The sequence below is a fragment of the Nelumbo nucifera genome, chromosome 2 (genome assembly GCF_055504915.1).
Source record: "Nelumbo nucifera cultivar China Antique chromosome 2, China Antique-T2T, whole genome shotgun sequence".
Taxonomy (NCBI): domain Eukaryota; kingdom Viridiplantae; phylum Streptophyta; class Magnoliopsida; order Proteales; family Nelumbonaceae; genus Nelumbo; species Nelumbo nucifera.
The window spans coordinates 40369315-40441403 of NC_142650.1; the positions used below are offsets into that span (position 1 = coordinate 40369315).

Sequence of the window (72089 nt, forward strand, 5' to 3'; positions counted from 1 at the left end):
TTATTGTAGGATAGATCCATATACTGTAACTTGGATAGATTACGAAGAAAATTCCATGAAACAAGTCCGCTCAGATTTCTTCCCGGAAGCTTTATTTCCCTAACTAGAGGATTCGAGCAGTTCCCTCTCTAGATTCGAAAAGCGACAAGTCAAATCCGGCAACGGAGTGAAAGGCTCGGGAGATTAACTCCCAGTCTGTAGTATTACAACTAGTACTAGGTGCTCCACCCACCTTTAACGCGTTCGGTATACAAAGAAAATGGGGACTCGGGAATCTAAAGCATCAACTATCTAAACGCTAAAGATCAGCAAGATCCTGTGCACGCCAACTGTTCGATCGAGTTCAGTCTAGATTAAGATTAGCGATCGAAGATCAGTTATCGCATGTGTGGCTTTTGATTGTACAAACAAAAACAAACAAAATAATTCTCATCTTCTTCACAAAAAACGTACGTCTTATAGATTGTCGACATGTTTTGCGACATGTTTTGCGACAATCTATAAGAATAAGCAACCGTCGTAGCTACCACCACTACTGGCCAACTCCCGGACTTGGGCCGGATTTCTTTATCCCTTCCATCAAGCAGTTAACGTACTCTGCAAAACGGTTCCCCTTCTCTCCAGAATTCTTGATTGCCTCGAGATTCTTCCATGCATCCATGCTGTTTTGGATTGCTTAATGGTCGGGCTTGTGTGGTGGAGAAGAGCAAGGCAATGGAGCCCAACAAGAGAATAATTAAGAGAAGAAAGCGGCCAAGGGGAATTAGTCGTTGCAACGAGTTGTGGCGGCTATGGTTGAGAGAACGAAAAACAGAGGAAAGCGTGAGAGGAACGAAAAACAGAGGAAAGCGTGGGAAGAAGAAAGAGAGGAATGGAAAGAGGTAGAAGGGATTACCGCCATTGTTGTTCGTGACATTGGGGAAGATGACAATGTTTTTCTTCCAATTGTTCGAATAATGAAAGGGGGTCTTTGTCTCACAGTCATATAAGAAAGTCTTTATCGCAAAACAAAGTAAGGGGGTCTTTGTCACAGACCCCATAATACAGGGGTCTTTGTGATTTACCCTTTTTCTAATTGAAATCAATCAATATCGGACCTAGGTGCATCCGATCCGAATACTATCCGATATGCCTACTACGAGAAGTTTAGGTAGGGTTTTTCAGAGGTTTTAGAGGCTAACGTACCTTCGAGCGATGAACGATGGTTGATGGACCATGCTCGCGCCAAGCCTGCCTTCTCTCTCAAAAAATCTCAAAATATCAGTTCCGCACGAACCAGTTTTCTTGGGGAATTGGAATTTCCCATGTAATCTGCAATTTCCTGGAAGCATCTATCCTTCTCCTTCTAAAACTTATTTAAAATTCGAAAGATTCAATTATTCTCTTCTCTTCAATCGACTCTCAGACACCCGTCAACGAGCTTCTATCGTCGAACATGGCGGGAACTCCGACGACGAGGAACTGGTTCTCGAGGCACGTGAAGCTGTGGCTGAGGTTCTGCAAGAAGGTGGGGTATCCAAACAAGAGTCGCTTGACATCGTGTCAAATTCACCGAAGTATGTCAAGATGCTGATTGATGGTGTTCATGATTTGGACGAACATTCACTCTGGAAGTCATGGAGTGCTGAGGGAGAAGATGTGGAGAGTCTTTCTCTTAAGAAGAAGGTGTTTTACATGGCCAAGGAGAAGGGAGATAACGGTATGCTTCCGTTCTTGGAGAGCATTGGACTGAACCCTATGGTATCGACGCATGTCGCACGGTATCTCTCCTCAGAGAAGCTTCCAAATCTCATTAATAAGGTATCGCCACAATCTTCATGGAGATTGGACAATATTGATTAGTTTCTCTGTAGGTATTGTATATTATAATGTGTGGAACGGGGCTAAAATCAAATTCTGGACTGACCTTTGGTGGGGAGAAAACACATTGGCTAACACTTAGCCCCGCTTGTTTAATCTCTCCCAAAACCAAGAAGCCACCATAGATTCCTGTCTATCACATTCGCCTCCTATAACAAGCCGGAACCTAAATTTAAGGAACTCTTAAGGGACGTAGAGATTGATGAACTTGCAGATCTGTTAAATGTCTTAAGAGAGGTCTATTTTTCCCATCAAACCAAGACTAAGGAATCTAGAAGCTCCACCCTGCCGGAAAGTTCTCAACTAAATCTTTTCTCAGGGCCTTTGGTCGGGTGAGACAAACTCCGGGTTCCCTCGTAGAAGAGTTTGGATTGCCCACATCCTTCATAGAGTTTCATTTTTTTTTTTTTTGTGTGGGAGGCTTGCTTGAAAGGGAAAAACACGCTATTTATTACAGAAAAAACAGAAAGGTAGATTGTGTATCTCCCTCCCATGTCTGCACCCTTTTTCTCAGCAATGGTGAGTCAGCTGAGCATCTCCTTCTACATTGTTCAGAAACAAGGAAGATCTGGCGTCATTTTTTAAATCTTGTTGGTACACGATGGCTCAAGCAATAATGTGGAGTGTTTGGGAAGAACAAAACAGTCGCATTTTTGACAACAAAGCTAGATCCATGGAAGACATGATTTCTCATTTAATATACGTGTGCAATTTGTGGGTGCTGAATTCAGAGAGTTTGAAAGGAATGACTATGAATATGCTTCAGCAGAATGTGGTGGAAATATTGTTCTCTTCTCCCAGTATTTTAAGAGTTAAAAGCCTTCCCCAACAAGAGAAAAGGAGGGGGTGACTCTGTACTTTGATGGAAGTGCAACTGGAAACCTGGGAACAGTAGGAATAGGCGGTGTGTTTAAGAGGGATGAAATCCCTATGTGGGCCTTTAGTGAACTAATTGGGACTGCAGACTCCACAGCAGCTGAAGTTTTAGCTGTTCTAATGGGTCTCCGTATCACAAGAGATCTAGACTTGACTGATCTAGTAGTCAAAGGTGACTCTAGCAACATGGTAAAATGGCTTTGGGAGAAGGAAGGCAGGCCTTGGAGATTGGCTCGCTACTTGGATGAGGCTAGAGATCTTTTGAAATCCTTGAATGCAAATTTAATCTGGATTCCTAGGGAGTTAAACTCTGTAGCAGATAGTTTAGCCAAATCTGGTGTGCACAGGGGAAGCTTGTGTGGTGATAGAATTATGCCTTTGTAACCTGTATATAGCTCTCTTCCATTGTACATCATCTCATGTACTCTTCTTTGCTTTCTTTCTATAACAAGTTACTCTTTTCCTCAAAAGTGATACCTTGAGTAAAAGGAATTTGCAATTTGATAACAAAAATTAACTTTTCGATTTTTGATTATGCGCCGTAATTTATGTGAATCATGGGAAATCAAAGCTGCTTATTTGTGTGGTTATTTAACTTTGGTATCTCAACTCCCTCAATAAAGCCTTACCCCAACTATACGGGGTCAGTTACATGAACCCTGTTAATGCCCTTTTACTGTATTGGGTGGGTGCCCTGCCCATTGTTAAGTTATGGGCCCTCAATTCGTTTCTCACTACTTCAACCTGTGGACTTTTTTTGCCTGCTCCTACCTCTTCTACACCCCTCAACTTGCAAACTTATGTAACTGTAAACTATCCTTGAAAAATGTTTTGAGAGAAATGGATAGACATCACTTTAAAGCAAGTTTCCCACCCTCTTGTATAGCAGCAGGGTTAAGCTCACAAAGTAGGAAATGGTTTTCAAAATGTGAAGTTCTAACGCTTATCATGGAATGCTATTTTAACATAGTGTATATTGTATTTCTCATTCAATGTAGACCTTTAGAATGTGAAGGAAAGTTATCAGTTTTGAAGTTTGGTTTAGAGCCAGTGAATCAACTTCTATTGTTAATTACTATTTTTAATTTGTTTTCTTCTTGTAATCATTTATCATTTTCTATGTGCTGCTTGATTCTTTGTTTGGTTAGTCAGGCCCGTTCTTATTTTACATGTGTCATATATAGGTTAAATATATGAAGGAAATATTATTTTCTAGCAATGATGATGAAGTGGTTGTTGGGAAGAATGCACGTCGCATGATGATAAACCTATCAATTTCCATTGATGAGGATGTTCAGCAAACATTATCATTTTTTGAAAAGGTCTAGTATGACTTGATGCTTCTTTATAACTTTTTTTTTTTTTTAACTTTTGGTTTTCTACATTCATAAGGACAAGTAACAAACTTTATCTTTTTTTCTCCTCCTGATAACATCTTTAGTTGTTCCAGGTGCCTACTGATGTCATTTTCATTGAGATGGCATTTTCATTATCTTTTCTCAAATTTATTCTTGTCTAGCTAAAATCTTGTATGTACATTATTTTTCTACATATTGAAGTGAATGTTATGTTTAATGGTGTAGATGGAAGCAAAGCGTGGAGGGCTGAACATGCTGGATTCCAAAGATGTCTCTTTTCAATACTTTGTTGAATCATTTCCTCGTTTTCTTATGCTACCAGTGGAATACCATTTGAAGCTTTTGGTTGAATTTTTTCAAGATATTGGAGTCCCCAAAGAACTCACTAGAGTTGTAATTTTGTTATTTCCTCCAATTATTTTCTATGACATTGAGAAGGACATTAAACCAAGAATAAAGGCTTTTGAAAAGGTACTTAAACATATGCTATGGTTTTACACATTTTTCAATAGATGATGCAGTTTTAGATGTCTATTATATTAAGGATTGTAGTCAATTACAGTAGGTATGCATGCCGTTCAAGTTTAATGAACCTTCTGCATTCATTTATGGTTAAAATGTGATATTCTTATTTTGCTATATGCTGAAATAGAAGTGAACCTTTTGAGTAAGAGCTTTAGTGGATCTTGTTTCCAATGTTTTTGATAGCGAGACTGGAAATTGGACCAGAAAGCCGAGTGGTTCATGGTTTTCCAGTTTAATGGGGTGCTTTAATTGTAAAATTGCCAAAATTGTTTTGAATATTGAACCTGGAAACAACAACCAATTCCTGGGTTTTCCAGTTTAACTGCTCAGTTTGGTTTTCAAAGGAGTACTTGTTTTTCCATCATCATCTAAACCTTGTCTCCCAACTGTATAGGGTCGCCTACATAAATCCTGTTTTGCCATTCTGTTCTGTTCAGTGCCAAACCCATCATCAAATTTTGGGCACTTAAATCATTTCATGCTACTTCCACCCAAAGTTCTATTTGGTCTGCCCCTAGCTCTTCTAGTCCATTCAACTTGTAATACGTCACCTCTAATGGGTGCTGTAGATGGTCTTCTATGCATGTGATCAGAACACCTCAGTCTACTTTCTCTCATTTTATCATCCATTGGAGCTACTCCTAGGTTCCTTCAGATGACTTCATTTATGACCCTATCGTTTCTTGTTTCTCCATCTTGTTGTATATATATTGATAGGTAAAATGGGGGTGGAAGCTAAGAGACAGAGAAAGCACCCCGATGACTAGAACCTTCCATTCACTATTCTCTGTCATGTTATATCTCATGCACTTAATGCAGGTTTACTTTGATGCCTGAAACCATTTTTGACTGCATAGTTGCTAGTAGGCGAAGTTATAAAATTTTCTTTAGGTTCTGTTTGGGAAGGATAAAAATACAAATATAAACAGTGCAATGTACTAAGCATATTTGTATTTGCACTCTTCCCAAATGGAGTCTTAGGCTTCACAAGTTGGTGAGAAATACAACACCTTACCACTTTTGCGTAGATCAGGCTTCATCTGACTGACTTGCATTTGGAACATGATACTTGTTGCAGCAAAATGTTTTCGTTATTTGAAACAGTTTCTTTTAGTTAATATAGATATAGCTTGGCACGCCGGGGTAGGTGCAGTACTAGGACGAGAGACCTATGAAGTTGTTTTGGATAAAATTAATTGCTGAAGCTAAATGTGGTAAGCAACCTATGAGACCTAGATATGGATATATACACATATTGGGAATGGGCATACAACTATCCATCTTCTAAGATCTTGGACACATGTATGGGTGCAATTGTCTCATTTAATATGCCTATGGATTCTATATCTAGTTTTTGAAGTTAAATGCCATATCTCAATACTTAATATCTAACATATTTTAAAAGTGCCAATGCTATGAAGTATGCTTAAGAAGTATTAATGCAGTATCAATTGCTGGATCCTCCTATAGGAAACAAAAACCCCTTGAGGTGTGGTCTTCCCCAATGGCTGGGTCGTTGAAATTGAACTTTGATGGTTGTAGTCTAGGCAGTTCAGGTCCGTCTGGAATTGGAAGAGTAATTAGAGATGAGGATGGCACTATAAGGGCTTTGTTTTCAGGTCCAATTGTACAAGGTGATGCTGTAACTGCAGAATTTTTTGCTGCAGTATTTGGGTAAAAATAGCTAGATACATGGGAGCAGAAAGATTGGTTCTTGAAGGTGACATGAAACTGGTAGTGAGGTGGTTAAAGAAAGGTGATAGTGATTTGGAAGTTTAGAAATGAATACAGGCGCTTCAAATGGCTTTCAAGAGATATGATAATTCAAATCGAGTGGGTTCGGACATCTGCCAATAGTTTAGCAAGACAAGGAGTAAATAGACAACTGATGTACTGGGCTCAGTTGTAATAAATGCTGTGATACAGCTGGGTGGGTTTATCTTGTATTGGGTTAGACAGTTTCTTCACAATTTCTGGTTGTAATGTCTCTTTTTTATTAATGAATGGATGGATTTTTGTGTTGCTGATAGAAGAAAAAAATTAATGCAATATCTTGTGCTCTATCAAGTGCATATTTGTGTCTGAATGAAAAGACTAGGGGTGTTAACTTAGGTGTATCATTGTCTCTCTCTCATCCTTTGTTGAAGAAAGCCCCTTCGACTGAAACGACTATGGCAGGGCTTGCTTGAAGACCGAGGCTAGTATTCTACTCAAGCAGTTCTGATCGTCCAAACCCAAGGTATGGCAGGAGCAAAGAAGAAGAAGAAGAAGAGTTTGACTTAGACTGGATTAAGGGGAAAAATCCGATGAGAAAGCTTATGGTATCCGAATTCGATTCGATTATGTCGAATATCGAATTTTCGAATACCGTTGACACCCCTACTTGGCAATGTTTGTTTAGACCCTTCTTCTTCTTCTTCTTCTTCTTCTTCTTCTTCTTCTTCTTCTTCTGATAAGAGAGGTGATGTGCTTGGGCCTTTCCCTGTGTGAGAAGTTTGGACCAAGCCTATTCCCCCCAAAATAGCTGTCTTTTGTTGGGAGGTGTATCATGAAAAGATTAATACTTTGGAAAGGAGAGAAATATTCAGAACGTAAAGGATTGCATTTTGACCAGGGCAATCCATTGGCTGAGATCATTGGATTCCTTTAAAACATATTCCTTTGATGACATTTGGAGGAACTGGATTGCTGTGGCTAGTAGCAGTAACAGGAAGACAGGGTACCAGCTGTGTGGGTGTCTCCTTCGGAAGACTGGACAAAGCTGAATTTTGATGGTAGCAGCCAGGAAGTCCGGATCCATCAGGGATAAGTGGGGTGCTGAGAGATAAAGATAGTAATATATTAGCTTTGTTCTCAGGCTCCGTGGGTATAGGAGACTCTATTAGAGCTGAGCTTCTAGCAGCAGTACAAGGTATTCAGATTGCAGACCAGATAGGAGTTCAGAATTTGCTTATTGAAGGAGACTCCAAAGTCGTGGCTGGTTAAAAAATCCAGCTTCAGTTATTTGGTGCTACAGGGATCTTATGAGGAAAGCTAAGTGGTTTTCAAGGAACATGACTGTTAATTATCAGTGGGTGGGTAGAACAGCTAATACCATAGCGGATGGATTAGCTAAACAAGGGGTATCAAGGGAACATTTATTCTGGGCAGCGCTGTAAACTTTCTTTTCCTAGTCTGAGGTGCCTTTCCTTTGGGCAGGCTGTATTGTAATATCATTCTGATTATCATGAATAAATTTTCAATCATTTATAAAAAAAACTTGCAAAAGAAAATGTCTTTTTTGTGTCTATCCCCAAACTGGTGTATTTTATGCAAAACCCATAGTGAGGACTACTACCACTCACTGATTTCCTGCCCCTTCGCTATAGCTTTGTGGGATTGGATTTTTTATTGTTTGATTGTTGGTGGGTTCTACCATTGGAAGTAAAGTTGTTGTTTAGCTCGTCTACCTTTGTCTTCCCAGCAAAAAGGGGGAAATGTATGTGGGAATGCCTTAGAGCAGCCACATTGTGTACTATTTGGGAAAAAAGGAATGCTAGAACCTTTCTTGACAAGGAGAGAACCTTTTCAGCAGTGAAGGAGTGTATATTAACAAGAGCTATACATTGGCTGAGAACCCTAGACTCATTTAATCCTTTTTCCTTTGCTGACTTTTGGAGAAGCTAGCCTATAATAGCTAACTTATCCTCTGTAGAGAAGATGGGCCGAATGGCCCATAGGCTGTTTTATTCTTTTATTCTTTCTTACTGTTTATGTTCTTGTCTGTAATGGGCCTTACTCTGGGTCCATCCCTTCTATGTTATGTTTTGTGTAAATTCTTGCCCAAATAAGGTCCTCCTTGTAATTATTCAAAGTTTATCTTAATAAAATGGTGTTAGGGTGTTAGAGAGAGAGTAAGTTCGAAACTCTCATTCTCTAAACCCTCGTTGCCGAACTCTCAAGGTCTGTTTTCTTCATGGTATCAGAGCAGGCCTGAACTTCAGTATTCTAGGGCTGGAAGCTTCAGCTCGTGTTGCCTGATTCTTGGAGGTCATTGGAAGTTGCCCAAGACTCAAATTTCTTGGAGAAGTGGTTCGGTGGCCAGGAAGAATCAGAGAAAAAAAAGGGGAAACAGTTCGGTTCCTGATTTGAAGCTTAAATATTGTAAGTTGTGCTCAGATTTCTGGGTTATTTTTTCCTGTTCTGGACTGTTAAACTCCGAAGTTCCTTGGAAATAGTACAGCTATTCAGCTATCCTCTGATCAGGTTTAATCCAGAGATTTCTGGGTTGTTTTCATTTCTTTTTTGGACTGTCAAGTAGCCGAAATACCTCTGAAATCAGTACTGCTGTTTATTGTCCTTTTTGGATTGTTTTTGGGCCCCTGTACGGACTCTTCTTTGGGGCTGTTTTCATCTTTGACAGTGTGGTCTTCTCTACTGCCCACTCTGTGTTTGTAAAAAGGTCTCTTCGACAGTAGGGACTTGTAGAGAAGATGGGCTGAATGGCCCATAGGCTGTTTATTCTTTTTTGTTATTTATGTTTTTCTGTAATGGGCCTTATTAATGGGCCCATCCTGTCTATATTAAGTTCTTTGTAATTTCTTGCCCAACTAAGGGCCTCCTTGTAATTATTCAAATCTATCTTAATAAATTAGTGTTAGGGTGCTGAGAGAGAGTAGGTTCGAAACTCTCATTCTCAAACCCTCATTGCCGAACTCTCAAGCTCTCATCTCTTCAGTTTTCTTCATGGTATCAGAGCAGGCCTGAACTTCAATATTCTAGGGCTGGAAGCTTAGGCTCGTGTTGCTTGATTCTTGGAGGTCATTGGAAGTGCCCAAGACTAAAATCTCTTGGAGAAGTGATTTGGTGACTAGGAAGAATCAGAGAAAAAAAAAGAAGGGGAACAACTCGGTTCTGGTTTGAAGCTCGAAACTATAAGTTGTGCTCAGATTTCTGGGTTATTTTCTTAGGTGTTTGGACTGTTGAAGTGTCCGAAAATTTCTGGTTGTTCTATACTACCTTCGGCTGCCATTGAATCTGGTTTAACCCAGAAATTTCTGGGCTGTTTTCACTCCTTGGACTGTCAAAACTGCCGAAACATCCTTGTAACAAGGCTGTAGATTGTTACTTATATTTGGCTGTTTTTGGGGGGTTGTACGAACTGTTCTTGAGGCCTTTTTTCTTTTTTGATAGTGGGGTTGTCTCTATTGCCCACACAGTGTTTGTAAAAAGGCCTTTTCAGCAATACCAATTGGTATTTACTCTTCTTGGCTATTTCTTTGGTGGTTACCTTGAAGTCCAGATTTGAAAAGGTACTTCGACTGAGTGCATAGTGCCTAGAAGTTTCTGATTACTTCTTGAAGGCTGAACTCAGTGTATTTTCTTCTTGTGGTCGGCTGAACTCAGTGTATTGCCTTCTTGTGGTCGACTGAACTGAGTTCTTGCTTGTCCTCATTCAGTATACTTGTAGAAGTCATCTGAAATCATATTTGAAGTGGTTACATGATGTACTCCTCAGAGTTTGAAAACAAAAGTGGTGCTGAATATACAGTCAAACTAGATGGAACTAATTATCTGGCATGGTCACAATCAGTAAAGATTTATGTATGTAGTAGAGGAAAGTGGGGGTTCATTTCTGGGAGTAAGAAGGTTCCCCCAGAAGATGATCTATCCTACAAGGTTTTGGGGTGATGTTCTTCTTACTGCTACCTACCTTATAAACCGTATGCCATCAAGGGTTTTGGGGTTTAAGTCTCCCTTCAATCTCCTTCATCCGGACAAGGACCTTTTTCTTGTTCTTATTCGTGTCTTTGGCTGCACCTGTTATGTACATGTTCCAAGTGTCCAAAGGCATAAATTTGAACCAAAAGCTCAAAAGTGTATCTTCCTTGGTTATTCCCCCACACAGAAGGGTTATTGTTGTTTTGATCCATAGACTGGCACTCGGTATGTCTCAATGGATGTCACCTTTGATGAGCTTTGCCCCTTTTATGGTTCCTCTCCAGGACATTGTCCATAGGGGGAGGATTTGTCACAGGTGTTTGTCCTTTCTCTTCCTGTCCCTGTTGAGTCTCTTGATGTGTCTGCTTCTCCTTCAAATGTATCAAGGGTGGATCAATCATTCCATTCTCCCTATCCTAGTGTTCTTCCCTCTTTACCTCCTCGTCCTATCCTCAATCCCAAGGTGTATCAAAGGCAAAGATCCAGAAATGTGCAGGTTGTTTCTCCTACAATACATGAGCCTCATACATTTCCAGTCACAGAAGAGACAACAGGTACTGTTTTAGCACCTTTGGAGTCATCCTTCCCTGACCTTGATATTCCCATTGCTGTTAGGAAAGGAAAACGGAAGTGCATTGCACACTGCATTTCCAAGCACCTTTCTTACCGTTTGCTTTCACCTTCATACTTTGCCTATCTCTCTTCTGTTGCTTCTAACCCTATTCCCAGGTCTATGTCAGAAGCTCTTAAGATTCCAGAATGGAGGGATGCTATGAGATCTGAAATTGATGCCCTATACAAGAATGACACATGGGAAGTGGTGGATTTGCCTGAAGGGAAGGATCCAGTCGGTTGTAAGTGGGTCTTTACTATCAAATACCGAGCTGATGGCACCATTGAAAGGTACAAGGACAGGCTGGTTGCAAAAGGCTATACACAGACATATGGGATTGATTATTTGGTGACCGTTGCACCTGTTGCCAGGATGACATCTGTGAGGGTTCTTCTATCTTTAGCTACTCACTTTGATTGGCCCCTTTATCAATTGGATGTGAAGTAGGTGATTCAGCAAGGGCTGAGTTGTTGGCTAATGTATAAGGGATTCAGATTGCCAACCAACTTTGGATAGAAAAGCTACTGATTGAAGGAGACTCTAAGGTGATTGTGGGTTGGTTGCTGAACCCTGATTCAGTTACTTGGAGCTATAGGGATCTTATGAAAAAATTTAAATGGTTAACAGGACACATGGCAATTCACTGATAAAAAAAAAGGACACATGACATTAGAGCCCAATGGGTGGGTGGGTAGGTCGACAAATGCTTTTGCTGACTTCCTTGCCAAACAAGGGGTATCTACTGATTGAAGGAGACTCTAAGCTGATTGTGGGTTGGTTGCTGAACCCTGATTCAGTTACTTGGAGCTATAGGGATCTTATGAAAAAATTTAAATGGTTAATAGGACACATGACAATTCACTGAAAAAAAAAACAGCACACATGACAATTAGAGCCCAATGGGTGGGTGGGTAGGTCGACAAATGCTTTTGCTGACTTCCTTGCTAAACAAGGGGGTATCTAGGGAAGAGCTATTTTGGGTAAGCTTGTAATTTTTCTCTTGTTTTTTCTTGTCTTTCTGTAATGTCTAGGAGAGGTTGCACCTCATGCCTCTCCAAGGGATGCTTGTAACAACTTATTCTATTTGATTAATGAAATTATCTTTCAATTATCAAAAAAGAAGAAAAAAATAAATAAAGGATATACCTCATAGATTGCTTTCCAAGGAGAGGAGGAGTTTGCATTGGGGGCTACCTTTGCATAATTGCATCCTAGCCATTGTCCAACCGACCATGTATGCTTTCAATCACCTTGTGCCAAAGCCTATTTCTTTCTAAGGGAAACCTCCAAAGCCACTTTCCTAGAAGAGTTGAGTTCTTTTGGAGTAGATTGCCTAAACCAAGTCCACCCTCTTCTTTGAATCTACCAACTTGTTCCCATTTCACCAAGTGATCTTTCTTTCCATCCTCTGGTTCCCACAATTAGCTTTTCTACTAGCTTCTTTGGATCTACTAGGTTTTCTAATTGCCTAGCAATTTTAACGGGTATACTGAAAGTGGACAAAAAGTAGATAGGGACAAGGTTCAAAATATCGATATGTATCAGCCTGTATCAGCCTATACGTATCGTATTGGGAACTTCCCGATATGCTCCTACAGAGGGTGTATCGTTTTGACCAGTTCAGGTGGTGGACAGAACTTAAACAGGCCCCTCTATTTTTGAGGAGATTCTTTCTTGAGCTTGTTCAAGTCTTCCATAAAGGTCCCTATTCTAGTCCTTTATCTTCTCCTTTAATGCTTTTAATCTCCTCATAAATCTAACACCCTTTTTTCTACTTCTTGGACTTTCCTCATTCCACTAGGATTTTACTCCTTCCTTGAATTGGGGATCTTCCAGCCACATATTCTCAAACCGGTAAGGGTGAAGGGCCACCAAACAACAATTCCTGTCCCAAAGAAATTGGACAATAGTTTGAGGTTACCCTAGGTAAGGCTTTAGCTATCAAGTTTTCCTACAAACATTCCCAATCTATCGAGGAAAGAAATCTATCCAGTTCAGAACAAATTGGGATATCTTGGAAATTTGACCAAGTGAAGTCGGTCTGTAGTAGTGTTAGTGGGGGTTCCTTCAACTCAAGGGACTCAATTAAATTATTGAATTTTCTCATATGAGGGTAAAACCTTGTCTTGGTTTGTTTGTTTATCCTGAGAATCTTAAAACATTGAAATCCCCCCTAGACACCAAGGTCCCTCCCACAAGCCTCTCACTATGCTCAATTCCTCCCAAAAAGATCCCTCTCCTTATAAGAATTAGGGCCATACACATTGGTTAGGACCCAATCCTTACCATAACTTATTGTTTTTAATTTGATTGAGACTGAATGGTTCCCAATGAGTTCCTCCAAGCATTCCATCTCCTCAGTCTTCCAAATAGTGAGAATTCCTCCTGAAGCTCCCCATGAAGGAGCAAAAGCCCAACTCAAGCCTCTGATTCCCCAGAAAATCCTAATCCACCTTCTATCTATTTTTGAAAGTTTGGTTTCTTAAATCATAAAAATATATGGCTTACCTTTCCTTAAAATACTCCTAATCAACCTTCTTTTCTTTGCACTTCCTAGCCCTCTCACATTCCAGTTGATAATCTTCATGATCAAAGCAGAAAAAGGTCCCTATCAAAACCAATCACCTAACTCTTCTTCCTTTTTCTCCTCCCTTCAGACTCCTTGTCATAGGTTATTTTTGTTTCCGGCTTTTCCACTTTACTTTTCTTCTTCTTGTTGTTTGCTTCCTTCCTTCCTCCCTCCTTTCTTTTCCTTGATCTCGAGTACACTTTATCAATTAGAGGTATATTTACAAGCTCTTACTCTTGAAACTTCTCAATTCCATTTTCCGATTCAATAGCTTCCCCTCCTGGGCCAACAATCTCAGCACTCCGGATATCCTATCCTTCTCTTCCAGAAGCAAAGTTAGATTTCAATCCACTAGCTCTAGCATTCTATCCCCCTCTGTATCCTCAAATTCTTCCTGTTTTTGGATATTTGTTTCAGGCAAATTGGCACAAGCGATTTCAGCATTCAAAGTCGACTGGCCTGGAATTGGATCTACAAACATAACAGAACAAGAAGGCACAGAATTAGTAAAGCAAAGAGGAATGCCTAGATGACTAGAAGAAGGGGCGGAAAGAGGAGGGGATAAGGGGATAGAAACTCCCTGTTCCAATGTTTTGCAAGCTTCCCCTGTATCAAGCTCTTTTTGTTGGTTTTCCTCTTGAGAAATCCCCATGACAGCATCCTTATTCTATTCCTCTTGTACTTCCTCTTGGAAAACACTGGATCTACCATTCTTCCCTAGCCACTGATCCTGTTTCTATACTTGCATTGATAGCACCATCATGTGCTCTTCAGGTAGAAGTGCCCCCATACTAAATAAAGGGGTGGTCTCTTGTCCGTCTGCTGCCACCAGCTCCTTTGTCTTTTCCGAGTCTTGGTCGTCAAATAGTAACTTGGTTCCCAGATTGTCTTCTTCCAAAATTTTACAAGCTTTAGTGGAATCTATGCTGTCGATGCTAGAAGGCTGTCTTCTTCCTCTCCAAAATCAAAACCTTCCAAGTCCTCCCAATCATTGGCGTCTTCCCAGTCTTCTTTATTTTCCCTGAAATACCTTGGGTTTAGCCTGTCTGGTGTCGTGGAACTTTTTGGGTGCACTTGCCTCCAAGCGAGCCCTGAAATCCCTGAAAACCTCCTTTGGTTTCCCACATTAGCACCTAAGGAAGTACCCTTTTGGTTCTGATCCTTCTTTGCTTCGACAGGAAAAGAGGTCGGATTTAATGGGGAAGATGATAGATCTCTGTTAGTGTCCCCTAACCCAAGTTGAACAGTCATGTGATCACTTAAATGGTCATGTGCAAGGGTTAGTTTTGGTCCACCCACGAGACTAGGTTTGTTTACTGGCTCAGATTTACTTGGAATTCTTTCCGGTTCAACCTGCTGTGACAACTTACCATCTGCTTCAACCTGCTGTGATAACTTTCTGGTCCTGTTTGCTTGCTATTTTTGGAAGCCTATGACCCCTCTTTTTCTTGGCATGATCGTTGAGCTTTGGCTCCACTTGATTGTTTGCCTGTTTCATCCAATGGCTGAACTCCACACAGGCTTTTCCATGCCATCTCATCATCTTCTACCTTTGCTCCCTTCCACAGTTTCGAATCCATTTCAATGGCTAACCAGGTGATGTAAACCATTCCATCTACTGTAACCTCCAATTGAGTTCTTCAGATTATTCCTTTTCACTCTCAAGCATCTTTAGGGCTTGACTCTTCTTTTCACTCTCAATCCTTCAAGATGAAGGATCTTGGTCCATTGACTTACTTTCTCATCCTTGAAGTCAATAAGAGCCCTCAGGAATACTTTGTAAATCAGTAGAAATATGCCAGTGACCTGATTAAGATGGCCAATCTTATTGATTCTAAGTAGGTTGATACTCCCTTGTAACTCAACTTGAAGTTTAGTAAGAATGATGGATAGCTTCTCCTTGATGCCACCTTATACCGCTAGCTTATTGGCAACCTTATTTATCTCACCGTGACCCAACCAGATATATGTTGTGCCATACAGATAGCCAGTCGGTTTGTGCCTGCTCCTCGGCAACCTCATTTCTTTGCAATTCTTCAAATCAGAGGATCCTTATCTAATGGCCTTTTCTTCTCGTCTTCCTCATCTACTCAGTTGATTGCTTATGCTGATGTTGACTGTTCTAGCATTTAAATCAAAAGGGGGAAACTAGTGTCTATTTTATTTAAGTGTGAATGTTGGGGGGTTGTTGAAAAAGAGGGGAAAAAGAAAAGGATCTCCTCCTTTGTTGTTCTGATGAGGCCAAAAAAAAGAAAGGAAAGAAAAAAAGAAGATAAAAAAGAGAAAAATGCGAATATATTCTGTATTTGTATGTTTTTTGTAGTAGGTTCCCAAATTGTTGTTCTTCAGTAGCTTTGTTGATAGTTTGGGTCCATGGGCATTTTTGTCATTTTATATCTCAGATTCTGGTCAAGGTTAGTTGTGTGCACATCTGTTGGGTTTTAGTCTCTTGGGTCTTTTTGTAACAAAATTTATCTTTTGGGGGTTTGTTTGAAGTTAGTTTTGTTCTTAAGGAGTTGCTGTGAAAGGAAAACATTCTAGGGGTTTATGTGTAAATATTTTAATTGGCTTCTCCAGCAAGCCATTGAGTCTTATAAAAGAGAAGGGGGCTGTTTCTGTAGGGGTCTTTTGGTTCTTTCTCTCTTGTTTGACCTGTAGCTCAGCCCCAACTAAGGTTTTTAAGTATTGGGAGATTGGGTTTGGAGGAGCCAACCCATTTTGGCACCTTCCAATTACATGTAATTTTTTTTCTATCCACATCAAGTGGTATCAAAGCAAGTTCTTTCCTTGGGTTTGCTTCAAATTTCATTGCCTTGTTGTGTTTTGCTATATTATTATGGCCGTAAGGTGTGGACTTGGTAGGGGTGGTAGAAGACCACAACATGTCACTATAGAGGTTTTCCAAGAGGCTATAAGAGCGCTGCAAGAACAGATTGAGCGTCTTGTTCAACTTGTAGCTCAAAATGTTGCTAGGGGTGGTGATGTAGCAATTGATTTGGGGTTAGGAAGAAGAAGACAAGCTCCTAGAGTTGATGAACAGCCCTTGACATTATTAGTGAAGAATCAAGTGAACACATTGTGCAACTTGAAGGTGATCAACATGAAAGGAATAACAAATAGCGATGGGAAGACCGAATAGTGCAAGATTTACAATCCAATCAAGGTCATGGTGCTCAACTTCATATTAACGAGTTTGGTGGTGAGTTGGAACCTGAAGAGTTTCTAAATTGGTTGGACAGCATTGAAAATTATTTTGATTGGAAGGAAATGAATGAAGAAAGACAGGTGAAGCTTGTAACCACAAAGATGGTGATGTAGTGGAACTGTTCCAAAAGGAGTTCAGGTTCAGGTCCGAAATCCCTAAAAGTCCAACCTGTTTTTGTTGTTCTCAGCTTGGTATTTCTTGTGCCTATTGCTGTATACTTGAAGTGTTGCATGTAATTTATTTTTCTATCCACATCGTGTTCTCTTCTTTTTTTCTCTCAAAACCTTTGGTTCTTTTTTTGTGTTTCAATGGTTAAACCCTAAAATGAGACATAAGTAGAACAAACAAATTTTTTTTTCTTGATTGGAAGTAGAACGAACACTTTATAGAAGGATATATCAATGCCCACACTTATAATCTGGTAGCAATAATGTTATGATAAGAGGTGTGCCTTGTAATTTTTGCAATTCAGAATGTAAATTTTTACATTCAATTTACAATGTTAATGAAATTTCTGTTGCCTATCCAAAAAAAAAAAAAACGTTTTCAGTTAACCCACTACTATAGCAGCTTAACAATGGGTAGTTTTCCTTGTTTATACCCGCGCTTTCTTATTCAGATTGAATTCTGGATTAGGGGCTTTGCTAAGGTGGAGCATAGTGATTGAAATTTGAACCAAATCCACTAATATTTTGCTCATGAATTAAGTATAGATCGTGTCAAAATCGTTGGATTTGATGGAACATTTTGCGGTGGAAATGCCATTAGATTGAGCACAAGGATTGTGGAGACTCATACACTATCTTAATAGAGAGTAGAGATTACCATCAGTGATTTAAAAGGCGTGCCTAGGCGCATAGGTGAGGTGCATTTAGGGTATACGCCTTGCTTAGGTCCTAGGCCCAACATTTTCAAAAGGCGCATGCCTGATGCGCCTTGCACCTCAGCCCAGGCATGTGCCTTTTGAAAATTTTATGTTTTTTTTTTTTTTTTTTGAACCTAGCGGCTGGGAGAACCCCCTACTTGCTAATGTTGTTCATTCATTCATCCTAATGAAATATCTTCTTAAAAGGCAATTAAAATTATAGAATCATTATTTTTTGTATGAGAATTAAGAATTTAAGATCCTAACTTAAGATCCTATTATAGACTTGTTTGGGCTTTGCCTCGAGGGGCATGGCACAAAGTTGCTCATAGAATCAGGAATGTATATATTTTACATCACATTAGCTACTTGAAGTAATGCAATTGAAGAAAAAAAGAGATTGTGGGTTTTACATGCGTGAAAATGTTTGATATGCTTGATTTTATTTTTAAATTTTCATTTGAATATACTTTACATGTTATGCTTATGTATTTTAATTTTAGATAATAGGTTTTTTAAATATTTATTTTGAAATTTAAGTTTATATTTTTTATTAATATTATGTTTAATATTTTTTTATTTGTTGCATTTTTTTTTTTAATTTCTGACAATTGTTTTTATTTTTTTGGCATTTTTTGTATTTTTGCTTCTTGATTCAAAAAGGCATGCGCCTTGCCTTGCGCATCGGGTGCAAATTGGCCCTTGTGTTTTTTTTTTTTTGCGCGTTGTGCTTTTAAAACACTGATTACCATTCTTATTTTCCTCTATATATGCTGGATTCTTAGACAAATAGATGCAACAATGGATGGAGTAACTAGTTCCGTGTCAAACAGTTTTTTTTTTTTTTTTGGGCATATTTCATTAGTGAGAGCTCTATGCCTGTCTACTTTTTGTGTTAAGGGTGTGGTTCCATTTTAGTTTTTTGTATAGCAATATACATCTACAGCCTTCTAAAAGAAATCTTTGACTTCAGGATCTATATAAACTCTTAATATTTGAAGTTTAACACAATTTATTTGATGTATATTATATTCACTATTCTCATCATTATTGCACACTCTTGTTTAGGGTGGATGCTATAATTGTTAAAAGAGATTTTCATGCAATTATTTACTACTTATATATGCATCTGAATATTTTTGTCTTGTTTTTAGGTTAGCATTGAAGGCAAAGATATTGGTAGGATGCTACTAAAATACCCATGGGTTATTTCATCAAGCATTATAGAAAACTATGAGGAAGTCCTCACCTTCTTTGATGCCGAAAAGGTACATATTTAGTTGGGCCAATTTATGTGAATATCTTGATATAAATTCAAATTAAGTTTTGTCATCAGAGACCTAATTAAATTTTCTATATGGTTTCAACTCGAGCTATAATAACACATTAGGTTACTTGGTTCAGGATTAAGGTTGTGACCAGAGGTTTGAACGGTACAAAAATTTTATCATTCCTCATGTTCATAGAATTGAGAGTTCCATGGATTTTATTTATTTTTGTAATGGAGGAGAGGCTTAGTGGGTTAGGAATATGAGGTAGGTAGTGAAGCTTTTTGAGCAGCTTTCAAACCTTAGAATAAATATTGATAAAAGATGCTTTGTGGGGATTAAAGTGGATGATAGTGAATTAGCCTCCTATATAGAAATTTTGGGATGTTCTGGTACGAAGTCTAAGGAGAATAGGTTTTGGAACCTTATTTTAGAATGGTTCTCTAAGAAATTGGCTGTGGTAGAGGAACTTTATCTCTTAAGGTGGTAGGTTGATCCTCATAAAGTCAACTTTGGCTAATCTCCATGTGTACCTATCATTGTTTAAAATCCCATAGGTGGTGGCCAAGAAGATGTAGAAAGTAGTAAGAGATTTTTTATGGGAACCAAGTGGAAGGAGAAAAGATCACTTGGTTAAGTGGGAAATATTGTGAAGAAGTAAAGAGGAGGGTTAGCATATGTAATGTCAAAAGGAAAATTATGGCTTTACAGGGGAAGTAGTTGTGGAGACTACCTACTGATTAAGAGAAATTATGACATAATTTGGTGGTAAGTATACATGGTTTATGGACAATGGATGGGATGCTTTCTTATCTCCTAGGGCTACCTGGGCTGCTCCTTGGCAGGTAATTCATGGTGTTCTTGTCTGCCTTAATTGTTTCAGGTATGTTTGTTTTATTAATAGAATTCGGTTTTTGGAGGATCTATGGGCGGGGGAATTTTTTACCTCTCTATTTTCACTCTTTTCTTTGAAAAGGGAGCCTATTTTATTTATCTCTCCCTCTTTTACATCTAGTGGCTTTGATTGGGATTTAGGTTTTAGAATTAGGCCTTTGAGAGTCAGAATTTCCTACTATAATCAACTTGTTGCAATTACTTGAAGGGGTTTTCTTGAATCCTCTTGAGCCTGATGGTTGTATTTGGACTCCTCATTATTTGGGTTTCTTCTCTTGTGCCTTTTTTTTACAATTTGTGTCCACTTCCTTTTTATGTATATATGAAGGAGATTTGGAGCAGTCCTATCCCTCCTAAAATTGTGGCTTTTTGTTGGGAGATTTATCATGAAAAAATTAATATACCTGATTTTATCTAGAAAAAGGATGTCTAACTGGCATTTGTCCCCACATAGGTGTATTCTTTGCAAAGCTGGTGGTGAGATTTGTAACCATTTACTAATCTCCTACAATTTGTTACTTGTATTTGGGAATGGTTTCTTACTTTATTTGGGTGCATGTGGATCCATCCATCAAGCATGGGCAGCTTATTCTCCTTGTCAATGTTTACTTAGCCAAAGAAAAGGGGAAGAATTACGTGGCAGTGAACTAGAGTGACATTTGCTTAGACAATATGATAGGAGAGAAATGTAAGAATCTTCAAGGAGTAGGATAGAAGCAAGAGGGCAATAATCAATTGTATTAAGCTTAAGTGGTCCATTGGATTAAATCATTGGATGTCTTCACCTTTCTCAACTGATAATATTGTAAGGAAATGGGAGAAGTGGCTTGATCCTCTTTTAAAAAGGTTATGATTTAAAGGAGATGGACACCACTGGAGAGGGGCCTCATAAAGTTCAATTTTAAGGGCAGCGGTATTGGGCATCTGGGGTCTTTAGGAGTGGAAGAGGTCTTTAAAGACAAAAAGGGACATGTAATTGCTATGTTCCCGGGCCCAATTGCAGTGGGTGACTGTTTAATGGTGGAACTTATGGATGTTTTTCAAGGATTGCAATGTGCAAGTGAAAAGGATTTGGGTACAAGTTTAAAGGGGTTTTTCCTTGTGCTTCCTTCTTTAAGTCCCTCGGTCAGTCCCCTTATCAACAGGTTTTCCCTTCAAAAGAAATTTGGTGCAGGCTGTTTCCTCCTAAGATAATGGCATATTGTTGGGAAGTGTATGATGGGAAAGTGAACACATTAGATAACCTACGAAGGAGAAGAGCTTATCTTTGTATCTCACCCAACTGGTGTACTCTCTGTAGAGCTCACAGGGAGGATTCTTACCATTTATTAATGTCCTGTCCTGTTTTTGCAGAATTATGGATTTGTTTTTTTCGTTGTTTGGGTGCAGGTGGAACTTGCCAGCAGAAGTAAGCATGATTTTTAACCTCTCTACATTCATTTGGCCAAAAAAAGAGGAAAAATATGTGGAGATGCGCTAGAGCAGCCTTGATCTTGCCTATTTGGGAAGAAAGGAATGCTAGAATATTCCAAGAGGAGAGGAATAGTCAGGATTTAAAGGATTGTCTATTGAATAGGGCAATACATTGGTTAAGGACCATGGAACTATTCCATCAATTCTCCTTTACAGATTTATGGAGAAATTGGTTAGCAGTAACAAGGTGTTCATCGAGTAAAACTAGGGCAGCTACAAGATGGATCCCATCACATGAAGGCTCAATAAAGCTGAATTTTAGTGGGAGCAGTCAAGGTAATCCAGGACGCTCTGGAATGGGGGCGTGCTGAGAAACGAGCTTGGAGAGATTGTACTCCTTTACTCAAGTCCTTTGGGATTTGGGGATTCAGTAAGGGCAGAATTACTAGCAGCCCTACAAGGAGTGCAATTTACAAATCAACTGGGTGTAGGGCAGCTACTGATTGAAGGGGACTCCAAGGTGGTGGTGGGGTGGTTGAAGAATCCCAAGGATATTATATGGCACTACAAAAAGAAATAAAAAAATTTCAGTGGCTGACAAGGAATATGTCTGTTCTTATACAATGGGTGGGGAGATCAGCAAACACTTTGGCTGATGGTTTAGCTAAGCAAGGGGCAATTAGGGAGGTCTTGTTTTGGGATCACCTGTAATGCTTATTCTTTCTTCTTTCTAATTTCCTTGTAATCAGTTGGGAGAGGCTGCAGCTCGTGCCTTACCAAGGGTTGTTGTATGAGCTTAAAGCTTTCTATTAAGTTATGAAGTAATGCTTATTCTTTCTTCTTTCTAATTTCCTTGTAATCAGTTGGGAGAGGCTGCAGCTCGTGCCTTACCAAGGGTTGTTGTATGAGCTTAAAGCTTTCTATTAAGTTATGAAGTAATAAAATTTTTCTTTATTCATCAAAAAAAGTTAAATGGATTCGAGTACTACTCAATAAAGGTGATTCAAAGGTGTTAAAAAGGACAGTAAATGGATTGGCAGATACTCTAGCAAAACAGGGAGTTGATAGGCCTACTTTATTTTGGGAAAAACTGTGACTGGCTGTATCAAAACAGAGGGGTATTTGTCTCTGTAATATGGGAGTTTTTTGTAAAGTGATGTACTCTGGAAGCAGAGTATTAAAGTAATTATAATATGCTTTTTAAATTAGTAAATAAATTCTTCTTTACTGATACAAAAAGGTGATTCAAAGGTGGTGATTGGTTAGTTGCTGAATAGTAAGAGAGCTTTGTGATCCTATAGGAATGAGCTAATGAAACTTAGATGGTTGACCAGGAATATTCAATTGAAAATTCAATGGTGGAAAGATTGTCTAACTGTATGGCTGATGCATTAGCCAAACAAAGGGGCAGTTAGGGATTAGTATTTTTGGGTTCAGTTGTAAAGTGAATCTTAAGGGAAGAGGTAGTAGTGATTATACTCTCCGAAGGGTGTATTTGAGCCATTTACATATTCGCTGTTTAGAATTATTAAAATTTTACTGTTACTTACCAAAATAAATAGTTCCACGGATTCTTTTGGATAAACTTTTCAGCATAATGATTAATTACTTATGTGGAATTCAAGGCAACCAAGCTTTCAAATCTTGATGGGGGAATCAGTCTCAAAGTTGGTAGAGGGGACAAGGTTAGATTCTGGACGGATCATTGATGCTTGGATCACCCTTTGGCTGAAGAATTTCCTCTTCTCTATCAGTGTGCTTCCAATCAGAATGCTTCGGTGGCTGATTTATACGGAGTCTCAGGTAATGAGGTGACATGGGTTCCCCAGTTCAGAAGAGGCCTTTTGGATTGGGAAGTTCAAGAAGCTATGAACTTGCTGGAAACTTTACAGGTTCAGAGCATTGACTATAACCAGGTTGACCAGTGGATTTGGACTTGGTCCAAAGAGAGTAGTTTCTCAGTAAAATCAATGGCCTGTAGACTCGGCAGTAGAGTTGCAGTGGGGGGTTTTCCTTCTAAGCAGGTTTGGAATTCAATTAGTCCCTCAAAAGTAAATTTCCTTGTCTGGACCATGGCTTTAAATAAATGCCTGTCCAGAACTAACCTAGAAAGAAGAGGCTTGCAGATCCCAGATAATTCTTGTGCCCTTTGTGAAGCACATCCAGAGTCTACGGATCATCTCTGCATTCACTGCCCGATTGCTGCCCAGGTGTGGTACTACTTCTTGAAGGCTGTGGGGATATGTTGGGTCATGCAAAAAACTGTTAAGGATATGCTCTGTAGCTGGAAGATCAGTAATCTGAAGAAAAGAGGGAAGCTGGTCTGAACTTCTATCCCGGCAGCAGTGCTCTGGGCTATTTGGTCTGAGAGAAACAACAGAATTTTTAATCATAAAGTGAGAAGGCAAGAGGAAATAGGTCAGATGGCTGTTTGTAAACTGATATCCTGGATTTCAGTTACCCCAGAATTCAAACATGTAAATGTAGCTCAGTTGTTGAGAAATCAGTCAATTTGGTGTTTGTAATGGGGGGTCCCCAGGCCTGTCTTGTTATTCAAACATTGGATTTCTTATTTTAAGAAACTGAATTGAAACAAATAAAACTATGTACTAGGAGAAGCGTCCTTCGAATGGTGGTTTTCCCACCAAGGCATGGTGGTTTTTCTTTGATTAATCATTAGTCTAATAAATTTATCTTAACTTTTCAAAAAAAAAAAAATTAGATGACACTGGATTAGGATTAATCTCCAATTCTCCTCAGCTTGCTGTGTAATACTTAATTCAATCCATTGGATTTCTTATTTTAAGAAACTGAATTGAAACAAATAAAACTATGTGCTGGGAGAAGCGTCCTTCGAATGGTGGTTTTCCCACCAAGGCATGGTGGTTTTTCTTTGATTAATCATTTCTGTTTATTGTTGAATTATATTAACAGATTTACAATTTCACATTTTATTGCTGATAGGTCTTATTACTTAAAATCCTTGAAACCCTACATAACTTATAAAAACTACACCTTTAATGCCCTTCTATTTCTTATTCCATCCAACTCTAAAGTGCTTAAGATCCAACCATGTTACTAGCCTACTCACATGTTCTGATTTTCCTAGATTTTTTAACATCTTGATTGAGTACTCTTTAATCTATTAATTTGAACCCTAATCCTTGTCAATTCAAGCCATATCAATCTCAATGTATTATATTTGATCCATCAATATTGTGTTACATCCCTCACCGTTACATGTCTTTATCTACTTCACAAGTAATGTGGCCAATGAACAAATCAAAAGAAAAAGTAATGTGACCAATGAGGTAGAGTACATAGTCCTTTTAATGCCGATGGTAACCTACATCAATGATCAAACATAGTTTCTAGATCATCTGAATTTCACATATGGAACGGGAATTGGGTCTTAAGTAAATAACTGAGACCTTGCAAACAACAAAGGACAACCATTTGAGTTGTATCTTCTTTGTGTTTATCTAAGCTGTACCATTACTGCTGGGCTGGGTCTTAGCCTCCAAACAATACAAGCCACAAGGGGGACTAGTGAATCAGTATTGTTTGGGTGCAGGGCCCTCTACCATGCACCCCATTGCATTCCATCATCATGTTTTGTGGTGAATTTCATATGACTGGATACATCTATTGAGAGTGTGAATAAACCCTAGTTGATTCTAGGTCAAACTAGAGAAGAAGAAAGAAGAAAGAAAAGAGAAAGAAGAAGAAGGAGAGGAGAAGAGTGTTCGGTCAAGCTAGAAGAGAGAATGTTCTCAGTCACTCTTCTAGTCGACCCACTTGACTTTTATTCATAAAACTTGAGTTACAAGAAAGACAATTTTGTCCCTCATAGAAGATGGGACACATAACTTAAAAAACTCAGATACAATAGACCTTTCACTTTCAAGAAGATACACCAGAATGACCAAAATACCCCTGACTCGAGCATTCTAACACTCCCCCTCAAGCTGGAGAGTATATATCATATAGTCCCAGCTTGTTACAAATATAATCTATTCTTCCCCGAGACAATCCTTTTGTGAAGAGATCTGCCCACTAATTTCCTGAGCTCGCATGAGATGTAGTTATTACCCCACTTATCACTTTCTCTCTCACAAAGTGACAATCCACCTCAATATGTTTAGTTCTTTCATGGAAGACAGGATTGGATGAGATGTGAACAGCAGCTTGGTTATCACAGTATAGTTTCATGGGTTTGTCAATTGAGAAACCCATCTCCTGTAGTAAGTTCTTCAGTCATACTAGTTCACATGTGGTATGGGCCATAGCCCTGTACTTTGCTTCCGCACTACTTCTTGCCACCACTGTTTGCTTCTTGCTCTTCCAAGTTACAAGATTGCCACCCAGGAAGGTACAATACCCTGTGGTTGACCTCCTGTCTGATATAGAGCCAGTCCAATCAGCATCTGTGTACCCTACTATCTCAAGAGTTCCTCCCTTTAGGTATAACAAACCACGACCTGGAGCACCCTTTAGGTACCTAACAATTCTCAGAACAGCTTCCCAGTGAGGAACCAGGGGATGTTGCATAAACTGACTCACCACACTCACAGTAAATGATATATCTGGTCGAGTAATGGTCAAGTTTGTCAATTCCATTGCTGTCACTTCCGGTTATGACAATATCATCCACATACACGACTAGCAAGATTTTCCCATCTTTTGAGTTATAGCTGAACACAGAATGATCAACTTGACACTGTTTCATCCCAAAGGCCTTCACCACTTCACTGAACCTGCCAAACCATGCACGTGGAGATTGTTTCAGTCCATAGATTGCCTTTTTGAGCCTGCATACCTTACCAGCCTCCCCCTGAGCAACAAACCCTGGTGGTTGCTCCATGTACACCTCCTCAACAAGATCACCATGTAGGAAGGCATTTTTTATGTCAAGTTGTACGAGAGGCCAATCATAGATAGCAGCTAATGAGATCAACACCCGAACTGAACCAATTTTATCCACAGGAGAGAATGTCTCCATATAGTCCACACCATATAACTGAGAATAGCCCTTGGCCACTAACCGTGCCTTCAATCGTTCCACACTGCCATAAGGAAGATGCTTCACTGTATAGACCCATTTACACCCAACAGTGTGCTTACCAGGAGAAAGGGTGGTGAGTTCCCACGTGTGATTATGTTGTAAAGCAGAGAGTTCTTCCATGGCTTGCCGCCACCCTGGGGAGGTAAGGGCTTCCTGTACAGTCTTGGGAATGGGAATCGATGAGAGTAATGATATAAACTTGCAATGAAAAGCAGAAAGGTGAGCAGTGGAAACATTGTTTGAAATGGGATGAGAAGTACAAGTACGTTTACCTTTCCGCAAAGCAATAGGGAGATCAAGATCTGAGGGAGAAGGAGCAGTAGCAGGATCTGTCGACAGGTGCTGAAGTGGAGGAGGGGCTGAAGCACTTCTGCGGGTATACACTTGAGTAATTGGCGGCCTCTCTGTAGTAACAGGTATATGATGTGCATCTGCAGTAGGAATGGGAGCTACGGGAAGGGGGTCCACAACCGGAACAGGAAGAGGACCACAGAGGGAGAAGAAGAGACCCCGACATCTGAGAAAAAAGGAACTGATTCAAAGAAGGTGACATCAGGGCACACAAACGATTTAGGAAACTTTGGGTTATAACACTTGTACCCTTTCTGGGTCCTTGAGTAGCCAAGAAAAATACACTTCGTAGCTCGAGCATCTAGCTTGTCTACTCCAGGCCCCAAGTGTTGAACAAAACAAACACAGCCAAAGACTCTTGGGGTGAGAGGAAAGGGAGACAAAGTGGAAAACAACACGGAGAAAGGGGATTGACTTCCAAGGATTGACATGGGGATCTGATTTATCAGAAAACAGGATGTAAGAACAGCATCACTCCAAAAATGCTTTGGGACATGCATATTGATCATCGAGGACCGAGCAGTTTCAAGAAGATGTCTATTTTTCCGTTCAGCTACACCGTTTTGTTGCGGGGTGTAGGCACACGAAGTTTGATGAATTATTCCATGATGTTCTAGGTATTGCTGAAATGGTGAGGAGATGTATTCTTTGGCATTATTGGAGCGAAGTATTTTCATATGAACACCAAATTGAGTGCGTATTTCAGCATGAAATTTCTAAAAAATAGAGAACAATTCACTACGGTCTTTCATAAGATAGATCCATGTCATCCTTGAAAAGTCATCAACAAAGATTACAAAATACTTAAACCCATTGTATGACACCACTTTAACTGGACCCCATACATCAAAATGAACTAAAGCAAAAGGACTTGAGACACGACTATCAATTCTTGGACTAAATGAGACTCGATGATGTTTTCCCAACTGACATGACTCACAATCTAATGATGAAAGATGACTCAAGGAAGGAACTAGCAGCTTCAAAGCCTTGAGAGAGGGATGACCAAGTCTGCAGTGCCATTGGAGAGGAGTAAGAGACGACAGAAAAGCCACTGGGGGCCACCACCATCAAGGTAATACAAACCACCTGCTTCATGCCCTCCACCAATCTTCTTCCCCGTCTTGAGATCCTGAAACACACAAGAAGAATGATAGAAAGTTATAGAACAATTAAGGGACTTGGTTAATCTGCTAACAGACATAAGGTTAAAAGGGAACTTAGGAACATATAAAGCATATGCTAAAGACAATGAGGAGAGATCAACATCACCAACACCACAAATAGGAGATGTAGAACCATTAGCAAGTGTAACTGTCTGAGATGTGGAGGAGCGAGAAAGGGAAGAAAATACATCAAGAGTCCCAGACATATGGTTTGAGGCTCCAGAATCAATGATCCAGGGTGAGGCTTTGGAAGCTAAACAAGTCATACCTGAATGGGCAAGTGTAGCTGTGTTCTGCTGAGATGTTTGAAGGAACTGCTCATATATTGCCCGTGGTACACTCACCATTTCCTGCCCGGAAGCACAAGTGGGTGTGGAGGGGTTGGGGCAGTTTGCTGGCTTTCAGTAATTGTGCTACTGTGTGCCCCTCTTAGATGTAACATGGTTAGCCCAAGTGTTGGGTGGACCATGCAAATCATAGTAGAAATTAACTGTGTGCCCCTCTAAGCCACAATGTGTACATTTTCTCTGAGCATTACCCCTTCCTTTTCCACGGCCTCCCCCTGACTCTCGGCCTCCAGTCCGGCCACTAGCCCAGGTAAACATGTGTCCACCACGGTTGCTTGGAGGGCCACTGCTGCCACCACCACTTCTACTTCCATGGCCACTCCCTTTAGTCACTACCAAACCAGATCTATCAGAGAAGGAAGAATGTTCCACCGGCTCAATGGATGTCCTCTTAAGACGGGTAAAAACTTCTTCAAGTGAGGGGAGAGCTGATACCCCAATATCTATGCTCTGACAGGCTCATACTCAGCCTTCAAGCCCACAAGAAACCTAGTCACATCAAGCTGTTCACGTTGTTGTTGTTGGATCTGGACATCTAATGTTAGAGGGTGATACACATTTAGCTCATTGCGGATGTTCGTCAAATTTGCATAATACTCTTCTAAGCTTTGACTTCTTTGCTTCAAATTGAAGTACTCTTGGTATAACTGATATACCCTAGTTGTGTTGTCTTGTCCAGAGTACAACTTTTTAGCATGATCCCAGATCTCTTTGGCTGTATCTAGGAACATGAAGTTCACACTAATCTTTGGTTCCATGCTGTTCCAAAGCCATGTCATTATTTGCGCACCATCTTGTTCCCAATCACTGAACCCAGGAGAATCAGAGGAAGGTTTCTCCTCCCTCACATGTTTTACTTTCCTCTTGGCCTTCAAGAACACCTCCACAGATTTTGCCCATGTTACATAGTTCTCACCGTTCAACTTGATGGATGTCATTTGAACACTTAGATAATCTGAAGAAAGCATGATGCTGGTTTTGTTGTCATTCCCAACTACAGTTGAAGCCATCTCAAATATTTCACCTTTGAATATACACCACAATCTCACACTCGTCACAAGACTTATCTCACTTACGATACCACCAACCCACTTTCTTCAACTGCACATTACACACTACACTCTAAAGCTGAAATCATTTAGTCAACACATCAAACACTTGGACTGCACACTGCAGAACTATTTACCATCAACACACCACTGCTGAAATTACTCAGTCATTTCATCGAACACTTGTTCTTCATACTGTAGAACTGATTACACACAAGGTCTAGGGGTTCACTTTTAAGCATTTAGAATCATAGATATGTCAGCCACCACAACACAACCAACACCACACCACTGCTGTCGTGGACATCAGCAGTCTACTATTCTTTCAGCACACATGCGAGCAAGAAAACAAAAGAACATGACTGATATGTGTATCAGTTTCACCCAGCACCACAACAACTAACTTTTGAAGCACAAAAAATTAGCATTCACAGCCTATTTCTGAACACACGATAGCAGTGTCCATACCTGTATATGTCCAGCCCTCTTCGTACACTGAATAGAGGGTCTAGTATACCACTTCAACGACCACCACAGCACCGGCCAGAGGCATTCTCACCTCCAGGCCCTCAAAACGGAAACTCCTTTTCAGCCCTTTATCGAGTCTTCAATCAGGTCAGCTGTAGGATGATGAAACCTACTGTGAAGCTGGCGGCAAACCCAGGAAGAAGACAGCAGCAAGAAAACACGAGACCTTAATGCTCTGATACCATGTGAATAAACCCTAGTTGATTCTAGGTCAAAGTAGAGAAGAAGAAAGAAGAAAGAAAAGAGAAAGAAGAAGAAGGAGAGGAGAAGAGTGTTCGGTCAAACTAGAAGAGAGAATGTTCTCAGTCACTCTCCTAGCCGACCCACTTGACTTTTATTCATAAAACTTGAGTTACAAGAAAGACAATTTTGTCCCTCATAGAAGATGGGACACATAACTTAAACTCAGATACAATAGACCTTTCACTTTCAAGAAGATACAACAGAATGACCAAAATACCACTGACTCGAGCATTCTAACAGAGAGAAAGGAACAAAATTCACATTCTATGTTCTTAATTTTTCATATGACTGGGGTGGGTCTTAGCCTCCAAACAGTACAAGCCACAAGGGGGACTATGAATCAGTATTGTTTGGGTGCAGGGTCCTCTACCATGCACCCCATTGCATTCCATCATCATGTCTTTTGGTGAAGTTCATATGACTGGATACATCTATTGAGAGAAAGGAACAAAATTCACATTCTATGTTCTTAATTTTTCTTTCTTTATTTTTTGTTGATAGTGATCCTAATACATTTCTAGATTCCTATCATTATGGATTGATTGCCCCTAGCTAACCATGTGGTAATTGTAATAGCCTAATAGCCTAACAGCTGAAACTATTACGGATTAATTTATAATCAAGCTGGGAACTAGAAATACAAGCTGTCCTAAAAGAGAAAATGGATCACAGGTCCTTTGTATATGGTTCTGGGCCTGGAATTATGGGCTTGGAATCACTTGGACTTTGATGAAGAATTCATGCGGACCTCTCTTTTCATTTAAATCTTCCATAATGGTTCATTCCCTTATTTGCATAGAAGGCCTTATACTGCATCACTTTGGTTCTTTTTTTCCCCTCTGGCTGTATTCATGTGCCATAGAAGATTATTAGTTCACTTTTGTTATTAAAATGGAATTAACTTTTAATGTCAGGTTCCAAGAACAAATGTCAGTCATGCAATCAAAAGTTGGCCTCATATATTGGGATGTTCAATTAGCAAGATAAGATCAATGGTTGAACAATTTGGGGAGATTGGTGTCAAAAACAAGAGGTTGGGTAAGGTTATTGCTTCAAGTCCACAACTTCTACTACGGAAGCATCATGAATTTCTCCAGGTTTGCTATAATTATTTTTCCTGGGTTCCCTGGCATTATTGTTTTCTCCTACCTGTGATCTTTATAAAAGGGTGTGCATTAATAGTTTATCTTGGATATCTGGGGAATTTCTTGGTGTTAAATTTAAGGATGGGCCATGGGGGTATTGGTGTTTAAACACCAATACCCCCATGAAAGAAGGACCTTTCTTTATCTTTATCTTTGTCACATTGTGTATTTGTGTGATATGTTGGTGTATAAGAGTTTTGGAGTGGGTATGCCTATGTGAGTTAGTTTGTACAATCATGTGATGTCTGTTTTTGTGCTTTAGTGGAATTTCTGCATAGTGACATAAATGATTGAAATCCAGTAAAACATTATTTTCTATGTTTGACTGTTGTCACCAGTCCTATCCTGTTGTACCGGAGGCAGTGTTGCATGGACATGGCACAGGAGTCGGAATCAGAGCATTTCCAAGTGTCTGACTCAGCAATATAAAAAATTATGGTCTCACAGATACACCTATAGAAAAAGTATATGCCATTAAAGTAGTTCATATTTTTGGGCAGTGAAAGATAAATTAGAAAAGGCTAAAAAGGCTTAAGTGGCTAATTAATGGTATGGAGTGAGATTCCAATGAGTGCAAATGGAAGCAACTAGCATGGCTGAGTTGTTCGCTAAACAAGGGGTGGGAAGAGATCAAATGTTCTGGACATTGTTGTAAATGAGAAAGGGTGATTTTATCTCCTATACAGTATGTACATCTATATAATTTTTAATTACTAATAAAATCTGACTGTTATTGATCAAAAAATAAAAAAAAATTATATACTTGCAAAAGGTGTTGTTTTTGTTACTAAGTAACATTTTATTATGAAAAATGGCATTCATCTTGTACATTAGCTGTTCTTTTATGTCAACTGAGCTAGGAGATGGGAAATGTTGTTGGCCTCCAACACATTTTTGACATGGACATGCCATCCATTTAGGAGAGTCCTAGGAACACTGACTGAAGAATTTACATTGTATTGGAGACAATTTAATTCCCTATCAGAATGGTGTTTTGTGGTATTTGGCTCTTCAAATATTACTAGTAAAAGAGGAGAGAGAGAGGAGGGGGGGGGGAGAAGAGCAACAACAACAGCAATATGGAGAATGGGTGTTGGGAAACATTCTTGGTTCTCATACCCCTCTATCATTAGCTTTTCTATTAAATGATATTTTCTTTTGAACAAACAAATTTATTACTTAATTATAAAATTTTATATTAAATGACAAAATTGCAATGATGTCCTTAATTAGCTGCCTATTAAGTGGTATGAGTACAAGACCAAAAGACCCCGTTCATTGTTAACACTCCCCCTCAAGCTGAGCATAATTATAAAATTTTATATTAAGTGACAAAATTACAATGATGTCCTTAATTAGGTGCCTATTAAGTGGTATGAGTACAAGACCAAAAGACCCCTTTCATTGTTAACACTCCCCCCCTCCCCTCAAGCTGAGCATAATTATAAAATTTCATATTAAGTGACAAAATTACAATGATGTCCTTAATTAGGTGCCTATTAAGTGGTATGAGTACAAGACCAAAAGACCCCTTTCATTGTTAACACTCCCCCTCAAGCTGAGCATAAATGGCATACATGCCTGGCTTGCAAAAAATATTTTTTTTTTGATAGATACTGGCTTGCAAAGATTATCTTCAAGCTTTATCTTAGCAACTCCTTTAGTGAGGTAGTAAGACAGTCAATTAGCTAATTTTCATATTTAACAACTGGTAAACAGACCTCATGTTCTCACCTGGTGAGGTAGACTGTGGAAAAGGAGATTGGAATCGAAGCTAATCCCCAATGGTGAGACAGTTGGGCAAAGAGAAGATGATGCTGATGTGGTAGAGGCTGGAACACGTGGAGAAGCTTCATTGGATTATTCAGGTTTGCCTTTTGATGCCAAGCAGATGGTAATCAAAATGGGAGAGAAGCTAAAGGATTCTCAGGTTCGCCTATTGACACTAATTATTGGTTTCGGAGGAGGGTCAAGTTCGAGGTGCACCTCTTTTAACCAAAGGACATCTATATTGGGTCGAATGGTTTCTTCCAAATTGAACTGGAAAAGTTAATGAGGGATTTTCTTTGGGAACCAGGGGAAGAGAAAAGGGATCATAGAGTCACTTGGGAGGTGGTTATTAGAAGTAAAGAAGGATGGGGGTCTAGGTATAGGAAACATCCAAAAAAGAAATGAGGCTTTATTGGGAAAATGGCTATGGGGATTGCCAATGGATAAGGACAAGCTGTGGGCCAAGGTAATTCTATGCATTCATGGGCAAGCGGCTGATGGCTGGGACATGGGGGTATTGGCTAGGGCCACAAGAGCTTCTCCTTGGAAGTCTATTCATGCTGTTCTACCTTCGCTCTTTCCTTTTATCAGATATGGCTTGTGCTCTGATAATCTGGTGAAATTTTGGGAACATGTCTGGGTGGAGGACTCTTCTTTGAAAGAACAATTCCCTTGTTTTCTCTGTCAAGGTTTAAATGAGTATGTCTCCAAGTTCTTGGTTCTTTCCCACTCTAGTTTCTGTTGGAGTGGGTGACTTTCTCAGAGCTGAAGTAATGGCAGTGATGGAAGGGGTAAAAAGAGCAAAAGAATTGGATATCAGAAAGCTGATTGTTGAAGGTGACTCAAAGCTGGTCATTAGTTGGCTACAAAAAGAGGAGATTGGATTGTGGAAATTTGCCAATGAGAAGAAGTTTAAGTGGCTTACCTAAGATATGGAGTTAAGGCTACACTGGGTGAAAAGGAGTGCTAATTCTTTTGCTGATGTACTTGCAAAACAGGGGGTGGGAAGGGATAATTTTTTTTCTGGACTGTGTTGTAATCTGATTTTATTTTTGGGGTTAAGAGAGTTTACCCTCCTCTTTCCCTATAGTATCAGTTCTTTCTTTGCATTAATAAATTTGTTTCTGTTATTGATCAGAAAAAAAAAACTGGAGAAGGGATTGGGCAGATCTAGTGGACAAATTTGAACCCAACGAAGGAGTTTTAATGGGGACCACTTTCTTAAGAAGCGGGCAAGGAAAAAGATGAGTAAAATAAAATTGGGGGAAGGTCAGGGGTAAAGTTGGAAATCTGAGTAAAAATCGTAATAAGAGATAGATACAAGGGAGAAAAATTTAGTTCTCATAAAATAAGAGAGGAGAGGTGAGAGAGGAAGATTCTTGAAGAGTGGATTTCGATCATCACAAAGTTCAAGCATTCAAAGGGAGAAAAGAGTTTGTTCAATGCAATGATGAAGAAAGAGTAGAAACAATGTAGAAAATCTTCAAAGCAAAAGCAAGATGAAGATCAAGCCCCATTCGAAGGCCAAATTAAGGCTTGAGATCTTGAGGTTGCTGAGAAGGATTTTCTAAGTCAGATGAGTCTCAGGTAAACAAAGATGCTGGATAGGAAATAGAGGAAGAAATCACATAGTTTGAAGTGTTCTCAGGTAGCAGCAACGATACAAGTTTAAAAACAATAGCACTGGAGGCAGATGCAAATAAAGACGTTTTAAGAGATAACGTCAAAGAAAGTGGAGGATGAAGAAACAAATAGGAAAAAAGGTGGAGAAGCTTCAAACAATTAAAACGAATGAGGTTGAGAAGTTAGTGGAGATGGTCTCCCCTTTTCTTTCAACAGAAGTTGAAGATGACAGAGGGGGGATTCTTATCAAAGACAACTAGACAAGCTGCAGAGTATGCCCAAGGCTGATATCAGTAGAAAGGAAACACTTGGAGGGAATGAAGGGGAAGATACCTCAGCAAATTTAGAGTGGTGTGTGGTGGTTGGGGATCTTGTAATTTATGAGGTTGTTCAAATATGCAAAGAAGAAATTAGTTAACAGACTTGTAGAATGAAGCCTCTGGAGGGAAGCAAACAGAATGGGGATGGGCCAGAAGATGAAAATGGTCGACTGAAAGAGATAAGGATGGATGAAATTCATCAAAATTAACACAACAGATGATTTGGAGAAAAAGTGATGGAGGCAGGTTGAGATGGATCCATGTGGTATTATTCATCATACTTATTGTTCATACACCCTTCAACAAAATGGGGTGGCTGAACAGAAGCATCGTTATTTGTTTGATTCAATCAGATGCTTACTTATTTGTATGAGTGTTCCTAAGCAATGTTGAAGTGATGCTGTCATTACAGTCTGTTATCTAATCAATAGGATGCCCATGTCTATTCTTGATGGTTGCTCTTCATTCTTCATTTTATTTCCTACTTGGTCTTATTTCGTTTGACTCCAAGAGTGTTTGGTTACACGTATTTTGTTCAACATCTTAGTCCAGGATATGCATGGAAGTGTTTTTTCTTGGCTTTTCTAGGACTCAAAAAGGGTATTAGTGTCTCATTTTCTATGCTTCCTCTGCCTATTCCTATTATGTTTGCAAGTGTAGCAAACTTTGTGTCTCAACCACCTCATGAGAAATCACTAATAGAACAAGTGATGCACAATGTAAGACACTAGGTCCTCCACCTTCTTCTCTGTCTTCAAATCTACCTTCAATCTCTATTTTTGATCTCCCCTTGCAATAAGAAAAGATAATAGCATTTGTAATGCTCATCCTATTTTCAGTTTTGTTTTCATTGACCATTTCTCCTCTTCCCATAAATAGTTTGTTTCGTTTTTTTGTTCTCTATTACTATTCGTAAGATTGTTGTAAATGGTTTTGAGGTGGTGGTCAATGGATTGCTGAAAGTTGGGAATGGGAATGCCACTTTGGTGAAGTTTGGCATTTCTGTAGGTGAGATGTGACGGTGAATGGAGGTCTTGGTGATTCTAGAGAGGAAAGAAATGAGGTTGAGAAGCTCTGTAGGAAAGTTAGAGGGCAATTGCAGAGGAGAAAATCAGGGTTTCTTAAGGAGGAAATGTGATGTCTCCATGGAAGTGAATTCGAGGTAAATGTACTTGTTGATTGGGATCTAAATGAATGTTCCTCAAGGTGTTCTATCACCCCTTTATATAGAAAAGGATACCATGAAAATTGCATGTAATCCAAAATGATTCTAGAATATTGTTTTGTCAGAAAGTAGCTTAGTTAGTTATGCCAACTCAGCACAAGCAGGTACAGACAAGGACGTAGGGGAGACCAAGGACATTTGGTATGGAGGTGTTGCCGCAACACCTCTTTAGGTTGTATTTTCTTTTATTTTTAATATATATATATATATTTATTTATTTATCATAAAAAATTGTGCTTTCTCCAAACTCTTGCACAATTCCACAACTTGTCACCATCTTGAGCATCACTTTAGTTACGCTAATGTGTATTGAGTACTAAAGCAACAGATTTGCAAGTAGTCGTGAACCTAGGTAAGGGGTTTTGCATACTCAGTATAGGGGCTCACATGGTATTTTAGTGAACCGATGGCATTGGGCACATCCATGCCCTTACAACTGTACATGAATCCCTTTCTTCACTTGTGTGAAAAGCAAAGGAGGAAATCCTTGCTCTTGAAAGTAATAGTACCTAGGAACTTATTCTTCCACTTGGGAAGCATGTTGTAGGTTGCTGATGGGTTTATATTGTGAAGTTCTTACCTGATGGGATTGTAGAGCGCCTTAAAACAAGATTAATTGCCAAAGGATACACCTAGTTTTATGGAGTGAATTATATAGAGGCATTCTCCCTAGTTGCTAAGATTAATTCAATTCATGTAGTCATTTCTCTTGCAGCTATGTATGATTGGCCACTCTTTTAGCTCGGCACAAAAATGCCTTCATGGTGATTTTGTTAAAGAAGTTTATATGGAGCAACCACCAAGGTTTGTTGCTTAATGGGAGTATAGCAAGGTCATGTAAACTGTGGAAGGCAATTTGTGGGTTGAAATAGTTTCTATGTGCTTGGTTTGGGAGGTTTAGTGGTGTTATGAAAGATTTTGGATTGAAGCAATGCAATGTTGATCACTCTATGTTCAGTTGTAATTCAGTATCATGAAAAATTCTTTTAGTAGTGTATATTGACGACATTATTATTATTTCTGCAAGAGAACTTTCAAACAATGAATCTTGACAGGTTGAGGTATTTCTTGGGTATCTGAAGTGGCAAGGACAAGGCATGGCATGAATTTGTGTCAAAGATGCTCTTGATCATTTTGAAGTGACAGGATTATTGGGTGCTAAAATGACTAAAACTCTAATGGAGCCTAATACTAGACTCAATACTTATACAAGGGGCTTGTTGGATGATCTAGGCAAGTATAGAAGATTAGTTGGCAAGCTAAATGATTTGAACATTACTTTACCTAACATCTCCTTTTGTAATGAGGATTATGAGGCAGTTTATCCAAGACATGGACTATTGTATAGATTAGGTGGTCATTTGGATGTAGAAGGATTACATATGCAAATTGGGCTGGATCTATCTTTGGTAGGAGATCTACAATTGGGTATTGTACCTTTTTGTGAGGAAATTGAGTAACTTGGAAGAGTAAGAGACAAACAGTCAAGCAAAGAGTGGTGCTGAAGCCAAATAGCTCTTGTTTACTTGTCATATTGCCCAATGAGAAGGAAATCTTAACGATTTCTTGGTTCTTCTAGTGTCTAACTAGAATTAGAGAGATAAGGGAGTAGACAGGAGAGGAGAGGTGAAATAATATTATTTTAAAAATACTAAGGCACCATTTGGTTTGTGGGAATAGGGGTCTGGAATTGGAATCGGAATGGGCTATTCCGATTCCAACTGTTTGGTAGGGCGGAATTGGAATCCCATCCCATTCCTGCTGGGATGGCATTCCCCCATTTGAGGGAATGACCATTCCCTGCCCCTCCCTTGGGAATGAAATCCCATTCCTGCTCACTCCCATTTCCATTCCCATTCCTGTCTGAACCAAACAGACTATGGGAATGGACCATTCCGACTCCTATTCCAAAGGATTTCAGTTACGATTCCGGTTCCAATTCTGACTGTGAACCAAACGGACCCTAATAATAATTGATCACTTCTTACCTTGTGCAGAACTTCCACTTTGCACTTAGAATTCTCTATCACTAGTTTCTCTTGCCAAACTCCCCCATTCACACTTTTTCTCTTTACTTTTTTAAGAATAAAGAGAAATTTTCATAAAAAAGGAAAGAAATACAACAAAAGGTTATTAAATATCACCCAACCAATGGACCCAACCAATGGACCCAACAATCGAACATCAAGATCCCCTCAGCAAAACAAAAAGTCCACACAACTTACAGACAGAGGCTCAACAAACTAGACTCAAATGAAGACAAAAAAAAATACTTGTAAAGCCTATCAGAAACACAACCACTACTTGCAAATAACTAAGACCTCAGTCTTCATCCATGAGCACATTCTCTTGGTCTAAAACATCCTCATTCCATGCATCGCCTTCTTCCCCAAGAACTATTTTATTCAACTTCTCTTCCCTTCTCCTTTCAAACTCCTCAAAGGCCCTTCTAGCAAACTCCTCACCACCAAAAAAAAAAAAAAAAAAAACAAACCCAGACTTTTACCAATTGTGACATCTCTTTTCACTATTTTCTGAAGAGACACATCCTGGGACACCATCCTTATCTTTGTTACTTTGTAACTTCAAATTCGCGCCAGAATCAGTACCATCAATGCTCACCTTATTGTCTTGTTTCTCCTTCCCCAAATGGGAGTCCAATAGCTGAACTTGGGTTGTTGCCCTCCTAGAATCAACTCCAGCTGTCAAATTACCTCTCATACCTTTTCTCCTGTACCCATTCGTAGTTTTTTGTAGGTCTTGCACCGGCCAGACCAAGCTTCAGCCTAGAGAAGATTTTTGTCACATGCACAACATTAGGGTTTCTTGAGCTGTGTGTTTTCTTACTAATCACTCCATTAAACAACTCCATTCAGTCTTGCTCCTTTGGCCCAAGTCAACACCCAACCTTCCAACTTTCACCTCCTCAAAACAAAAATAGTCACCAACATGGCTCTCATCCTGCCCACAAATTCTGCTGCCAATAACTATAACCCCTTTTCCTCCAGTCTCATCTCCATCCTCATTTTCCGCTTTGGCATCGGCACATCCTTCCCCAACTTCCTCCTCCCCTCTTCCTCAAACTAAGCAGAGAAAACCTCCTCAGATACCAACAGAGCTGCTTTTCCCAAATCATAGCTGATTTCTTGAGATGCCACAGCAGCAACCTTAGGATTAGAAGAGACACAAACCACCATAGGATCTCTAACAACCTGAGAGCAGAGTCCAGTATTGCCATCCGCAGAAGAAAACTGGCAATCAACAAGTTCACCTCTGTTCCTCCAACAAACCTCTTCTTACCCCTCTTACAATACTCAGTGATCACCCAAACCCACCTTTCTCCCCTTTTTCTTTCTAACCTTGGTCAAGACTGTCCTTCCCAACATGCCACACCTTTTAAATTTTGGTCGGTTAAAGCCTAAAAGCTTTCTCTTGTCCATTTTACCCTTCCTTAGATCAAAATCAATAGTCAAGGCTTCGGCCCCACTTGATTCTCCATTTGGTCTAGCCTTAAGTGATTCTTCGAATTCCATTGAAATTTTCTCCTTAAGGCCATCCACGAGTCTTGCCTCCCCTATCTCACCCACTCCACTCTCTTTGGTTTCTGCCAACATCCACCTTCATCATGACCATCAAGCCATCCCCCTTAAGTTTTCCTAAAATGCTAGAAATACCCTCTTTGTCTACCTCCCTTCCTGTTACCACCTGTCCGTTCGACTTCTCACTTGTTTCACTAGAACATTGAACTCTCTTACAATTGGACTCCTTCCAATCTTCAAAGTTATTAATCCATCTTGATGGGTAAGAACCTTCAATGACAAGTCTTAGCTCATTTCTCTCTCTGGAAAAGCAGAGAGATAACAGTGTTGGCATCATTTGGACCTCTGCAACTTCGACCAGAATTTGCACAGCTCTCAAGTTCTGTCTTGAGTTCATTTTTGCATCAAAAAATCTAAATCTACCACAAGCATTCCCCTCAGCCTTGAAAGTAAGCAAGCTCCAGGCATGTAAAGGAATGCTGAAAATAATGATCCAAACCAAACTCAACAGACCAACATCTCTGATAGCACCAACCAGGGGAGAGCAACTCACTTTGTTCTCACTCTAGCATGAGGTTCACCTCCTCCACACTATCAAATGTAAAGAGGTAGAAATCAGCGTTTAGTTTCCTTACCTGCAAAGACTTTTTGGCCGCCATACAGCTGCAGCCCAATCCTTAACATCTTCCATATCTGGATCAGAATTAACAAAATGACCAACTAAACTCCTCTCCAAAACCTTGAGATTACAGTAAGCATCATTTGTCACATTGACAAATACCTCCTTCATTGTTGCTTTTTTGGATACCTCCCTTTCTTTCAGCTATTGCTCAGTATTGCAAACCCCAGTCGAAGCCTCTTCACCTTGCAGTGGAAATCTACATTGCCTTGAGCCCAATACAAATGATCCCTATTCACCCCTTGCTTAGGGAGGAAGTCTGCAAGCCCATTTGCTGACCTTCTTTCCCATTGGACCCTTACAGTCATATTGCTAGATAGCCATTTGAATCTCATAATTTCTTCTATAGGTCAATATTACTTGTTCGGTTCCTTTAACCAGCCTACCATCAGTTTAGAATCTCCTTCAACAATCAATCCGTTGAAATTCAATAATAGAGTCTCCTAGTCCTGTTGGGCCTGAAAATGGGACACTTGGCAGGACGTTAAAACTCTTTTTATCCTTTATATGGACAACAACCAATGTATCCAGCTGGCATCATCTTAGAGAACAGGGAGTTAACTTCGTACTCCAGGTTGTTTCTTGCACATGATCATGGTTATGCTAATTCCCAGTTAGCTTGTAGGTTGTTATTTACTCGATAATGTACTTCAATTGATGAAACATGGGACACTTGGCAAGATTGGCAAATTTTTAAGATTGTTTGAAAAGTCAGGGTCCAAGGTTCCAAAGTCCATTTGAACCTTTAAGAAATCTTGTAAGATAATTGTCAAATGGTCTTAAACAATATCAGCTAAGCTGATCAGACGTTAATGGGCAATAATAAGGCAAGAGTCTCCTGCCCATATGATTACTATTCTAATTATTAGATTGGTGTCAACTGTACTAGCTCCCTAACATAAAATCTTTTTTACTCTTTGTATTGACATGGGAAGAACCAAGTCCAATATCAATGGAACTTTCCCCTCTTATAGATAGACTGTTGAAGAAAACAATATGGAAAATGGGTATCGAGAATCTTTCTTCTTTTTCATGCCCCTTTAGTATTAGCTTTTATATTGGGGATATTATCTAAAACTTACCATGACTTTTCAAAACCTCTAGAGAGCCCCTATCAGTTATCTACCATTAAAAGATAAACAGATGTATCAAATTTCCCATATTGCCCCTGCAAATATCCCCTGTTAAAGCTCATGATATCCAGAGATGTACTGTTCATTGTCTTGCTCCTCCCTAAAACTGAAACAGAGGTGGCCCCCTTCTCTTTCCTCTCCCTCTCTCTTTCTCTCCATGATACTCCAAGTGAGGAAGTCTGTCAAGTCTAGTGGTCTGAATTCCCAAGGGAGCTGTTGATAGAGATCGCAAAGAAGAGATGAAAGGAGATTTACACCAGCAATAAACTGGAGGAAGGAAGTTACAATAGAGAAGAAAGATTGCTGCTTGAAGAATCTAGTGGTTCAACATTGAAGATCAGGGAAGATAAAAAGTTGATGGTCATTTTGATCAAAGAAACTATTGACTGGTTCAAAGGTGTTATGGATGGCATGATTTTGGTTGTAACTGAATGGGGTTGGGAAGGTGAGATGAGGAGGGAAGGAAAGGTCTTCACAGCAGGAATCAAGCGGAATAACAAGGGCTCATTCATCATGGTCACCGAAAGGTTTAGGGTTGGAAGGAGGCATGTTGTTTTGTATTCCTTAAGGAAGGGGGAAATTGGGACGGCACAAGGTTTCGGAAGCTTTGGAAGAGTTTGCACACAGGAAATTGTGTTTTCAGACTGTTAACAATGAATTGACAGAGGTACAAACTAGGCAAACATAGAGGGGCAAAGGAGAAAGACTAGAAACATTGGAGGATGACGTTGTCTATGGCGTCTTAGGAGTACCACAGGTATTCTTTGCAGAGGAGGTAGAGGATAGGAAAGGAAAGGCTCTTCCCTTCACTTCTCTGCCAAGACTGATTCCACTCGACGAAAAGACAGCCATCCTAGAGTTGGACGAGTTGAAGACTGAAATTTTAAGGTTAAGTACCAAGGCTTCGTTTTGATTTAGAATTGCTGTCCTTCGTGCAATGAAAAGGAGATGAAGGAAGGGAGTATCGAACTGAGAATCTTTGGTCTTCCCTTTAATTTGTGGAAGGACCAAGTGTTGGAGAATATCGCAGCCGTCTGTAGAGGAGGAGGTTTAGTAGCTGTGAATATCTCTGATCTCCATGTTGTGAGAATGAAGGTTGTTGGAACGAAAATGGAGGTGGTTCTGTGAACAATTGAGCTCTTCTCCAATGGCCGATGGAGAAAGCTTTGGATTGTATCGGAAGCTGAAAGGTTGTTTTGGGGGTTGAAGATGAAGGATGACGTGGTAGCGAAGGAGTTGGGGAGATGGTGAGTTTCAAAAAGAATATTAATGTCGAAAAGGAGAGGGATGAACAGGTGGGGGGGGAAGAAGAATATTAATGTTGCCTTGGAAAGAAAAGAAAATTCAAATAAATTTGAATAGGGGGAAGGAATTTCTACAAAAAGTTTATGCCAATGTTTTAAAGTTGGGAAATGGGTTGGGTAAGAGGGGCAGATTTTCTGAACTTAGTGGAATTCAGAGTGCTTTTGGCAACTTGTTGGAGAATCCCAGTTAGTCTGCCTTTATGGCTGTTAGAATCGACAGTACATGGGTAGTTAAGTCTTTTGTCTATCTAATTAAGGTTAAGTTGTCTATTTTGTCTGGGTTTAAGTTGTGTGTCCCGTACTTAATGAGGGACAAATCTGTCTTTTGTAATCTAATACAAAGAGTATAAACATAGTTTTTAAGGCGCCAAGGTGAGGCTAGGCGACATGGGGGCGCCTTGTTGCCTAGGCAATGGATTTTTTTAAGTAAAACCATATATCCTAGGGTAGTTCCCTAGGTTCCATAACCATCTTTCCTTAATAGTTATCCATAATTTTCATAAGAGAAGTATTAATTTCATGTTTTAAGTTTAGAATATCAACATTTTATGAGAAGAAAAGGAACAAAGGAAAGAAAATTCAAAAAATATAGGGGCTGAACCCCTACTTTTATTATAGGAAAAGAAGAAAAGAAAAGGTGGAAGAAGAAGAGGATTTGTTAGAAAAAAGTGTGTTGATTAGACAAAATTTTAAGTTCTTCCCTTGCTTATTGGTTCAGGTTCTGAAATCTTTGAGGATTCAATCAAGGATCAAAACTTTGATACGATATGCCCCATATCGGGTGTATTGTATTGTATCTTTGGTGCCCCAATACACATGTTTACAGGTGTTTCCAGGAACCCATTTTTTAAAATAATATATATATATATATATATATATATATATATATATACATATGTGTATATTTAAAAATGAAATTGAAAAGTAAGGAAATAAAAAAATAAGGGGAGTATCGTTATAAGTACTAATACACCTCTGTCGATACACAGAGGTGTATCGGTACTTTGAACCATGGGTTCAATACAGCAGTTAACAATGTTTTTGTTGATTAAACCCTAACAAATAAGAAAATAATAAAAAGAAATTAGTACATAAACACATAAAATGAGTATTCTAGTTTAATAATGCCTATTTTATAATTATAATGTCAAAAAAATAAAAATATAAAAGTATTTTATAACATAGTGCACAAAACTACTTGGCGGCTGGGCGAGGCGAGCCTCTAAGGGCACCTTGTCGCCTAGGCGTCTCCTTGACAACTATGTATAAATATAAAGTGGGTCGGCTGAGAGAGTGTGGCTTTTCTTCTTCTCAGACCGAACCCTTTCTCCTTTTTTATAATTATAATGTCAAAAAATTAAAAATATAAATGTATTTTATAACATAGTGCACAAAACTACTTGGCGGCTAGGCGAGGCGAGCCTCCAAGGGCTCCTTCTCGCCTAGGCATCGCAATGGTTCGGTTGAGAGAGTGACTTTTCGCCTAGGTTTTATCGAATAATTCACAATGGCCATCCATCGAGAGCCTTGTAGTCCCCAAATTAAAACTCTTAACATTTGTTCAATGGTAAACCAATCCATTGGTCTATCATCATCCTAGGCCATCGGAGATGGTAGATCATAGCTGAACAATGATCGAAAATCTGACTTGCAATGGATTCCTAGGAAAGAGGCGTCGCAAGGGAGTGTGGCGCAAAGTAATGATTGAGTACTCTAATCCAAGATGCACAAGAAGGGAGTTCGAAGATGAAGAGATTATAGATAAAGGTTGTGAGGACTATAAGTAGATGGAGGATGAGTTTGGAAATTCATAATCAAGGGTAGATTCTTTGGTTAGCTTTGTAGGTGGAGAAAATGGTAGGCTGGAAGAGATGAAGGATTCACTACAGACTGATATTTTGTTTATAAATGAAGAAAAAAGTTCAAATGAAACCTTTTCCTTAAATTGAGGGGTGGATGGTGGGAGTGATAATGTGGTGGATTACAATAGGGACACAGATGTGGGAAACCGAAGCCCAACAAAGTGAGGACTTGAACCAAATTCAAATTTAAAGCAGGGTGTTTGTAAGGGATTAAATGAGGATCATCAAAAACTTGGTAGGGGTCCAAAAAAGGATAGGCGACAAAGCCTTTATAGTAAATAGAGAAGTATTTCTTTGACAGATGATTTCCCAACCCAAACCCCAACCAAGGAAGTTGTTGAACATTGACCTTATTATGTTCAGGAAAAAATAAGCCAACTAGTGAGCCTGCGCTTCTCGTCACTAGGTTTCAAGTACATGTGTCTATTCAGTTTTAAACACTAACCTGTGCTTTTTGCCTTTGTTTATGTTCTAGATCCCAAGTTTTGCCCTATGTCGCAAGAAGAAAAAAGGGTTGGAGAAGGTTTTGATAATAAGAGAGGGGAGGAAGAGGTGAGGGGTAGGAAAATATGGGAGATGATTGAGGAATTTTTTTGAGGAGTTGAAGAGAAGGGACGTGTAGGAAGGGAATTACTATGAGATAAGGGAGTGTAGGAATAGGATAAGGAACAAGATGCCAATTTAGAAGGGGGGCAAAAGATGATGGTAATGGGCAAATCGATCTAGTGATGGAGTTTGTGGAAAAGTTGGGGTGGAAAGTACAAGAGCTTAACGACACGGATGGGTATTTAAGGAAAAATAATGAGGGGGTAAGGGTAGGAAAAGAAAGTTGAGTGAAGTGGAGAGACTGAATAAAGATGTAGAAGGGAATAAGGAGTTTACTGGAAGAAAGGGAAGAGTGAGAGGTAACAAGTAGGTGATGCTGGTAATTGGGTTGAATTATGTGGTTATAAATGAAGATTGTAAGTTGGAATGTTAGAGGATTAGGGAGAGCAAGGAAAAAGAGCCATAATAGAAGAAATGTTTAGGAAGGAGAAGTCGGATATCATCCTAATTCAAGAATTCAAGGTGATGGAGTTTGACAAAAAAATGGGCTAGGAGCATTTGGAAAGCCAGGGGATGGAGCTGGTTTATTTGTCCTACATGGGGAGCTTCGGGTGGTATCATGACATTATGGAACAATGGAATTGTAACTTGATTGGAGGAGCTAATTGGGAAATATTTAGTCTCAATTAAGTTTAAACAGGTCTCGGATGGATTTGAGTGGGTATTGACAAATGTATGTGGACCAAATGGGTACAGGGAAACAAATAAATTTTGGGAGGAATTGGAAGATATTAGAGAATTGTGGTATGGGCCTTGGTGACGGAGAATGAATTTAAGCATGAGGAGATTTAATCAACTTATTGATGCTTTTGGGATGAAAGAACTACCTCTTCAATATTCTAATTTAGTTGGTCCAATCTTCAAACTAATCCAATTTGGTCTAAACTGGACAGATTTCTATTCACAGTTGATTAGGAGGAACATTGGAGAGGTCTAGTTTCTAGAGCTCTGCCAAGAGTAACATTGGATCTCTAGTCAATTTCTATTTCTAAGGAGAAATTGGAAGGTAGGGGCCCATCTCCGTTCAGATTTGAGAATATGTGGTTGTGTACTAATGGATTTAAGGAGAGAATTAAAGTATGGTGGGAGGAGAGCAATCCGAGGGTGAAATGGGAAGGAATGAGATTTCAATGGAAGTTGAAAGAATTTAGTGGAATCTACAACAGTTTGTCAGCATTAAGGAATAAATGCAAGCTCTTATTTCTAAAATTGAAGAGTTGGATGGAAAGGAAGTGGCTGGTCTGATGGAGGAAAGTGATAGGAATGAAAGATGAAGTTTGAGGAAGGAATTGGAGGAATTATTAATGGAGGAAATCAGTTAGAGGTAGAAGTCTAGGAGCAAGTGGATCAAGGAGGCTGATGGGAACACTAAATTTTTTCATGTGTTGGCAAATGGGAGAAGAAAGAACTTTGTGTCAAAGTTGGAGGTTAATGGGATGAGTATTAGCTAACAGATTGAGATTGCCCAAGTCTTTGTGGAACATTTCAGATCAACTTTTAGGAAGCCCTTAATGGTAGAATTTGGTTGATGGGTTGGAGTGGCCTAAGCTTTTAGAGGGGTCTCAAAGTTGGTTGGAAAGAAGAAATAATGGATGCAATTTGTTCTATGGATAGGGATAAAGCACCTGGCCCTGATGATTTCGCTATAGCTTTTTACCAAGATTGTTGGGAGATATTAAAAGATAACATTCAAAGCTTTCAAGGAACTTTTTGAGAGGGGTGTGATTAATCCGGGTCTGAATTCAACCTTCATTGCTTTGATATCGAAGAAAGCATAGGCACTGCATCCTAAAGATTTTAAACCAATTAGCTTGGTGTATAGCCTCTACAAAATCATTGCCAAGGTGCTTTCTTGAAGAATTAGTGGTGTATTCCCCTCCATAATTTCATATAATGAGGGGACTTTTGTTAGGGAGAGGCATATAATTGATCAGATTGTAATTTCCAATGAAAATGTGCAAGATATGAAGAGAAATGGGAAGGGTTGGGTTTTTTTGAAGGATGTTATGGAAAGCTTTGGATTTGGTAATAGATGATGTAGATGGATATTGGGTTGTTTTAAGACCTGTCATTACTCAATTTTGGTTAATGGAACAATGGTAGAGATCATTTTCTAGCCCTTAGAAGAATTAGACAAGGGGATGCAGTCTCTCCTTTCCTTTTTCACATTGATTGCTGATGTATTTGGAGGACTCATATAAAGGGCAGATCCAAGGAACTTAAGTAAGGGTTGGAGGGTGGGAAGAGAACAAGTACCGGTTACTCACCTACAGTTTGGTGACGATACTATCCTATTTTGTGAGAAGGGTGAGATTAGCCAAGTGAGAAACTTAAGAATGGTGGCGTAAACTTTTGAAAGAATGTCCAATTTGAAGATTAACTTAGAGAAGAGTTGCTTGATGGGAGTGAATATGGAGGATAGGGAGATGTGTAGACATTTTGGGGTGTACTGTTTCCCAATGGCATATGACTTATTTGGGTTTTACAGTTGGGGGATAATCCAAGTAGTAGGTTTTGGGATCCTATGGTAGACTAGTTCACTAAGAGGTTGGCCTAATGGAAGAGAAATTATTTGTCCTTAGGAGGATCACAAGGGAAGGAAAAGAATCGTGTTAATTAAATCTACTTTGGCCAACCTACCTATATACTACTTGTTAGTGTTTAGAATTCCAATTAGGGTCAATAAAAGCTTAGAGAAGTTGATGAAGGATTTTTGTGGGAACCAAGGAAGAACACAAGGTAAGCGAGGAGATGGTTTGTGTAAAAGAAAAATGGATGGTTAGAGCTTGGGAATATTCAAGAAAGGAACATGGCATTGTTGGGGAAATTGTTGTGGAGATTGCCGATGGATAAAGATAAGTTGTGGATAAGGGTGATAGCATTTATGGTCTTGCAGCAGATGGTTGGGATTCTAGAACTTTGGCTAGGGTTATAACAGTCTATTTAGGATATTCTACCTAGCGATGATCATGGGCTGGGCCCAGGCCGGGCTTTGCACTTGTGATAAGGGCTATAGCTTAGGCCCGGGCCCGGGGTTCCAAGCCTGAAATATAAGCCCTAGCCCAGGTCTACATAGGCCCGGGCCGGGCTGGGCCTAATTGTGGGCCAATATCTTTCATATATATAAAACATTACATATCTATAATATTTTATATTAAAAGACATAACATGCATATAAACTTATTTTATACATTATATAATATAAAATATTACGTGTAACATAAATTATACATGTCATGCTATAATATTTATATATAAAATATATAACATAATGTAAAATAACTTGTATACATATGTATACATTATACACAAAATGTGTAAGTTTAAATATATGCGGGCTGGGTCCGGGCTGGGCTTGAAGTATTAATCCCAAGCCCGACCCTAAAATTTGTGGGCCTGATATGGGCCCGGGCCTGAACACAAAACCTAGGCCCAATCCTGGAATTTCCGGGCCGGGCTGGGCCGGGCTGAAATGACCACCCCTAATTCTGCCTCTCTTCTTACCACATATCAGGTATAGTCTCGGTTCTAGAAATCTTGTCAAATTCTGGGAGCATGTTTGGGCATTGAATCTCTAAGCACACAATCCCCTTCTCTTTATACCCTTTTCGACCGTAGGGAGGAACCCATTTCTTTCTTTTTGACTCTGTCTAATCCAATGTTGGGTGTAGCTGGGATTTGGATTTCAGAAGAGGGCTTCATGACTTTGAAATGAATAGTGTCATTAACCTACTACAAAACTTGAAAGGGGTGTGTCCAGAAGTTGGTAAAAGGGATAGGAGAATTTAGACCCTATCACCCTCAAGTACCTTCTCTTGTGGCTCCGTTTTTTTGAGTCCTTATTCAACCGAGTGAAAGCTAGGGGTTTTCCTTTCCTTCTAGGAAGATTTGGAGTAATCCTATTCCACTAAGGGTGGGTGGTTTATGCTAGGAAATGTATTTGGAAAAATTAATACTTGTGAACTATTGCAAAGAAAAAGACCTAGTTGGTGCCTCTCCCCACACTAGTGCCCCCTCTACAAAGTTAATGGTGGGAATTGTTATCACTTTTTAATCTCCTGTCCTTTTTCATCTTCAATTTGGGAATGGTTCTTTTCTTTGTTTGGATGGTTCTTTTCTTTGTTTGGTGCAGATGGAACCCTGCACCCAAACAAAGCCTTTTTGCTTCTACTTTCCCTAAGCTGGTCAAAGAAGAGGTGAAGTATGCTATGGAGATGCACAAGGGCAGCGGTGTGTTGGACAATTTGGGAGGAGAGGAACTAGAGAATATTTCTTGGAAAAGAAAGAAGCTGAGAAGTTGTCGTCGAAGATATTACCATTAAGGTGGTTCATTGGGTTAAGTCATTGGATCTTTTTAAGGATGTTTCCGACATTGAGGTGATGAGAAAGTGGAAAGAGGTAGCTGATTCTGCTCCAGGTAAGGAGTGGTCAGGCCTGTTTGGTCCCCACCCTATAGAGGTTTTATTAAGCTCAACTTTGATGCTAGCAGTGAAGACAATCCAGGTTCATCTGGCATAGGAGTTTTCAGAAATGAGGAGGGAAAATTGGAGTTGGAGATATGTTAAGGGCTGAAATCATGGCTGTTATGGAAGGGAATCAAAAGGCTAAAGAGATTGTTGTAAGGCTTAAGTGTTCCTTGTAACTGATGTTAGTGGGACAGTTTCAGCTACTAGTCCTTTCTTTCTTTTTTTCTTATTGTTCTTATCCTAGGATATGCCGCCAGGGGCATACTTGTAATTTTGTCTTTTTTATAAAGATTAATGTAAATAGAAGACTGGTGGCTGCCAGTACTGAGTTTGCTTTTCTCTCTCTCTCTCTCTCTCTCTCTCTCTCTCTCTCTCTCTCTCTCTCTCTCTCTCTCTCTCTTTCTCTCTCTCTCTCAATCACCACAAGCAACAACATGGTATCAAAGCGGAATTTTTGGGTTGGAGAAGACCTACGATCCTAGCATCAGCCTTTCTAAAGAGGATTGGACGTGGCTCCTTTTGTATCAAAAAAAAAAAAAAAAAAAAAAAACCTAGCGGCGGCTTGTGTTTTCAATCTTCTCTGGCGGCTCTGCTTGCAGAAACCCTAGTAAGTCCTGCGGCTATACTTCTGCTGAAACCCTAGTGGCCCCAAGCGACAGTTACTGAAAAACCCTAGCTGTGTCTGGCCGTGGGATGGTGCTGGTCTGCTGAAACCCTAATCGAAGGAGGGTGTTGATGGTGCAATGAAACCCTAGCAGGTTCTGATCTAGTGCTGAACAGGTGTGGTTTTGTTTCAGTTTATCTCAGAAACCCTAGTAAGTCCTGCGGCTATACTTCTACCGAAACCCTAGTGGCCCCAAGCGACGGTTACTGAAAAACCCTAGTTGTGTCTGGCCGTGGGATGGTGCTGGTCTGCTGAAACCCTAATCGAAGGAGGGTGTTGATGGTGCAATGAAACCCTAGCAGGTTCTGATCTAGTGCTGAACAGGTGTGGTTTTGTTTCAATTTATCTCAGTATTCTTTATCCAATGGTGCGTAGGGCTTATGCCTTGATTATATGATTACTAGTTTGAATAATTGGATGGTTAGAGTGGGGGAACCACATTCAAACTGACAGTAATGTCTATATTGGTGGTGCTGAACTGATGACCGGACTATTTATTGTTCTGTTTGGACGTTGTAGTGACTGATCTCTTATTCTCAGCTTCTAGGAGTAAACCCTAAGTTGCCACATCCCAGTTGTGGCGGTTGTGCTGTTAGGTGGCATTTGGACTGGTTGGTTGTAATATTCAATGGCAAGTCATGAACTGACCTCACCGGGGAACACCCCAACCCACAACACAGCAGGTATGGGAGGTGAAACCATGGTTTTTTCCATGCCAATTACCCCCTTGAACGGTCTGAACTACCTGGAGTGGGCTAAGAGTGTAAAACTCTATGTAACGGCAAGGGGTAAGGCCGGTTACATCAATGGAAGGGTGAAAGAACCCAAGGGTGAGACGGCTGAACATGATAGGTGGGACCAAGAAAACAGTATGGTGATGTCTTGCCTCCTCGCAGCCATGGAACCTGATGTGAAAAAGAATTTTATGTAGGCAGACACCGCCAGTGAGATCTGGGAACAGGCCAGAATTACCTATTCTGAGCAAAGGCATTATGCCAAGATTTACCAACTACAAGCTGAGTTCTCAACATGTAAACAGGGAAACCGTAGCTTGTCCTCATATTAGTCAGCTCTTACCTCCATATGGAAGGAGTTGGACCATTATCAGGCCATAGAGTGGAAGCACGATGGTGATGCTAAGGCCTACAGGAAGCTGATATCTCAGCAATGAGTGTTTGCTTTCTTGTTAGGGCTGAACCCTGTATATGAACCATTAAGGGTGCAGATCCTAGGAAACAAAGAAATGCCTACAGTACACGAAGTATACTCCCTTGTCCAATCTGAAGAAAGCAGGCGAAGTGTGATGGTTACAGCTGAGGGGGAGCAACAAGTTGCCTTGGCTGCGGTGAATAACAACTCAATAGGGAAGAAAAGTGATCCTAAGAAGGCAGATGATAAAGATAAACTCTTTTGTACCCACTGTAGAAGGTCACGACATACACGTGACACCTGTTGGGACATCCACGGGAAACCCAAGTGGGCAGCAAAGAATCAAGAACAGGGTAAAGGTCACTTGAAAAGAACGAGTGCAGCACATGTGGCAACCCAAGACACTCAGGTTGTCGGTAGTACCCGGGACCCTCCTAATAAGCCTGACCCCAAGGAGGATATAATGAATTCATTCAGAGAGCATCTGGAATCTTATGGTAGGGCATTGTGGCAATTGGACAGCTCAGTCACTGGTACTCCCTCTACCTCTTTTGCATCTACTTCAGGTAATGTGGCTTCTGCATTCCATGTCACTCCCACAGATTCCCCTTGGATTATTGACTCAGGGACCTAACCTGTTCCATTCTTATAGCCTTTTGTCAGGAAGGGACAGAGTGAGACTTGCAGATGGTTCCTTTTCTTCCATTGCAAGTCAAGGATCGATATCCCTTCCCCATGGCCTTAACCTGAATTGTGTATTGCATCTCCCTTAACTTCCCATAAATTTGCTTTCAATTAGTAGCATTACAAGTTCTTTAAACTTTAGTGTAACCTTTTTTGCTGACTCATGTGTATTTCAGGACCTAACTTCTGGGAGGACGATTGGTAGAGGAAGCCCGGTGGACGGTCTCTACATTCTCGACAACAAAGTTGGTCTCTCCGTGTCATCCTCAGAATCACATAGTCGGTCAAATAAGAGTCAAATTTTGTTGTGGCACAGTCATTTAGGTCATGTTTCTTTCAAAGTAATAAAATGTTTGTTTCCACTTTTATTTAAGTCGTGTTCAGTGTCAAAGTTCATGTGTCAAACGTGTCAGTTGAGTAAACAATGTAGAACAACCTTTCATTCAAGCAATAAAAGATCAAATGTTCCTTTTCATGTTGTGTATTCTGATGTATGGGGGCCTACAAATGTAATCTCTGAGGGTGGATATAAGTATTTTATTACATTGATTGATGATTACTCTCGCTATACATGGGTAATCCCTATGCGTAGCAGATACGAAGTTCCAAAGATAGTGAAAGACTTTCAGAGGATGGTGTTTACACAATTCCATGTTGAAATACAGATCTTCCAATCTGATAATGCGAAGGAATACTTCCGTGGGGAGCTAAATGAGTTCTTCGCCTCCCATGGGTCTATTCATAGAAGCTCATGCGCCAGAACACCATAGCAAAATGGGGTTGCAGAAAGAAAAAACAGACACCTCCTTGAGGTAGCCCACGGGATGATGTTACACATGAATGTCCCAAAAAGGTTTTGGGTGGATGCTATACTTACAGTTGCGTATGTCATCAACCGCATGCCCTAGTTTTTGGTTGTCGGGCCTTTGTCCATGATTTGTCTCCATCCAGAGGTAAGTTAGACCCTCGGTCCATTCCTTGTGTCTTCCTGGGGTACCCATCCTCTCAAAAGGGGTATCGGTGTTTTGACCCAATTAGTCGTAAATATTTTGTCTATGGATGTGTCCTTCTTTGAGTCTGAGTCGTTCTTCCTTCCTCCTCAGGGGGATAGCCGTAGTGTGGAAGAGGAGAAGCAGGTTCAGGTGTCTCTTCCTTCTATTCCGGACCTCACTCCCTTTCGTGTCTTCCAACGTACTCATCGGAGAGATCAGCAGTGTGATAGAAATGTGGAGCAGCCGAACACTGAGCAACTGACATCATCAGAATCCCAAGAGGTAAGTCCAACCCCTAACCCTACTCCCACTGTGGACGACCTAGACATCCCTATTGCTCAACGAAAGGGAGTCAGGTCTTACACTACCAAACACCCCATTACCCACTTTGTTTCCTATGACCACATCTCTCCCTCGTACCGAGCCTTCCTATCGGCAGTTGAATGCATCCCTGTTCCCAAGAATGTTGCCGAAGCCTTAAAATACCCTGAATGGATAGATGCCATGAAGGAGGAGATTGATGCCCTCCACAAAAATCAGACTTGGGAATTGGTGGATCCTCTAGAGGGTAAAGAACCCGTGGGGTGCAAATGGGTGTTCACAGTTAAGCACAAGGCAGATGGAACAGTTGAAAGGTACAAAGCAAGACTAGTAGCCAAAGGGTACACCAGGTATATGGAGTTGACTATGATGAGACTTTTGCTCCGGTGGCTAAGATGAACTCGATTAGGGTTCTCCTATCCTTAGCTGCTAACTTTGACTGGGAATTGCATCAACTGGACATAAAGAATGCCTTCCTGAATGGTGACTTGGAAGAAGAGGTATACATGGTTCAACCTCCTGGATTCTCTGCCAAGGGAAGTGAAAACAAGGTGTGCAAGCTACGGAAGTCTCTCTACAGCTTAAAACAGTCTCCCAGAGCCTGGTTCAGTAAGTTTCACATGGCAGTTCAAGAGATGGGGTTCCAACAGTGCCAGTCTGATCATACACTTTTTGTGAAGAGATGTCGGGAGCAGGTTGCCGTATTGATAGTGTATGTAGACGATATCATCATTATAGGGAGTTGGAGTTCAGAGATATAGAAATTGAAACAATTCCTTGCATCCAAATTTGAAGTGAAAGATCTAGGACTCCTAAAGTATTTCCTTGGGATCGAAGTTGCCCGTTCAAAAAGGGGTATCTTTGTCTCTCAAAGGAAATACACCCTTGATCTATTACGGGATACAGGTAAATTAGGTTCAAGGCCGGCAGACACTCCTATGGATGCGGACCACAAGCTAGGTGACTGTATTGGTGAACCTCTGAAAGATGTAAAGCAGTTCCAAAGGTTAGTGGGAAAGCTGATTTATCTATCCATGACCCGTCCAGATATTGCCTATTCAGTTGGAGTTCTGAGCCAGTTTATGCAATCTCCTAAGAAGCCACACATGGAGGCAGTAGAGAGAGTCCTTAGATACCTGAGGAAACATCCAGGAACAGGCCTACTATTCAGTAAACACAATCACCTAAAGGTGGAAGTCTTTACAGATGATGATTGGGCAGGAGCCGTGGATGATAGAAAGTCCACTAGTGGGTATTGCACATTTGTGGGAGGAAATCTGGTGACCTGGAAGAGCAAGAAGCAAAGTGTGGTAGCAAGATCAAGTGCAAAAGCTGAGTATAGAGCTATGGCACATGGGGTGGCTGAAGTCCTTTGGCTAAAGAACCTCCTAGGTGAGCTTGGAGTTGTTGTTCATAATCCTATGTCTCTTTACTGTGACAACAAGGCTGCAATAAACATCGCCAGCAACCCGGTCCTACATGAGAGGACTAAGCATATTGAGGTGGATAAGCACTTCATAAGAGAGAAACTAGAAAAAAGGGAAATTTGTATCCCTTATGTCAACTCCAAGGAACAACTTGCTGATGTCCTCACAAAAGGACTTCCGTGTTCGCGGCACAATGAGCTAAGTGACGAGCTGGGCATGATAGACCTCTTCAGTGCAACTTGAGGGGGAGTGTTGTAAGGCTTAAGTGTTCCTTGTAACTGATGTTAGTGGGACAGTTTCAGCTACTAGTCCTTTCTTTCTTTTTTTCTTATTGTTCTTATCCTAGGATATGCCACCAGGGGCATACTTGTAATTTTGTCTTTTTTATAAAGATTATTATAAATAGAAGACTGGCGGCTGCCAGCACTGAGTTTGCTTTTCTTTCTATCATCCGTACCTTTCTCTCTCTCTCTCTCTCTCTCAATCACCACAAGCAACAACAGAGATAAATATCAGAAAGTTGTTAATTGGAGGTGATTTAAAGCTTGTAATTAGCTGGCTTCAAAAAGAGGAGGATGGATTGTGGTGTTACATATTTGAGAAGTAAAGCTGTTTAATTGCTACAAGGGACTTGTAATTGGTTTAAAAGAGATATAAATGCCTTTGCTGATACACTTGCTAAACAATGGATGGGAAGGAATAGTTTATTTTGGGCTGTCTTGTAACTTTATCTTCTGCTTGGGAGGGCTAACAGTGTTTATCCCTTCCCTTTTTCATTGTACTAAAGTTATTCCTCTTTATTGAATTTGATTCTGTTATTGAACAAAGGAAAAAAAAAGAGATCACAAAGCACCTCACCTCTCTGGTTTCGTTTCATTTTATCTCCAACAATCAAGACAATACATTCACAGTATTCAAAACCCACCTCAATTAGACCACCGAGAAACTGAAAAATAACTGAAAAGTCAATTAGATTAAAGCCCAACTCCACTTCAAAATACCTTGAGATGCAAAAAAGGGCCTTCAAAAATTGATCAAAACACAAAAATACAAAAAAGAGTGTCAAATAGCCACTCGATAGAAAGACAACTGTCAAGAAACCTCATGGAGAAAGAACTGAGCTAAAAACCCATTTCATTCATTTGAAGTATTTAACAATAGCTATGAAAAAAAAAAGCATGAAGAGATAACTGACTTATGATTTGTGCTACTGTTAATATGATTTTCGGATTATTTCAGTGGTTCCTTGAGGATTCTGTTGTTTTTCTGTAGGTGGTTTCATTTATGGAGGAGCTAGGTTTTGATGGTGAAAGCATAGGGAGAATACTTAGTCGCTGTCCTGAAATATTTGCTGCTAGCGTCGACAAAACTCTCAAGAGGAAGCTCAAATTTCTTGCTGATATTGGTATCTCCAAGGATCACCTTACCCGGGTTATTAGGAAATATCCAGAGCTTCTTGTGTCTGATATAGATAAAACATTACTGCCAAGGTAACTCCTGAATTCTGAAGCTGTATATTTTTGTTTGTGGTTTATGATGCTTGACATGAAAACACGTTTACCTTCTAATGTCCTGTTGCAAAAAAATAAATAAATAAATATAAAACCACTGTACTTTTAGTACCCATTTGGAAGTGTAATGGCTTCTGGCTTTATGAGGTGGGCCCCACCCAGGCAGTCCATAAGAATGTTCAGTGAAAATACTGGAAAGCCTAAAATAGCTTGCTTACAGCCAAAAATATGGCTTTCCACTGAAGCTTCTTTTTGTGACTTCTCCAAAGCATCTCAGTGAAATCAGCTCAATCAAAGGTTCAACCCTCCCAAACAGGCCCTTAGTTTGTAAAGTAGCTATTATTTTGACCCTTTGGAGACCACTTGCAAATAGGATGATTTTGAATGTGATGATACCATTGTCTTGGTTTGCCTCCATTGATCGAATGAATCCACAAAATGGTGAATACGTTGAGTTGAACGGATTTGAAACCCTCATCCTCATCATTTTTATTTTCCTATTTTCCAGTCTTTTTTCCCTTGGGGTTTGGGGGAAGATGGTGCTGAGCATTTTGGAATCCCTTACTCAATGGATCTTAAATCTTTAGGATGTAGGTACCCTTTTTGACAGTTTCATTTTGAAATACCTATCTTGGATAGAATCTAGTAACATGCCCACCTCAGGTTCCATTTACACACCTTGATCACCCTAAATGTTCACACTGCCATCTTGAGGTTTTGCTGTTTAATGTATGAGCCTTTAAAGCATGGGGTCCTTGATGTATAGTCATTAAGTACCCTTTTTTTATAGATTCATTTTGAAGTACCTTTTCTTGGATAGAATCTTGAAACATGCCTATGTCAGCTTCCATTTACACTCCTTGATCATCTTAAGGCTGTGTTGGGTTTGAAAGAAAAGGTAGGGAAACCTATACAACTATGTAAAGGTTTCCCTTCCTTTCCCTATTCCTTTCCTTTCAAACCAAACACATCCTAAATGTTCACACTACCAGGTTGATGCTTCACTATGTGATGTATGAGCATGCAAAGCATGGGGTCCTCAATAAATACCCGACTATTATTGTGCTACCCACCTTTCACTCTAGCAAACTTAGCTACTGCTTTAAACACTAGTTCAGATTTAACCCTGCACCTTTTTTGTTTTGATAGTTTCATTTTGAAGTATCTTTCTTGGATAGAATCTGGAAATATGCCCATTTCACTACCAGGTTGATGCTTCACTATGTGATGTTGAGCATGCAAAGCATGGAGTACTCAATAAATACCCGACTATTATTGTGCTACCCATCTTTCACTCTAGCAAACTTGGCTACTGCTTTCAACACTAGTTCAGATTTAACCCTACGCCTTTTTTGTTTTGATAGTTTCATTTTGAAGCATCTTTCTTGGATAGAATCTGGAAATATGCCTATTTCAGTTTCGTTTTACACATCTTGATCACCGTAAATGTTCAAACTGCCAGTTTGATGTTTTGCTGTGCTGTCTGATTATTCAAAGCATGGGATCATCAATAAATACCTACCTCTTATTGTCCTACCAGTCTTCCACTGAACTTGGCTACTGCATTTAACACCTTGGTGTTGACATAAATACATATTACATTCGAAACTAATATTATTATGAGTGTTAGATTGTAACTGCATTCATGTGACAGAATGAAGTATTTGATGAAGACTGGATTGTCTAAGAGAGAGGTGGCATCTATGGTTCGTAGGTTCTCACCTTTACTAGGCTACAGTGTAGAGGAGGTTTTGAGACCAAAGCTTGAATTCCTTGTCAACACCATGGAAAAGCCTGTGAAGGATGTTGTGGAGTATCCAAGGTACTTCAGCTACTCCTTGGATAAGAAGATAAAACCAAGGTTTTGGGTGCTCAAGGGCCGCAATGTGGAATGTAGCCTAAAAGATATGTTGGGTAAGAATGATGAAGATTTTGCAGCAGACTACATGGGTATTGGAAAGATGCTTGTTCCTCCTCTATGATAGTTTGTGAAGAATAGTTGTGTAGATTATAAATGGAAATGAAAGCTTCTCGGTAAATTGGGATGTAAATTATATTTTTAAAGTTATTGGAAAAACAAAGCTTTTCATTTCATGGTATATGCTGTTTCACCGAACTTATCAAAACCATAGTAATACAATCTAGGCCTGTCAAACTTCCAGAGTAGTGGGAAGGACGGTTTTGTTTGTAAGTTGGATCTGGAAAAAGCGTACGGTTGTGGATTAGGATTTTTCTGAAGGATGCTATGGAAAGCTTTGGATGTAGTAATAGATGGTGTAGATGGATATTGGGTTGTATTAGGACCTGTCATTTTCAATTTTTGTTTATGGAACAATTGTAAATCGTTTTTTAGCCCTTAGAGGAATTAGGTAAGGGGATTCACTCTCTTCTTTCCTTGGTTAATCTCCCAAAATCAAGACAATACATTCACATTATTCAAAACCCACCTCAATTAGATCACTGATAAACTGATAAAGAACTGAAAAATCAACTAGATTAAAGCCCCACTCCAGTTCAAAATACCTTGAGATGCAAAAGGAGTCTTCAAAAATAGATCAATACACAGATGTACAAAAAATAACTTGTATTTTTAAGTTATTGGAAAAATGAGGCTTTTCATCTCTTGGTATATGCTTTTTCACCGAATTAGGCCCATCGAAACGAGGCTTTTCATATCAAAACCCTAGTCATACAATCTAGGCCTGTCTAAATTCCAGAATAGGCAGGCATGAGATTGGAGGTCCCCACTTCCAACTAAAACCTGGGTATTGTGCTTGAGCTTGAAAAGCCCATCTCTAAAATTCCCTGAAACATAAGCTCAAGACCAAAAGTGTAAGTCGGCCTGGTCCAGTAGAAACTTGAAGCTCAACTTTGAATTTAGGGCCTGTTCGTTTTTTGGATTCTGAGGGGGGGAAGGTTGGTCAGTGGGATTTTGGTTTTTATTGACCAAGATATTCATGTTCTTTTTTTTATATTTATGTGGGGTTCATGAAAAATTACTTTTCTTGGGTATCGCTTATCTGGGTTACTGATACTCATCTCCCAAGTGGATAAGTAATTTTTTCACCTAAGGAGAAAGTTGTCAACACTTGGATGGGACAAAATTGACCTTTTTTATAATAGTTGTTTATGACTAAAACGACTATTGTCTTATTTATCTGAAAAATAAAAGAACATGGATAAATGCACTTATCTGGATAAATAACTTTTCAAAAAAACAAATTACCCTAGCATATAATCAAACCATATATGTAGTGTCAATAGTTTTAGCGAACCATTATATTTCCTACTTACAAAAACATAAATATAGTGATCCCAATTGACCGAGTAAGGTTTTAACTTAAAAAATAAGTGAAGGCACTGCCATGGCAAAGAAGGGGATGACGTTTGCAGTGCAACAACAATTGATTGCGAGTCCGAACGGAGATGTTCCTCCATCCTTCACTGTATGCTTTCAAAAGCCTTGGCTAGGAGAGATAAGACCTCCCTTGCAGCTCTGTTTCCTCTACTACACCTAAACCTTGAGAGTAAAACTTTCCTCTTGCAGGACCTATGTAAGATGATTCCCTTGTTAGAAATACAAATCCTTCTGCTAGGAGAGATAGGCCCTCCATCACAAAATAGAGCATAATTGATGCCTTTTATTAGTTGATTGTCACAACTTCTATGTGACTGCACCTGATGTTTGGATTTCCCTTTAAGACCTGATATGCCCTCTTATCTATACTTTCTTTCGGTTTGCCTAACCAATCGTGAGTGAATACCCTCATGTTGGGCATCGAAGTTGGGTATTCGGTTGCCACCTTTTACTAAGCCTTAATGTACTGGATGATATCATAAAATCTATTTCTACTTTCCAAAATTACCCCCATTTCTACCTGAACAGTTGAACCATTGATTTGCAACTTGGAGGCAAAAACAGTTCAACATCTGGGTCGATTTTTAATTAATATTTAATTACTTAATAGAAAATTGTTTAGTTAATACTTAACTACTTAATAAATGCTAAAAATTTTAATTATTTTTAAATAATTGATATTAATAATTACTTTACTAAAATTAAATAATTAATAAAGTAATAGTTAATTAATAATAATTAGTTACTAACTACTAAATAAAAATAATTAAATATTCAATTAATCAATTATTTTGTTTAATTATTTAACTATTGAATAATTAGTTACTTATATGAATAATTAATAAATATTTATTGTTTATTAACTATGAATAATTTATTTAATAATCAATCATTTTTACCTATTTATTTTTTATTATTTATTAATAATTTCTAGTTCTATATTTTTTAAAAAAACATTATTTAATTATTTATCACTTTTTATTAATTTATTTGTTTTTTAATCATTTTATATTCATTAATTAATTGCTAATTATATTATTAAATAGATAAAGAAATTTTCTTATATCCTGGGTTGAAACAGTCAATTGTAATTTTTTAGAACTCAACATGCAGATTGCAGAATATTGCCTACATTTACATATCAGAACCAAGAAAAGTTCTCCAAATCCTATACACCTCTTAAAGTAATTATTACAGTTTTAGATGCTACATGTTAGAGGAAATAAACAGGCTCTAAATGCCCATTTGGAAAGCTAAGAAGTTATGTTTGGTGAAAACCTAAAAGGCAAAAATTTGCTTCATTGAGGCAAGACAATAACGCTATTTTTAGTAGCTTCTTCAAAGCAATTCAGTGAAAGTAGCTGATCAGTCAAAGCTGAAGCCCTCCCAAATGGGCTCCAGAAATTTGAGCTAGCATAACAAGCTATGTTCTATGGAACAATGGAGGAGAAATTACTTCTCACGGAAAGGGGTTTTATACCAATGCCTGCAATTGAGGGCGAAGCCACCTTATAGTTCCAAGTGTATGCAACCTCAGATTCAACTTGAACAGTGAAGGTTTCAGGAGACATAGTGGCGGGGAATCCTCCTTGCTGTAGCCTGTAAGACCAAAAGGTTTTGTTGTCTCTCTCTTAACCAAGGTTCAAAGTATAGGAAATGCAAGGAGTATTTGGATGGAAGTTTTAAGAGATGTATCACAATAACTTTGGATACGCATGAAAAGGTTAATACACATGGATACTCTGGGAAACTTAAATAAATCCTAAAAATATATCAATAACAATAAATATATATGTATATATATTAACTGACTATAAATAATTTATTTATACATAAAAAGAGATTCTTCAATGGTAAGTGTGAGATATTGGGGCACAATTGGTATCTGTTGAAAATTGATGTAAGAATTAAAATATGTGTGTGTATATATATATACTTTAATTCTCAAAAGATTTGTAATTTGTGTTGATATTTATAAATATATAAATTTTAATAATCAATTTTAACACTTATCAACAAATATCCACTAAGAAAATAAAAGTCAAAATGCATATAATTATGGCAAGCAATTAAAAGTATGGCATAGTCATGGACCTATGGCCTTTCAAACTAATGGCAAAGGTTCAAACTAAAACACGCCCTATAGTTTCATAAACTTACTAAAACCTACCCTATAGTTTGTGTTTTACTAAAACACCCCCTATAGTTTGCAATCAACTTACTTAATCGACCTTCCATTACATGAAAGTGAAAATAACAGTTTTAACCCTAACATTCATTCAAACAAATTTAATCAAAAGAAATTAAAAAGAAAATGTCATTTTTGCCCCTAGTAAAACACGAACAACCACTCTATTTTTCTCTATTTTGTCAATTTTGTTTTTCTTTTCAAATAAAAGTGATGAAAAACCCAAGTTATGGGTGTAAAGGCCTATAAATAGTCTTTTATTTCTATCAAGAGGTCCATAAATAATTTCCTTTAGTCATGAATACAGTTAACAACCTAATTCAATTTAAATCTTTACATTGGTGATTTGATCCCCCTGATCTGGATGAATGCAATTTTGTGTACATGGGCTGGATGGGATAACAATAGTCTTTCTCTGAGGCTGCAATTGGTATCCCAATTATATGAATTTGAATTCGAATTTGATCCCATTAAAGTGATACAAATTCATCTGTTTATAATTGGATCCAATATGGATCGCCCCTTATTCGATCTAATATAATTCAATTTGATTCTGTTTAAATGTATATACTCATAGGTTCTAAAGTAATATTGTACATTGAGTTGAACTTCATTGCAAAAGCTGCAAAATGAATCAAAAAATTAATCATTCACTTTAAAGGCGTTATATGGTCTACTTAATTTTTATTGGCTCACATTCCACAAGGTGTACAACACCTATGATGTTTTAACTTTATTTATACTATTCATTAGTGATTGCAATCCGAATTCAACCAAGTCCAATATAAATTCAATGTATAATATTCAAATCATATTCGAATATAAACAAACCAAACTTGGATCTAACTATATCCAATTCAATTTTATCCATTTGCATCCCTTTCTCGAGAATCTCAACCATATACCATACCACACGGTAACTGCAATCTATGGATCAAAAAATCATTGATCTAGTTCATAGTCCAACAAGAAAACAATTACATAGAAATCGTCTATCCATCTAACTACTATGTAATAGAGTATTAGTGGCAAGGAAGATCAAGGCTGTTGGATATGTGGATGTATTGTTCAGATGATCTAAGGGCTAAGAAGAGAGTTGAAAATATAGTTATAGGTTGGAAGGAGGCTATTTTGTCTACTGGTAGAAAGGAAGTTGTTATTAAGGCAGTGTACACTGCCATTTCCATCTAACTACTATGTAACGCAAGGAAGATCAAGGCTGTTGGGTATGTGGATGTATTGTTCAGATGATCTAAGGGCCAAGAAGAGAGTTGAAAATATAGTTATAGGTTGGAAGGAGGCTATTTTGTCTACTGGTAGAAAGGAAGTTATGATTAAGGCAGTGTACACTGCCATTTTCACATATGCAATGTCATGCTTTTTATTTCTTAAAGGGCTTTGAGATCAATTGGTTAGAATTTAGAGGAAACTTTTTTGGGGGAGGAAGAAAACAAAAGGAAAAAAAATGGATGAGTTGGAAGAACTTGTGTAAAAAAAGTAAATTTCTTAAACTATCCTTATGGTTTAGCTAATTGACTAAGTATACCCTACTATTTCAAAAAATTACCATTGCCATTAAATATTGACGGAAAGGCTGAAATCTCAATTTTACCCTTTTGTTAAATCTCTCATCTGTCTCTCTCTGTCTCTCTTCACCTTCGCATAATGAAGTCACCGTTGTCACTGTTGTGTCCCTTCTTCCCCTTCATTCTCTCTCTCTCTCTCTCTCTCTCTCTATCTATCTATCTATCTATCTATCTCGCCAATACTGCCTGGATATGCTTGGAGGGAGATGGTGGTGGAAAAGGCTTCTTAAAGAGCCTCCTTGGCGTAGAATTAGAGCCTAGTGCCAGAGATTTCTTAGAGAGCAAATAATGAGTGGGACCTGAGCAAATAATGAGTATTTCTACCACTACTTTTTGCTACTGTCATTGTTGGTGGTGGTGATGCTTGTTGTTTTCAACTTTTTGCAAATTAGAGCTCTACTTGCTACTTCTGCCCAAGGTTCAAAGTATCAACACAGGCCAGCATATCGGCCTGTATCGGTACTTTTTTTAGGTTTTGTTTTTTTAAACCAATTCAAAGGGGTCGGTTTAAGGCCCGACTACCCTCTGAACCATGGTCTGACCTGATACAACCCCTAGAGGGGCGTATCGGGAAGCCATCAACACGACACATACCGGTCAATATGGTCGACACGTATCGATACTTTGAACCTTGCTTCTGCCTCTGCTTTATCCTTTCCCTCATTAACAGAATTCTCAAAAGGTTTAGGGTTTTCTTGAAATCACTCCTCTTCTCTGTTGGTGTAAAGATCAAGTCTTGGGGAGGGTTTCAAAGTGCAGAGCCCCATTTCCCCTACCTATACCCTAATATAGCACATCTCTCCCCAAATCAAACCAATTCAATAAAGGACCTCTCTCTCTTTCTCTGCTACTCTCAACGTTTTTCTCTTAGAGAGAGAGAGAGAAGGGAAGAGGGAGATGATGAGAAAAGAGCAAAGTGAACGATGAGGAAGAGATCCAGGGTTAAGATCATGGAGAAGAGAAGTGATATCATCTAGGGTTTACAGAGATAAAGAAAAGGAAAGAGGGTTGAGAGAATATCTCAGCGGGAGAGGATCACATGGTCTTCATGATTTCTTCTCCATTGTCGTTGATCTCTTTGGTGGCTCCATCTACTATGGTTGCTATGAGAGTTGTTGTTCTTCTTCTATCCTACACAAACAGACAGAGGGAAGAGAGGTCGGAGGAGAGTGTCTTATTTTAGAAAGAGAAGAAGGAGAAAAGGAAGAAAGAGAATGAAAAGGGGAAGAGAGAGAGAGGTTGGAGAAGGAAAGAGGGTGTCGGACCTACCGGTCGAGAAGAAGGAGACGAGGGTAATATTGTGTTTTAAAAAAAATTAAATGTCAAGTAGTGTCACGTGTGTACGGGTTTTGACGGAATATTTACGAATGTTAACGATAAGGATAGAGCTAGTCAATTGTTAGAAACAGTAGGGGTAGCGTTAGACAATAGTCAAACAGTAGGGGTATACTTACAATTAGACCTGTTCATGGGCCGGGCCGGTCTTTCACTCTGTATTAACAGATTTTTCTAAGGCCCGAGCCCAATCCTGGCCCGACCATCGAGCCTACAACTTGGGCCCGAGCCCGGCCCTCATAAAAAGCCCGAAGCCCGGGCCTGGGCCCGAGCTTGAAATTTAGCCCATGTTGTTACTATTGCTGAAGCAACTGAAGAGAGAGAGAGAGAGAGAGAGAGAGAGAGAGAGAGAAAGATTATAAAGAAAAAATAAAAAAATGTATATATTAAATTATAAATATATATTTCAATAAATATTATATATTTTATATAATATATAAAATACATATTATGTATTTTATAAAATATATAATGTCAGGCCGGGCCGGGCTTTTTTGACAAATCCCGAGCCCAGCCTATAACACAGTCGGGCTTATTGTGTTAGGCCCACGGGCCTAATTACATGACCAAGCCCGACCGGGGTGCGGGCTGGCCCGGGTCGGGCCGTCGGGCTACCCGGCCCATGAACATGTCTACTTACAATTAGCTAAACCATAAGGGTAGTTTAAGAAATTTGCCCAAAAAAATTCAATGGAGGTATTGGTTTTAGAGACCCCCAAGCTTTTTAATAGAACCATTTCCTTTCTAAGTTAGCATGGAGATTTTGTAATAATAAGCAATGTTCTGAGAACCGGACCGGGCATAGAACCGGAGAGGGGAGAGGTTCACAAGTTAGAAGTTCAACCGGTGTCGAACCGTTATTACTTGGCATATATATATAGATAGATAGATATTACAACTTTTAGAATACTTAAATATGGTGTATTGGTGGCAAGTTCCTTAATTTTTAAAGCAAATGATTAGGGTTCAAGTCTCTTAATTTACATTTTCTTTAAATACATGCTAATAAAGTAATGTATATAATAAAAAGTCATTAATTAACAAAAGTTAAGAGATGGACTAATGGTAATTAAGCAATATATGAAAATAAGAGGCTATAGCTTCAAATCTTGTTGAGGGTTCGACTATGATATGGGAAAGATATGATATCTAAAAAACTTCTGACCAGTCAACTGGAATCATAAACGTGGTAACCAATCAGGTGTTATTTATCAAAATTCATGGATGGGTTTTGATTGGTCAAAACTCTTCCCATACCATGTCTTTCCCACACCATAGATTTTCCCTCTTGTTGAGTACATTTTAAACTTTCTATTAGTTAAAGACCTGGACAGTTTTATGAAACTGGGACCAGTTCACTGGTTTTCCGGTTAAACTAGTTGGCCACCAGTTTTTTAACCAAAGCAATTACTAGGGTATGACCGAACTGACCAAGGTCCTGGGTCATAGTTCAACTGATCCAACTGGTTGGTCCGGTCTGATTTTCTAAACACCGACAATAAGAACTGTTAGTGGGCATAGTAATTGAGGGGATCGAGATGCCTCAATGGGAAAATTTTCTGTCATATTTACTCCAAAGCAAGCTTCAAGATATCAATACAGCCTGATACACCGATAGGGGCGTATCAGGTTGTATATTGGCTCACTCTACTTTTTTTTATTTTTTTTCTTCAAAACTTGTTCAAGGAGTTTAAGGCCCCGCCTACCCCCTGAAATAGGTGGAACTCCGAAACACCTTGTGTAGGAGCATATCAAAGAGGCCCCGATACAATACGTATCGACCAATACATGATGAAATTTTGAATTCAAAGAAATGCTCATGGGGCTTTAGAAGTCTTTTGCTTAGAAGTAATGTGTTGGAGTGGGATTATTGAAAAATTGTAAATGGTGAGTCTGTCCGTATTTGGGATGATCCCTAAGGCAGAAACACTTCCAAATTTCAAACCAATTGGCCCCCAAAGTTAACCCAAACCAGAAAAATAGAGTAGTTCAAAGGTTTCATTGACCCACATACTACCAGATGGGACAAAGATAAAATTGCAAATTATTCCAGTCTTGAAATAACAAATCAAATTTGTAGGATTGAATTGCAGTAATAAATTAATGTAGGCTCCCAATTCAATGGGAAGATTCACTGTAAAATCAGCCTATTTTATAGCCCATCATCAAAGCTTGGAACATTCAAAAGATAGGACACAAGCAGCATCTTTAAACATTCCACCTAAAATATAGAGTTTCATTTGGAAATGTTGTTTGAATGGCATAGTTGTAATGAAAAATTTTGCAAACTTAGGTTTGAATGTAAAAGATGTGTGTCCATTATGTGAAAGAGTACCGGAATCCATTTTTCATGCATTATAATTTTTTGGGTAAATTGCATATAGGTACCCTGTACTTTGGGGTAATCTCACCTTAGGGCCTGAACTTTCAAATGTGTCATTTTAGTACCAGAACTTAGAAAATATACATTTAGGCTGAGTTTGGAAGCAGTACAAATGCAAATATGTAGAGGGCAAAACCTTATATTTTGTATTATTTTGTATGTACTTACGCTGTACATATTTGCATTTGTACTCTTTCCAAACTGAGAATTAAGTCCAACTCCATTAAATTAACTTGCAGTGAGGGATAAAATTATGAAAATGTCCATTATCTGATTCTCTATTTTCAAAATTCATCTTTCTTCAACTTTTGGAATTTAGATGCAAGCCAATGGTGGCAAAGTAAGCTCACCCTGGTTTGTTCACTGGCGGTAGTCTCACATTTGAACACTTTGCCACCAATGGTTTGGGTCCGGAGTCAAATGAAGGGTGAAGAAAAGAGAGTTAATACATGGCATTTTTATAATTTTACCCCTCATTGTAACATTAGCTTAACAGAGTTGAATTTAAATGTATGTGTCCAGAAATTCAGGTACTAAAGTGGCACATTTGAAAGTTCAAACCCCAAGATGAGACTATCCCCAAAGTACAGAGTACCTATCTGCAATTTATCTTTTTTTTTTTTTTTTGTGGTTATGCTAGAGCTACGTGGTTTGGAAGTAAAATGGATTTGATTATTGGTCTAGAATTGAATGATCCAAACTTTGCAGTGTGGTGGAAACATTGGTTAGATAAATTTGAAGACTCAAATGTGCAGAATTCTGATTTGTTGGAATTTATGGTAATTATGTTATGGTGCATTTGGAAAGTTAGGAATGATTGTATGTTATGGCCATTTAGCAGGTTTATGTTGAATTGGAAACTCAAGCGAACAGTTTTTTTTTTTTTTTTGCAATAACCAACTCCAGCTTTATTAAAACAAATGTGGATGGCAGTTTCCTAAAATCTGGTATTAGAGGTTTCAGAGTAATTTTTAGAGATGCTTTTGGTTCTTTTTTGTTGGAAAGAATGGGCTCTGCTATGCTTCTTTTGCAGAGTATTTTTGCTATTAGAGAATGCTGCTTACTAGCTAAAGAGTATGGATTTTCAAACTTGATAGTTGGAAGTGATGCAAAATCTACAGCTAATGCCATTTCTCAAGCAATACAAATGCTTGGTCTCTGTTATTGGATATCTACAGTCTTCTCTCTCTCTCTCTCTCTTGATGGTGTGAAATTTATCTTCATTGAATGAGAGGGAAACCATGTCGCCCATGAACTAGCCAAAGAAGATTTAAACAATTCAGTCTCTACCTGGTTGCATTCAGCTCTTTGGTTCCAGGATCTGTTAGAGTGGGATCAGTGAACAACCTCTGTGTCCACCCTCCGTAGTTTTGCTTGTCTAGGTTCTTTGTGCTTCTTTTGTTGGTACTAGTTTCTTTAGCCTTTATTATGTGGTGATGTTTGTTGGTTTTCTTTAATGAAAGGTTTTTTTATCCAAAACAAAAAACAAAAAAGAAAAAGCCTAAAGAGATGCAATTAAACTCTTTCTGATAAGCTTGTAAAATAACGCAAAAGAACCCTACTGGATGCAACTTTGGTGGTATAGTCGGCAATGAAGTTCTCGAATTCAAATTTATGGAACCAACAACAGTACTAAAATATGAAAGCTGACCAGTCACACATTCTTTCATTCATGAGAAGTGAGAACTGACAACTGAAGCTATGTTTGGTTTGATAGTAAATAAAAGAGAACTGAAGTTATGTGATTTTTGTGAGATTCCTTAAGGCTCAATTTAGAAGGAGTAAAAATGCAAATATGTAGTGTGTAAAACTTTGTATTTTGTATTGTTTTGTATTGTACATATTTATATTTGTATTCCTACCTTTCATGAGAATTACGCTTATGTTTGATCGGATAGAAAACAAGGGAAACTTTCTGTTTCTCACTAATTTTCTATCAAACCAATACCAATGAGGGATTGACATCACAAGCCATGTGAAGTGTTCTGTTACTTCCTCATTTTGTCTTGATTCATCAAGTGGCCAAATATGTGATACAAAAGGCATGGGCTGACTAAAGTGCAAAACCTTGTATTTTGTATTGTTAAACCTTATATTTGCACTCTACATATAAAAATATGTAGAGTGCGAGACCTTGTATTTTGTATATATCTGTATCATACATACTTGTATTTGTATCCTTTTCAAACTAAACCTTATTAGGCTCAGCTCAGAAAGAGTACAAAACCTTGTATTTTGTATTATTTGTTATGTATCTGCACTGTACATATTTGTATGCATCAATATTGCCTCATTGAAACACAGGATGTCCAATTTTTGTCTACCATGTGTGTCAATGTGTTGCTCGTTACATCCAGCTTTCTTAATGTTTTGTCTTTGCAACGCAAGCAGTTTAAAAAATTATATTTTGACCTAAAGTTCCGCAATGTGAACTACTCTTTTCAGTTTTCTATCCTCAAGCGTGCTGCTGAAAATCATGGATTTCTTTCTTTCTATCCTCTCCCTACATTTTCTTTCAAGCCAAGCACAGCTTTAAGGTTGCCACACAATTGCTACATTTTTTCTGTTTTTCTCTTCATGGAACTACACAACGAGGTAGCCCATCCCCCATCCCCTCAAGCCTCAACCCCTCAATCTCTGGTGGGGGCAGGATTTGATCCCAGATCTCAGGTACAACTAACCAGAGATCCATACCAACTGAGCCACCATCAGTTGATCACACAATTACTACTTTCGCCCCTATAAGACAGATTACGTATAACTGGAGTGTCAATTGGACTGGATTTGGCCCAATCTGATCCAGTCCAATGTGAGCCCATTACAAATGGACCAGGTAAAATCCAATCCATTGAATATTTTGGATTGGTCCAATTCAATGTCTGGAAAGTCCAATCTGTTCAAATTTGTTTTAATTTAGATTGGTTTTAACTCAAACCTAGACTATTGACACCTATATACTTATCTTCTATCAATGGGCCAGATATTGTATCAATCCAATATAAATTCATTACGGATGGACCAGGTCCAATCCGATAAATACTTTGAACCATTAAGTCTGGACTGGTCCAATTCAATATATCTTCTTTATCTATCCAATCCATCCAAATTGATTTTGATTTGGACAGGTCCAATCCAAAACCAGTCCATTAAAACCCGTATGCATAACTAAGACCCCTGACCCTCTATTTCAGCGCCGAGTAAAACTCAACTTCGATGGATAAAATCGATAGGGAAACCACAAACCAGGTTTCATAGGAAGCTGGTTTCTGCAAATTTTGGCCCAATCATGAAACAGATAGCAGTTTGAGTTAGGATCGTGCATCTACAAAGCTCAATTTGGAAGGAGTACGAATACATACATCATATATTAGAGTGCAAAACCTTGTATTTATACTGTACATATTTATATCTGTACTCTTTCCAAACTGAGCCTAAAGTACAGTTTTAAGCATAGTTTAGAGAAACAATGGAATTGGTAGCCTACCTAGTAGCATCAAGTAGCAAATGGCCGGATGAGTTGTTAATAAGGAAATAATGACACGATGCATTTGAGAGAGAACTATTTTATTTAGACAATAGCAGGAGCAATGGATGACTGGTATATATATATGGTTGAAGGAGAACTCACATATTGTGTGCTGGCTCAAAAATGACATTGAGTTATTGGAAATATAGGTACACCATGAGGCAGATAAAAGAAATAAGCTAAAAGTCTAAAACATTGAGGACAACTTATAACTGGACATCAAAATCAGCTAATAGCATGGCTGATGCCTTAGCAAGACAAGCAACAAGAAGGAATCAAGAGTTAGGTGGCAATACTAGCCTAAACCAGAGGCATTTTGGACAAACTAAAGCTGTACATCCAATATACGAGAGAGAGAGAGAGAGAGATGAAAAAGAAAAAAAAATGAAAAGTTGAAAATGAAAAGAGACCGGGTGGAAGTCACAATTATAAAGCATTCAACTTGCTAGAACAACGAAACTGTCATCAAAGTATAGCAAAACAATGGCAAAGCCAAAATCCACAGGTGAAAACAAGAAATAAGGGTTACCAAAATCGAAGAAGGCACATAATTTTGACAGATCTCGGTCACTTGAGCCATCATTATTACAGAACAAATTCATAAAATTCACATAAATTTCCTATATGGCCTCCGATAGTCCTCATCTTGCATATGCTGTCACCACCACAACAGAATATTAGAAAAAGGAAATAATAAGCCTACTTACTACAAAGGAAAATAGTTCACTTGAATTATACTTCCAACATGAAAGAGCATTTTATAAGAAACCAACTAGCACTCAAACATTGTCAGAAAAGTTACCAATTTGTTAGTGAATTAACATCAAACCAACTTAAATTCCATGAAGCAATATACATGAGAATCAAGATAAAGGCTAAACAGCAATTACGGTTTATTTTTTTAGGTAAGATTTTCAGCCCCATGCTCCACAATTCATTTATTGCAATAATCAAAATGTAAGAAGCCCAACCAAAATTTCATAAATGAAGAACTAATAATCAGAATAGGGTATTTAAAGTAAACTAAGTCAAATCCCTCTCAATTGGCTGAATTCTCTTCAATTAAAAAAAAAATGATAATTTTGCAATGTTCTTGCTTGGCCAACAATTAGAATGAGGGGAGAAAACATTATATATTTCAACAAACTGAAATTGCACTACTGAAAGTAGAAACCACTGGTAGTTAACATTTTTGATAGTTTTCTTTTTTTTTGTAAAAGGTGATGTAATTTTATTCAACTCAGAAAATCAAATACAGACTGAAATTCAGACCCAAGAAGGCAGTCTGAAGAACAGCCGGGACTACAATCTCCACTAGGAGCAAGACTGAAACAAATCGGGCAAGCTAAGATCTCTGAACTCCCCAGAAATGGAAATCCAAGAAATCAGCTTGCCCAC

General features: G+C 39.0%; 2 protein-coding genes across 3 annotated transcripts in view; one reads left to right on the forward strand and one right to left on the reverse strand.

Moving 5' to 3' along the window:
- Positions 1-1117: 1117 nt before the first annotated feature.
- On the forward strand, positions 1118-58414 carry LOC104599198 (Mitochondrial transcription termination factor family protein). Of its 2 annotated transcripts, XM_010261632.3 has the most exons (7): positions 1120-1800; positions 3921-4058; positions 4320-4565; positions 18726-18839; positions 30810-30992; positions 56077-56294; positions 57970-58414. In XM_010261632.3, exons 1-7 carry the CDS (start codon positions 1216-1218, stop codon positions 58295-58297), a joined length of 1812 nt encoding a protein of 603 aa, XP_010259934.1. In that variant the 5' UTR covers positions 1120-1215; the 3' UTR covers positions 58298-58414. The 2 variants fall into 2 exon arrangements, with proteins under 2 accessions (XP_010259938.1, XP_010259934.1); XM_010261636.3 differs by lacking the exon at positions 3921-4058 and having other exon boundaries at positions 1118-1800.
- Positions 58415-71107: 12693 nt separating this feature from the next.
- Positions 71108-72089, reverse strand: part of LOC104599199 (neuronal acetylcholine receptor subunit alpha-5) — a 5987-nt gene continuing 5005 nt past the window's right edge. The window contains exon 2 of the mRNA XM_010261637.3: positions 71108-71346. Within this exon, the coding sequence (XP_010259939.1) occupies positions 71299-71346 (48 nt within the window). The 3' untranslated portion in view covers positions 71108-71298. The remainder of the gene's footprint in view (positions 71347-72089) is intronic.

Bases quoted from the DNA above. Each gene is read 5' to 3' on its own strand.
- LOC104599198 (XM_010261632.3), top strand. From the start codon at position 1,216: ATGCTCGCGCCAAGCCTGCCTTCTCTCTCAAAAAATCTCAAAATATCA. The intron at 4,059-4,319 runs GTCTAGTATGAC...TTAATGGTGTAG, and splicing joins CATTATCATTTTTTGAAAAG to ATGGAAGCAAAGCGTGGAGG. The intron at 18,840-30,809 runs GTACATATTTAG...TTTTAATGTCAG, and splicing joins CCTTCTTTGATGCCGAAAAG to GTTCCAAGAACAAATGTCAG.